The sequence below is a fragment of the Aegilops tauschii genome, chromosome 3 (assembly GCF_002575655.3).
Source record: "Aegilops tauschii subsp. strangulata cultivar AL8/78 chromosome 3, Aet v6.0, whole genome shotgun sequence".
Classification (NCBI taxonomy): domain Eukaryota; kingdom Viridiplantae; phylum Streptophyta; class Magnoliopsida; order Poales; family Poaceae; genus Aegilops; species Aegilops tauschii.
Genome location: NC_053037.3, coordinates 611,717,998 through 611,790,086, shown reverse-complemented (window position 1 = coordinate 611,790,086; position 72,089 = coordinate 611,717,998). Strand labels below are relative to the sequence as shown.

General features: G+C 45.2%; 2 protein-coding genes and 1 long non-coding RNA gene across 4 annotated transcripts; all 3 read right to left on the bottom strand.

The window, feature by feature from the left end:
• Window positions 1-32,239: 32,239 nt before the first annotated feature.
• Window positions 32,240-38,819, bottom strand: LOC109764729 (disease resistance protein RGA5-like). Its single transcript, XM_073495781.1, has 3 exons — window positions 37,978-38,819; window positions 35,118-37,000; window positions 32,240-32,277 (listed from the first exon to the last, which is right to left on the bottom strand). The coding sequence occupies exons 1-3, from the start codon at window positions 38,763-38,765 to the stop codon at window positions 32,240-32,242; spliced, it is 2,709 nt and encodes a 902-aa protein (XP_073351882.1). The 5' UTR covers window positions 38,766-38,819.
• An 18,852-nt stretch (window positions 38,820-57,671) lies between these two features.
• LOC123497468 (uncharacterized) lies at window positions 57,672-61,660 on the bottom strand. Of its 2 annotated transcripts, XR_006671239.2 has the most exons (4): window positions 60,544-61,660; window positions 60,315-60,451; window positions 59,908-60,091; window positions 57,672-59,715 (listed from the first exon to the last, which is right to left on the bottom strand). It is a non-coding gene; the product is annotated as an uncharacterized lncRNA (long non-coding RNA). The 2 variants fall into 2 exon arrangements; XR_012205759.1 differs by having other exon boundaries at window positions 57,672-60,091; window positions 60,544-61,656.
• Window positions 61,661-66,687: 5,027 nt separating this feature from the next.
• Window positions 66,688-69,732, bottom strand: LOC109764730 (disease resistance protein RGA5-like). The gene is made up of 3 exons (XM_073495780.1): window positions 69,361-69,732; window positions 68,786-69,228; window positions 66,688-68,590 (listed from the first exon to the last, which is right to left on the bottom strand). The coding sequence occupies exons 1-3, from the start codon at window positions 69,430-69,432 to the stop codon at window positions 66,688-66,690; spliced, it is 2,418 nt and encodes an 805-aa protein (XP_073351881.1). The 5' UTR covers window positions 69,433-69,732.
• Between the last annotated feature and the right edge of the window lie 2,357 nt (window positions 69,733-72,089).

Genomic DNA, 72,089 nt, shown 5'->3' with positions numbered 1-72,089 from the left:
CGGTGCGGAGTGCTATGTCCGGGTCACTAGCTAGAGTGATGATTCCATTAGGCCCGGGCATTTTGAGCTTCATGTACCCGTAATGGGGTATAGCTTGGAAGATCGTGAATGCCTCCCACCCTAGAATGGCGTGGTACCCGTTACTGAACGGGGCCACTTGGAATGTGATTTCTTCGGACCTATAATTCTCCGGCGTGCCGAATACCACATCTAGTGTGATTTTTCCTGCACATCGTGCCTCCCGACTAGGGATGATCCCTCTGAAGGTCGTGCTGCTTTGCTCAATGCGGCTCCTGTCTATTTCCATTTTTCGAAGAGTCTCCTCATAGATGAGGTTTAATCCACTGCCACCGTCCATGAGCACTTTAGTAAGCCGGAAGCCATCCACAATTGGACTAAGGACCAAGGCTGCTGGTGCTCGAGCTGTTCGTAATTTAGGTTCGTCACTGGCATTGAAGGTTATAGCCGTATTGCTCCATGGATTTATTGCTGCCACGTGGCAGACTTCGGCAAAGCTGCGGAGTGCTCGCTTACGCCTATTATTTGAGGCGAAGGTCTCGAAGACTGTCAATACTGTATTGTTATTGTCCATGGGATGGTGCTCTGCGGTATTGTTGATGAGGAGATCCTCACCGCTCTTGGCCACCTGCCGGAGTATCCAACATGCTCTAAGGCTATGAGTTGGCGTGGTATCCGGTGTACTGTGAATTTTGCATGGCCCGTTGAGCCATCCCTCCAATATAGTTCCACGCCCTGCAGTGGGCTTTTGTTTCTTTGTAATTAGATCGGGTGACTTACGAGAGTACACCCTTTTAGTTCGGACGGGGGGTTTAATGAGAACCGGAGGATCCCAGAATTTTGTTTGGGTTTTCCAGGCGCTTTCCATCGCACAGTACTTCTGTACTATGGCCGCCAAGTCAGCGAAGTGTGCTATGTCACGGTGACTTATGGCGTTGAGGATTCCCTTGTCTGTGCAGTTTTTGCAAAAGAACGAAATTACGTCTTCCCCACGACAGTCCTTGACCTTGTTCATTACAAGGAGGAATCTGGCCCAATAGTGATGTACTGTCTCTTGGGGCTCTTGTCTAATGTGGGAAAGATCACTTATATCTGGGTGGGTGGGTAGATTTAAGTCCGAACCCTGACCCGATCTGAGACCCAGGGGCGGGGGAGTTTCCGATCATAGAAGTTCGGGCTCCGGGATGTTGCCCAATAGGTCTGGCCCGCTGTCTGATTCTAGGTTCAAAGCATAGGCCATGTCCTCCCGTAGACGGGTATCTGGCTCGGAGAGCTCGGGAATCCGGACATAGTTTGTCCTCAAGATAGAGGAAGAATCGCTGCGTTGCTCCTCCACCACCGCTATCTGATGGGTGACCGGCGGAGAGTTAATCTCCCTTTGGTCGGGTTTAAGCACGATCCGATCATAGTCCGTAGCGACTCCCAAGGCGGCGATGCGATCCAAGAGCTCGTTCAAGGAAGAGAGCTCCATTGGATCCATCTGCTCGGCGAATTCCGAGTCGACGCGGAGGCTGTTTTCGATGACCCGAGAAGTCATCATCGGTGCAACGGCCGAGCGGGCGGTCATGACGAAGCCGCCTAGTCGGAGAGTTTGGCCTACAGCCAGGGCTCCCCCAGAGGTGATGTTGTCCTTGACAACAAGACGATCCATCAAGCCTTATGATGACGGCACAGTTGAACTCTCAATGAAAGCACCAATGTCGGTGTCAAAACCGGCAGATCTCGGGTTGGGGGTCCCGAACTGTGCGTCTAAGGCGGATGGTAACAGGAGGCGAGGGACACGATGTTTACCCAGGTTCGGGCCCCCTCGATGGAGGTAATACCCTACTTCCTGCTTGATTGATCTTGATGATATGAGTATTACAAGAGTTGATCTACCACGAGATCGTAGAGGCTAAACCCTAGAAGCTAGCCTATGGTTATGATTGTTGTTGTCCTACGGACTAAACCCTCCGGCTTATATAGACACCGGAGGGGGCTAGGGTTACACAGAGTCGGTTACAAGGGAGGAGATCTACATATCCGAATTGCCAAGCTTGCCTTCCACGCAAAGGAGAGTCCCACCCGAACACGGACGAAGTCTTCAATCTTGTATCTTCATAGTCCAACAGTCTGGCCAAAGTATATAGTCCGGCAGTCCGAGGACCCCCTAATCGAGGACTCCCTCAGTGACGCCTTCTTGAAATTTTTTAGTTCGGCGGTAGCAGCATTTATCTGCGTCCGACATTGTTCCAGCTCTTGGGATAGCAGTGTTGAAAATATGCCCTAGAGGCAATAATAAAATGGTTATTATTGTATTTCCTTGTTCATGATAATTGTCTATTGTTCATGCTATAATTGTATTAACAGGAAACCGTAATACATGTGTGAATACATAGACCACAACATGTCCTAGTAAGCCTCTAGTTGACTAGCTCGTTGATCAATAGATGGTTATGGTTTCCTGACCATGGACATTGGATGTCATTGATAACGGGATCACATCATTAGGAGAATGATGTGATGGACAAGACCCAATCCTAAGCATAGCACAAGATCGTGTAGTTCGTTTGCTAAGAGCTTTTCTAATGTCAAGTACCGTTTGCTTAGACCATGAGATTGTGCAACTCCCGGATACCATAGGAATGCTTTGGGTGTACCAAACGTCACAACGTAACTGGGTGGCTATAAAGGTGCACTACAGGTATCTCCAAAAGTGTCTGTTGGGTTGGCACGAATCGAGACTGGGATTTGTCACTCCGTATGACGGAGAGGTATCTCTGGGCCCACTCGGTAATGCATCATCATAATGAGCTCAGTGTGACTAATGAGTTAGCCATGGGATCATGCGTTACGGAACGAGTAAAGAGACTTGTCGGTAACAAGATTGAACGAGGTATGGGTATACCGACAATCGAATCTAGGGCAAGTAACATACCGATAGACAAAGGGAATTGAATACGGGATTGATTGAATCCCCGACATCGTGGTTCATCCAATGAGATCATCGTGGAACATGTGGGAGCCAATATGGGTATCCAGATCCCGCTATTGGTTATTGGCCGGAGAGGTTTCTCGGTCATGTCTGCATGGTTCCCGAACCCGTAGGGTCTACACACTTAAGGTTCGGTGACGCTAGAGTTGTTATGGGAAATAGTATGTGGTTACCGAAGGTTGTTCGGAGTCCCAGATGAGATCCGGACATTACGAGGAGCTCCGGAATGGTCCGGAGGTGCAGATCGGTATATTGGACGAAGGGTATTGGAGTCCGGAATTGTTCTGGGGGTACCAGGCTATGGCCAGCATGTCCGAAAGGGGTTTCGGAGGCCCCGGCAAGCGTTTGGGGGCCTTATGGGCCAAGGGGAAGGGGCAAACCAGCCCACTATGGGGCTGTGCGCCCCTCCCAACCCCTCTCACGTAACGTGGAGAGGTGGTGGCGCCTTCCCTAGGGCAGCCACCCCTCCCGGCTTGGGGGGCAAGTTTCCCAGGGGTGGGGGCGCCCAAACCCATCTAGGGTTTCCCCTGTGGCCGCCGCCCCTCCCCTAGGGAACCCTAGGGCGCCTCCCCCACCCCCTTCCCCCTATATATAGTGAGGGAGAGAGAGGGCAGCCGTACCCCCTTGCCTGGCGCAGCCCTCTCCTCCTCCAACTCATCCTGCTCCTCCGTAGTGCTTAGCGAAGCTCTGCCGGAGAACCACGAGCTCCATTGCCACCATGTCGTCGTGCTGCTGGAGTTCTCCCTCAACTTCTCCTCTCCCCTTGCTGGATCAAGAAGGAGGAGACGTCCCCGGGCTGTACGTGTGTTGAACGCGGAGGCGCCGTCCGTTCGGCGCTAGATCGGATCTTCCGCGATTTGAATCGCCGCGAGTACGACTCCATCAACCGCGTTCTTGTAACGCTTCCGCTTAGCGATCTTCAAGGGTATGAAGATGCACTCCCTCTCTCTCGTTGCTAGCATCTCCTAGATTGATCTTGGTGACACGTAGGAAAATTTTGAATTATTGCTACGTTCCCCAGCAGTGGCATCATGAGCTAGGTCTATGCGTAGTTTCTATGCACGAGTAGAACACAAGTTGTTGTGGGCGTTGATTTTGTCAATTTACTTGCCATTACTAGTCTTATCTTGATTCGGCGGCATCGTGGGATGAAGCGGCCCGGACCGACCTTACACGTACGCTTACGTGAGACAGGTTCCACCGACTGACATGCACTAGTTGCATAAGGTGGCTAGCGGGTGTCTGTCTCTCCCACTTTAGTCGGATCGGATTCGATGAAAAGGGTCCTTATGAAGGGTAAATAGAAATTGGCATATCATGTTGTGGTTTTGGCGTAGGTAAGAAATGTTCTTGCTAGAAACCTATAGCGGCCACGTAAAACATGCAACAACAATTAGAGGACGTCTAACTTGTTTTTGCAGGGTATGCTATGTGATGTGATATGGCCAAAAGGATGTGATGAATTATATATATGTGATGTCTGAGATTGATCATGTTCTTGTAATAGGAATCACGACTTGTATATCGATGAGTATGACAACCGGAAGGAGCCATAGGAGTTGTCTTAATTTATTGTATGACCTGCGTGTCAATGAAAAACGCCATGTAATTACTTTACTTTATTGCTAACCGTTAGCCATAGTAGTAGAAGTAATAGTTGGCGAGACAACTTAATGAAGACACGATGATGGAGATCATGATGATGGAGATCATGGTGTCATGCCGGTGACGAAGGTGATCATGCCGCGCCTGGAAGATGGAGATCAAAAGGCGCAAGATGATACTGGCCATATCATGTCACTTTATGATTTGCATGTGATGTTAGTCATGTTTACATCTTATTTGCTTAGAACGACGGTAGCATAAATAAGATGATCCCTCGCAATAATTTCAAGAAAGTGTTCCCCCTAACTGTGCACCGTTGCGAAGGTTCATTGTTTCGAAGCACCACGTGATGATCGGGTGTGATAGATTCTAACGTTCGCATACAACGGGTGTAAGCCAGATTTACACATGCGAAACACTTAGGTTGACTTGACGAACCTAGCATGTACAGACATGGCCTCGGAACACGAGAGACCGAAAGGTCGAACATGAGTCGTATAGCAGATACGATCAACATGAAGATGTTCACCGATGATGACTAGTCCGTCTCACGTGATGATCGGACATGGCCTAGTTGACTCGGATAATGTATCACTTAGATGACTAGAGGGATGTCTATCTGAGTGGGAGTTCATTAAATAATTAGATGAACTTAATTATCATGAACATAATCAAAAGGTCTTTGCAAATTATGGCGTAGCTTACGCTTTAGTTCTACTGTTTAAGATATGTTCCTAGAGAAAATTTAGTTGAAAGTTGATAGTAGCAATTATGCGGACTGGGTCCGTAAACTGAGGATTGTCATCATTGCTACACAGAAGGCTTATATCCTTAATGCACCGCTCGGTGTGCTGAACCTCGAGCGTCGTTTGTAGATGTTGCGAACATCTGACATACACGTTTTGATGAGTACGTGATAGTTCAGTGTGTAATGTTAAAACGGTATAGAATTGAGGCACCGAAGACGTTTTGAAACGTCGCAGAACATATGAGATGTTTCAAGGGCTGAAATTGGGATTTCAGGCTTGTGCCCACGTCAAGAGGTGTGAGACCTCCAACAAGTTTCTTAAGCCTACAAACTAAAGGAGAAAAGCTCAATCGTTGAGCGTGTGCTCAGATTGTCTGAGTACTACAATCGCTTGAATCGAGTGGGAGTTATCTTCCAGGTGAGATAGTGATGGTTCTCCAAAGTCACTGCCACCAAGCTACTGGAGCTTCGTGATGAACTATAACATATCAGGGATAGATATGATGATCCTTGAGCTATTCGCGATGTTTGACACCGCGAAAGTAGAAATCAAGTAGGAGCATCAATTATTGATGGTTAGTAAAACCACTAGTTTCAAGAAGGGCAAGGGAAAGAAGGGATACTTCATGAAACGGCAAATCAGTTGCTGCTCTAGTGAAGAAACCCAAGGTTGAACCCAAACCCGAGACTAAGTGCTTCTGAAATGAGGGGAACGGTCACTGAAGAAGAACTAACCTAGATACTTTGTAGATGAGAAGGCTGGCAAGGTCGACAGAAGTATATTGGATATACATTATATTAATGTGTACTTTACTAGTACTCCTAGTAGCACCAGGGTATTAGATACCGGTTCGGTCGCTAAGTGTTGGTAACTCGAAATAAAAGCTACGGAAAGACTAGCTAAATGTCAGATGACGATGTGTGTTGGAAATATTTCCGAGGTTGATGTGACCAAACATCGCATGCTCTCTCTACCATCGGGATTGGTGTTAAACCTAAATAATTGTTATTTGGTGTTTGCGTTGAGCATAGACATGATTGGATTATGTTTATCATAATACGGTTATTCTTTTAAGGAGAATAATGGTTACTCTGTTTATTTGAATAATACCTTCAATGGTCTTGCACCTAAAGTGAATGGTTTATTGAATCTTGATCGTAGTGATACACATGTTCATGCCAAAAGATATAAGATAGTAATGATAGTACCACATACTTGTGGCACTGCCATTTGAGTCATATTGGTATAAAACGCATGAAGAAGCTCCATGTTGATGGATCTTTGGACTCACTCATTTTTGAAAAGATTGAGACATGCGAACCATGTCTATTGGTGTATGCGCATGAAGAAACTCCATACAGATGGATCATTTGGACTCACTTGATTTTGAATCACTTGAGACATGCAAATCATACCACATGGGCAAGATGACTGAAAGGCCTCGTTTTCAGTGAGATGGAACAAGAGAGCAACTTGTTGGAAGTAATACATTTTGATGTGTGCAGTCCAATGAGTGCTGAGGCACGCAGTGGATATCGTTATGTTCTTACATCACAGATGATTTGAGTAGATGCTAAGTATATTTACTTGATGAAACACAAGTCTGAATTATTGAAAGGTTCAAGTAATTTCAGAGTGAAGTTGAAGATCGTCGTGACAAGAGGATAAAATGTCTATGATATGATCATAGAGATGAATATCTGAGTTACGAGTTTGGCACACAATTAAGACATTGTGGAAATTGTTTCACGACTAATACAGCCTGGAACACCATAGTGTGATGGTGTGTCCGAACATCATAACTGCACCCTATTGGATATAGTGCATACCATGATGTCTCTTATCGAATTACCACTATCGTTTATGGGTTAGGCATTAGAGACAACCGCATTCACTTTAAATAGGGCACCACGCAATTCCGTTGAGACGACACCGTATGAACTATGGTTAAGAGAAACCTAAGCTGTCGTTTCTTAAAAGTTTGGGGCTGCGACGCTTATGTGAAAAAGTTTCAGGCTGATAAGATAGAACCCAAAGCGGATAAATGCATCTTCATAGGACACCCAAAAACAGTTGGGTATACCTCCTGTCTCAGATCCGGAAGCAAAAGGGATTGTTTCTCGAATCGGGTCCTTTCTTGAGGAAAAGTTTCTCTCGAAAGAATTGAGTGGGAGGATGGTGGAGACTTGATGAGGTTATTGAACCGTCACTTCAACTAGTGTGCAGCAGGGCACAGGAAGTTGTTCCTGTGGAGCCTACACCAATTGAAGTGGAAGTTGATGATAGTGATCATGAAACTTCAGATCAAGTCACTACCAAACCTCGTAGGTTGACAAGGATGCATACTACATCATATTGGTACGGTAATCATGTCTTGGAAATCATGTTGCTAGACAACAATGAACCTACGAACTATCGAGAAGCGATGGTGGGCCCGGATTCCGACGAATGGCTCGAGGCCATAAAATCCGAGAGGATCCATGTATGAAAACAAAGTATAGACTTTGGAAGAACTACTTGATGGTCGTAAGGCTGTTGGGTGCAGATGGATTTTAAAAGGAAGACGGACAATGATGGTAAGTGTCACCATTAAGAAAGCTCGACTTGTCGTTAAGATGTTTTCCGACAAGTTCAAGGAGTTGACTGCGATGAGACTTTCTCACTCGTAGCGATGCTAAGAGTCTGTTGGAATTATATTAGCAGTTACTACATTATTTATGAAATCTTGCAGATAGGATGTCAAAAACCATTGTTTCCTCGACGATTTTCTTGAGGAAAGGTTGTATGTGATACAACCAGAAGGTTTTGCCAATCCTGAAAGATGCTAACAAGTATGCAAAGCTCCAGCAATCCTTCTAAGGACTGGAGTAAGCATCCCGGAGTTGGAATGTACGCTTTGATGAGATGATCAAAGATTTTGGGTTTTTACAAAGTTTATGAGAAACTTGTATTTCCAAAGAAGTGAGTGGGAGCACTATAGAATTTTTGATGAGTATATGTTGTTAACATATTGTTGATCAGAAATGATGTAGAATTTTTGGAAAGCACACAGGGTTATTTGAAATGTGTTTTTCAATGGAAAACCTGGATTAAGCTACTTGAACATTGAGCATCAAGATCTATAAGGATAGATAAAAAACGCTTAATAGTACTTTCAAATGAATACATACCGTGACAAGATTTTGAAGGAGTTCAAAATAGATCAGCAAAGAAGGAGTTCTTGGCTGTGTTACAAGGTGTGAGTATTGAGTAAGACTCAAGACCTGGCCACGGCAGAAGAGAGAGAGGACGAAGGTCGTCCCCTATGCTTTAGACGTAGGCTCTACAGTATGCTATGCTGTGTACCGCACCTAAAGTGTGCCTTGCCATGAGTTAGTCAAGGGGTACAATAGTGATCCAGGAATGGATCACATGATAGCGGTCGAACTTATCCTTAGTAACTAGTGGACTAAGGAATTTTCTCAATTATGGAGGTGGTAAAAGAGTTCGTCGTAAAGGGTTACGTCGATGCAAACTTTGACACTAATTCGGATGACTCTGAGTAGTAAACCGGATTCGTATAGTAGAGCAGTTATTTGGAATAGCTCCAAGTAGCGCGTGGTAGCTGCATCTACAAGATGACATAGAGATTTGTAAAGCACACACGGATCTGAAAGGTTCAGACCCGTTGACTAATAACCTCTCTCACAAGCGAGATATGAACAAACCCCATGGGTGTTAGATTCATTACAATCACATAGTGATGTGAACTAGATTATTGACTCTAGTGCAAGTGGGAGACTGTTGAAAATATGCCCTAGAGGCAATAATAAAATGGTTATTATTGTATTTCCTTGTTCATGATAATTGTCTATTGTTCATGCTATAATTGTATTAACTGGAAACCGTAATACATGTGTGAATACATAGACCACAACATGTCCCTAGTAAGCCTCTAGTTGACTAGCTCGTTGATCAATAGATGGTTATGGTTTCCTGACCATGGACATTGGATGTCATTGATAACGGGATCACATCATTAGGATAATGATGTGATGGACAAGACCCAATCCTAAGCATAGCACAAGATCGTGTAGTTCGTTTGCTAAGAGCTTTTCTAATGGCAAGTATCGTTTCCTTAGACCATGAGATTGTGCAACTCCCAGATACCGTAGGAATGCTTTGGGTGTACCAAACGTCACAACATAACTGGGTGCCTATAAAGGTGCACTACAGGTATCTCCGAAAGTGTCTGTTGGGTTGGCACGAATCGAGACTGGGATTTGTCACTCCGTATGACGGAGAGGTATCTCTGGGCCCACTCGGTAATGCATCATCATAATGAGCTCAATGTGACTAATGAGTTAGCCACGGGATCATGCGTTACGGAACGAGTAAAGAGACTTGCCGGTAACAAGATTGAATGAGGTATGGGTATACCGACGATCGAATCTCGGGCAAGTAACATACCGATAGACAAAGGGAATTGAATACGGGATTGATTGAATCCCCGACATCGTGGTTCATCCGATGAGATCATCGTGGAACATGTGGGAGCCAATATGGGTACCAGATCCCGCTATTGGTTATTGGCCGGAGAGGTGTCTCGGTCATGTCTGCATGGTTCCCGAACCCGTAGGGTCTACACACTTAAGGTTCGGTGACGCTAGAGTTGTTATGGGAAATAGTATGTGGTTACCGAAGGTTGTTCGGAGTCCCAGATGAGATCCCGGACATGAAGAGGAGCTCCGAAATGGTCCGGAGGTGAAGATCGGTATATTGGACGAAGGGTATTGGAGTCCGGAATTGTTCCGGGGGTACCAGGCTATGGCCAGCATGTCCAAAAGGGGTTTCGGAGGCCCCGGGAAGCGTTTGGGGGCCTTATGGGCCAAGGGGAAGGGGAAAACCAGCCCACTAAGGGGATGTGCGCCCCTCCCAACCCCTCTCATGTAACGTGGAGAGGTGGGGGCGCCTCCCCTAGGGCAGCCACCCCTCCCGGCTTGGGGGGCAAGTTTCCCAGGGGTGGGGGCGCCCAAACCCATCTAGGGTTTTCCCTGTGGCCGCCGCCCCTCCCCTAGGGAACCCTAGGGCGCCTCCTCCACCCCTTCCCCCTATATATAGTGAGGGAGAGAGAGGGCAGCCGTACCCCCTTGCCTGGCGCAGCCCTCTCCTCCTCCAACTCATCCTGCTCCTCCGTAGTGCTTAGCGAAGCTCTGCCGGAGAACCACGAGCTCCATTGCCACCATGCCGTCGTGCTGCTGGAGTTCTCCCTCAACTTCTCCTCTCCCCTTGCTGGATCAAGAAGGAGGAGACGTCCCCGGGCTGTACGTGTGTTGAACGCGGAGGCGCCGTCCGTTCGGTGCTAGATCGGATCTTCCGCGATTTGAATCGCCGCGAGTACGACTCCATCAACCGCGTTCTTGTAACGCTTCTGCTTAGCGATCTTCTAGGGTATGAAGATGCACTCCCTCTCTCTCGTTGCTAGCATCTCCTAGATTGATCTTGGTGACACGTAGGAAAATTTTGAATTATTGCTACGTTCCCCAGCAAGCAGGTTGTTCTTCTCTGTAAGAACCTGGTCATACAACGGTCCTTAAATCAGTTGTACCAACTGCTTTCAGTCCCGGGGGCTACTGGCATAGGCTATCCTTTTTGACAAAGTAACCTTACCTGCACATCTGTTAGATATTGCCTTGTGGCTTTTCTAAGCCCTTCTCGAGCAGCTCGGATGTATGCGTCGCCCGAGCTAAAGGCATTAAATGCCTCGTCTGAGAACGTCGGGTCTCGCAAAACAGCCCTGCAGCGCCGATGATTCATGGCGCTCTCTACTTCCGAGTTGGTAACGGACATATTGTCCGAACCCTCGGCCGAAGGGCAGTTTGGTTTTGTTTCTACATCGGCCACCGTCTCCCCGACCGGATCTAAATCTTGGTGGTTGGGAACGCGGCCGGACGGACCCCCGGACACAGTTCGGCGGACCTTTCTCCTGTAATCGAACAGGCGCATAAGTCACAGTAGGATACGGCCGCGGAAAAAAAATATTTATCCGTACCTCCTAGACGAGGTCCCGGCGGTGCCTTCACCGGCCCTCCTCTTCGAAGGCCTGCCCGACGCAGGAACCGATTTTCTCGGTATCGTCAAACGCCTCCCCTGTAAAACACGCGACAATGCGGTGGGTGAAGCAGAGTAAGAATGCCCTTTCAGAAAAGGTGTTTCTTGATTACTTACCTGTGAAGCAGGAGGAAGACTAGGATAATCGGCAATGATGGCCACTTCCGTGCCATCATAGCTCGTCTGGTAAAACACCCCCTCCGCGAGCACCACAAATATATCCGGATCCTCTTCGAAACCGGCATCAAGCTCCCGGTTGTGGTCCTCCGGCTGTGGGGCGGGACTATGGAATCGCTCGGTGACCTTTCGCCAGTGCTGTCGTAAGCAAACAAACCAGAAATTTATCAAAGGCAATTCGGAGATGGAGGGAGTAAAAACAGAGGGGTCGGACCTTACCCAACTGGGAGGGTTATACATGGAGTACCCGTCTCTGAGCTTGATCCGAAGAAATTCCTTTTCCTCCCCTTTGAACAGTTCGGCTAATATCTTAGCCAAAGCGGCAGGGGTATCCGGACCTTTCCGGCCACAGCGAGAGGCGTCATCCTCCCCATTATAGTCCCACATTGGAAGCCCTCTGTATTGGAGCGGCTGAACCCCTCGCGCTATGGAGATCGCCATCACCTCGATTACTGTGAGCCCGGACTGAGCGAGCTCTTTTATCTTGCTCATTAGCTGACGAACCTCCACGCCATCTCCTTCTTCAAGACTCTGGGGACGCCAACCGTGGCGTTTCTTCAGGGGGACGACCGCAAATTCGGGAAGGCCCTTTCGAACCGGATCGGGAAGCGGAACGTCCTCGATATAGAACCATTCGGAGGGCCAGCCATCGGGTGCCTTTCTTGGTGTGCCAGATGGATATCTGGTATCGGCGACGCGCCATACTTCGGCTCCGCCCACTTCAAAAATAGACCCTTCGTGATTGCGCGGGACGAGGCAGAACAAATTCCTCCACAACTCGAAATGAGCCTCGACGCCCAGGAATAATTCACACAAAGCGACGTAACCCGCAATGTGCAGAATGGAGGCCGGAGTGAAATTGTGCAGTTGAAGGCCGTAGTACTCCAGAAGCCCTCGGAGGAACGGATGGATTGGAAATCCAACGCCTCTTAGCAGGTAGGGGACGAAACACACTCGCTCGCCCCCGGACGGATTGGGGAAGTCCTCTGCCTGAGCCCAATCATTGAAGGACGCTAGCCCCGTACAAACAGGGACAAGCTCTGCAGGGGGAAGGAATCCCTGCGTTTGCAACTTCGTCAACTGGCTATGAGGCACAAAACACCTCTCCCACTCACCTTTCTCTGGGCCGGGACGAGCGGAGGAGCTAGGAATGCTGGCCATGCTGGAATGGTCTCTCCTAAGCAGTCTCTGGAGATTTCTTCTGCGTGGCGCTGGATGGATCTAGATCTAATCCCTTTAAATAGGCGCCCTTCCTTACGTAAAGGGGGTGTTATTCGCAAAAATTCCCTGACTTTCCACATTCGCTTGACACGTGGAGGAGGAAGATTATTTAAAACGCGCGGAAGCCGAGGAGGCGACATTGGATCAATGGCCGAATGCATCGCTTCGAGATCATCGAAGGAGGAACTCGCCTTGCAATGCCGACGACCATGAGCGTGCCGAGCACCTCGCTATTGAAGACTGGTTCAGGGGCTACTGAGGGAGTCCTGGACTAAGGGGTCCTCGGGCGTCCGACCTGTTATCCATGGGCCGGACTGATGGGCTGTGAAGATACGAAGGCCGAAGACAATACCCGTGTCCGGATTGGACTCTACTTGGCGTGGAAGGCAAGCAAGGCGACCAATTATGAAGATTTCCTCCTATGTAACCGACTCCATGTAACCCTAGATCTCTCCGGTGTCTATATAAATCGGAGAGCATAGTCCGGATAGGACAGATTCATTACCATATACTCATAGGCTAGACTTCTAGGGTTTAGCCATTACGATCTCATGGTATATCAACTCTTGTAGCACTCATATTCATCAAGATCAATCAAGCAGGAAGTAGGGTATTACCTCCATAGAGAGGGCCCGAACCTGGGTAAACATTGTGTCCCCCGTCTCCTGTTACCATCGATCCTAGACGCACAGTTCGGGACCCCCTACCCAAGATCCGCCGGTTTTGACACCGACACCAAGTACCCATCACAAACTCTTATCCCTCGCATTACATTATTTGCCATTTGCCTCTCGTTTTCCTCTCCCCCACTTCACCCTTGCCGTTTTATTCGCCCTCTCTTTCCGTTCGCCTCTTTTTCGCTTGCTTCTTGTTTGCTCGTGTGTTGGATTGCTTGCATGTCACGATGGCTCAAGATAATACTAAATTGTGTGACTTTGCCAATACCAACAACAATGATTTTCTTAGCACTCTGATTGCTCCTCGTAACGATGCTGAATCTTGTGAAATTAATGCTGCTTTGCTGAATCTTGTCATGAAAGATCAATTCGCCGGCCTTCCTAGTGAAGATGCCGCTACCCATCTAAACAGCTTTGTTGATTTGTGTGGTATGCAAAAGAAGAAAGATGTGGACAATGATATTGTCAAATTGAAGCTATTTCCTTTTTCGCTTAGAGATCGCGCTAAAACTTGGTTTTCGTCTTTGCCTAAAAATAGTATTGATTCTTGAAATAAGTGCAAAGATGCTTTTATCTCTAAGTATTTTCCCCCCGCTAAGATCATCTCTCTTAGAAACGATATTATAAATTTTAAGCAACTTGATCATGAACATGTTGCACAAGCTTGGGAGAGAATGAAATTAATGATACGTAATTGCCCTACACATGGTTTGAACTTATGGATGATTGTACAAAAAATTTATGCCGGATTGAATTTTGCTTCTAGAAATATTTTAGATTCGGCTACAGGAGGCACTTTTATGGAAATCACTTTAGGAGAAGCTACTAAACTCCTAGATAATATTATGGTTAATTATTCTCAATGGCACACTGAAAGATCTACTAGTAAAAAGGTGCATGCAATTGAAGAAATTAATGTTTTGAGTGGAAAGATGGATGGACTTCTGAAATTATTTGCTAATAAGAGTGTTTCTTCTGATCCCAATGATATGCCTTTGTCTACTTTGATTGAGAATAATAATGAATCTATGGATGTGAATTTTGTTGGTACGAATAATTTTGGTAACAACGCTTATAGAGGAAACTTTAATCCTAGGCCGTATCCTAGTAATTCCTCTAATAATTATGGTAATTCCTACAACAACTCTTATGGAAATTTTAATAAGATGCCCTCTCATTTCGAGACTAGTGTTAAAGAATTTATGATTTCTCAAAAGAATTTCAATGCTTTGCTTGAAGAAAAATTACTTAAGATTGATGAGTTGGCTAGGAACGTGGATAGAATTTCTCTTGATGTTGATTCTTTGAAACTTAGATCTATTCCACCTAAGCATGATATCAATGAGTCTCTCAAGGCTATGAGAATTTCCATTAATGAGTGCAAAGAAAGAACCGCTAGGATGCGTGCTAAAAAAGATTGCTTTGTGAAAGCGTGTTCTTCTAGTTTTCATGATAATAAGGATGCAGAACTAAAAGTGATTGATGTGTCTCCTATTAAATTTTTGTTTTGCAATATGAATCTTCATAATGATGGGACTGGAGATGAGTCAACTTTAGTTAAAAGGCGTCCCAATGATTCGGAGTTTTTAGATCATGATGCAAAAATTGGTAAAAGTGGGATTGAAGAGGTCAAAACCTTACATAGCAATAAACCCACTATTTTGGATTTCAAAGAATTTAATTGTGATAATTGTTCTTTAACAGATTGTATTTCCTTGTTGCAATCCATGCTAAATTCTCACATGCTTATAGTCAAAATAAGGCTTTTACCAAACATATCATTGATGCTTTAATGCAATCTTATGAAGAAAAACTTGAATTGGAAGTTTCTATCCCTAGAAAACTTTATGATGAGTGGGAACCTACCATTAAAATTAAAATTAAAGATCATGAATGCTATGCTTTGTGTGATTTGGGCGCTAGTGTTTCCACGATTCCAAAAACTTTGTGTGATATGTTAGGTTTCTGTGAATTTGATGATTGTTCTTTAAACTTGCACCTTGCGGATTCCACCATTTAGAAACCTATGGGAAGAATTAATGATGTTCTTATTGTTGCAAATAGGAATTATGTGCCCGTAGATTTTATTGTCCTTGATATAGATTGCAATCATTCATGTCCTATTATTCTTGGTAGACCTTTCCTTAGAACGATCGGTGCAATTATTGATATGAAAGAAGGGAATATTAGATTCCAATTTCCGTTAAGGAAAGGCATGGAAAACTTTCCTAGAAAGAAAATTAAATTACCTTATGAATCTATTATGTGAGCTACTTATGGATTGCATGCCAAAGATGACAATACCTAGATCTATCCTTGCCTTTATGCCTAGCTAGGGGCGTTAAACGATAGCCCTTGTTGGGAGGCAACCCAATTTTATTTTTTGTTTCTTGCTTTTTGGTTCAGTTTAGTAATAAATCTTTGATCTAGCCTCTGGTTAGATGTTTTTTTATGTTTTAATTAGTGTTTGTGCCAAGTAGAACCTTTGGGAAGACTTGGGTGAAGTCTTTTTGATCTTGCTGTAAAAAACAGAAACTTCAGCACTCACAAGATTAGCTACAACGTTTTACTGGAGAGTGCTATTTAGTTGATTCTTTTTGCAGATGATTAATAGATAAATTACTCACGTCCATCAATTTATTTTAGAATATTTGCAGTTCCAGAAGTATGCGTTTGATACAGATTACTACAGACTGTTCTGTTTTTGACAGATTCTGTTTTTCGTGTGTTGTTTGCTTATTTTGATGAATCTATGGCTAGTATCGGAGGTTATGAACCATAGAGAAGTTGGAATATAGTAGGTTTAACACAAATATAAATAAATAATGAGTTCATTACAGTACCTTGAAGTGGTGTTTTGTTTTGTTTCACTAACGGAGCTCACGAGATTTTCTGTTAAGTTTTGTGTTGTGAAGTTTTCAAGTTTTGGGTAAAGATTTGATGGATTATAGAACAAGGAGTGGCAAGAGCCTAAGATTGGGAATGCCAAAGGCACCCCAAGGTAAAATCCAACGACAACCAAAAAGCCTAAGCTTGGGGATGCCTCGGAAGGCATCCCCTCTTTTGTCTTCGTCCATCAGTAACTTTACTTGGAGCTATATTTTTATTCACCACATGATATGTGTTTTCCTTGGAGCGTCTTGTATGATTTGAGTCTTTGCTTTTTAGTTCACCAAAATCATCCTTTCTGTACACGCCTTCTTGGGAGAGACACACATGAATCGGAATTTATTAGAATACTCTATGTGCTTCACTTATATCTTTTGAGCTAAACAATTTTGCTCTAGCACTTCACTTATATCTTTTAGAGCACGGTGGTGGTTTTATTTTATAGAAATTATTGATCTCTCATGCTTCACTTATATTATGTTGAGAGTCCTTTAGAACAGCATGGTAATTTGCTTTGGCTATAAAATTAGTCCTAATTTGATAGGCATCCAAGATGGATATAATAAAAACTTTCATATAAGTGCATTGAATACTAAGAGAAGTTTGATACTTGATGATTGTTTTGAGATATGGAGATAGTGATATTAAAGTTGTGCTAGTTGAGTAGTTGTGAATTTGAGAAATACTTGTGTTGAAGGTTGCAAGTCCCGTAGCATGCACGTATGGTAAACGTTGTGTAACAAATTTGAAACATGAGGTGTTCTTTGATTCTCATCCTTATGAGTGGCGGTCGGGGACGAGCGATGGTCTTTTCCTACCAATCTATCCCCCTAGGAGCATGCGCGTAGTGCTTGCTTTTTGATGACTTGTAGATTTTTGCAATAAGTATGTGAGTTCTTTATGACTAATGTTGAGTCCATGGATTATACGCACTCTCAACCTTCCATCATTGCTAGCCTCTTCGGTACCGTGCATTGCCCTTTCTCACCTTGAGAGTTGGTGCACACTTCGCCGGTGCATCCAAACCCCGTGATACGATACGCTCTATCACACATAAACCTCCTTATATCTTCCTCAAAACAGCCACCATACCTAACTATTATGGCATTTCCATAGCCATTCCGAGATATATTGCCATGCAACTTTCCACCGTTCCGTTTATTATGACACGCTTCATCATTGTCATATTGCCTTGCATGATCATGTAGTTGACATCGTATTTGTGGCAAAGCCACCATGCATATTATTTTATACATGTCACTCTTGATTCATTGCCCATCCCGGTACACCGCCGGAGGCATTCATATAGAGTCATATTTTGTTCTAGTATCGAGTTGTAATCAGCGAGTTGTAAATAAATAGAAGTGAGATGATCATCACTAATAGAGCATTGTCCCAAATAAAAAAAGAGAAAGGCCCAAAAAAAGAGAAGGCCCAAAAAAAGAGAAAAAAAGAAAAAAAAAAGAGAAATAAAAAGGGACAATGCTACTATCCTTTTTCCACACTTGTGCTTCAAAGTAGCACCATGATCTTTATGATAGAGAGTCTCTTGTTTTGTCACTTTCATATACTAGTGGGAATTTTTCATTATAGAACTTGGCTTGTATATTCCAACAATGGGCTTCCTCAAATGCCCTAGTTCTTCGTGAGCAAGCAAGTTGGATGCACACCCACTTAGTTTCTTTTGCTGAGCTTTCATACATTTATAGCTCTAGTGCATCCGTTGCATGGCAATCCCTACTCCTTGCATTGACATCAACTGATGGGCATCTCCCTAGCCCATTGATTAGCCGCGTCAATGTGAGACTTTCTCCTTTTTTGTCTTCTCCACACAACCCCCATCATCATATTCTATTCCACCCATAGTGCTATATCCATGGCTCACACTCATGTATAGCGTGAAAGTTGAAAAAAGTTTGAGATTACTAAAGTATGAAACAATTGCTTGGCTTGTCATCGGGGTTGTGCAAGATGAGAGCATCTTGTGTGATGAAAATGAAGCATGGCCAAACTATATGATTTTGTAGGGATGAGCTTTCTTTGGCTATGTTATTTTGAGAAGACATAATTTCTTGGTTAGTATGCTTGAAGTATTATTATTTTTATGTCAATATTAAACTTTTGTCTTGAATCTTTCAGATCTGAACATTCATGCCACAATAAATAAAATTACATTGAAGAATATGCTAGGTAGCATTCCACATCAAAATTTCTGTTTTTATCATTTACCTACTCGAGGACGAGCAGGAATTAAGCTTGGGGATGCTTGATACGTCTCCAACGTATCAATAATTTTTTATTGTTCCATGCTATTATATTATCCGTTTTGGATGTTTAATGGGCTTTACTATACACTTTTATATTATTTTTGGGACTAACCTATTAACCCAAGGCCCAGTGCAAATTGCTGTTTTTGCCTATTTCAGTGTTCCGCAGAAAAGGAATATCAAACGAAGTCCAAACGGAATGAAACCTTCAGGATCGTGATTTTTGGAACAAACGTGATCCAGAGGACTTGGAGTGGACGTCAAGAAATCAACGAGGAGGCCACGAGGCAGGGAGGCGCGCCTGCCCCCCTGGGCGCGCCCCCACCCTCGTGGGCCCCTCGCAGCTCCACCGACCTACTTCTTCCTCCTATATATACCCATGTACCCTGAAACCAACCAGGAGCACCACGAAACCCTATTTCCACCGCCGCAACCTTCTGTACCCGTGAGATCCCATCTTGGGGCCTTTTCCGGCGCTCCGCCGGAGGGAGAATCGATCACGGAGGGCTTCTACATCAAGACCATAGAATCTCCGATGATGTGTGAGTAGTTTACCACAGACCTTCGGGACCATAGTTATTAGCTAGATGGCTTCTTCTCTCTCTTTGCATCTCAATACAAAGTTCTCCTCGATCTTCTGGGAGATCTATTCGATGTAACTCTTTTTGCGGTGTGTTTGTTGAGATCCGATGAATTGTGGGTTTATGATTAAGATTATCTATGAACAATATTTGAATCTTCTCTGAATTCTTTTATGTATGATTGGTTATCCTTGCAAGTCTCTTCGAATTATCAGTTTGGTTTGGCCTACCAGATTGATCTTTCTTGCAATAGGATAAGTGCTTAGCTTTGGGTTCAATCTTGCGTTGCTCGATCCTAGTGACAGTAGGGGAAACGACACGTATTGTATTGTTGCCATCGAGGATAAAAAGATGGGGTTTATATCATATTGCTTGAGTTTATCCCTCTACATCATGTCATCTTGCCTAATGCGTTACTCTGTTCTTATGAACTTAATACTCTAGATGCATGCTGGATAACGGTCGATGTGTGGAGTAATAGTAGTAGATGTAGGCAGGAGTCGGTCTACTTGTCATGGACGTGATGCCTATATACATGATCATGCCTAGATATTCTCATAATTATGCACTTTTCTATCAATTGCTCGACAGTAGTTTGTTCACCCACCGTAATACTTATGCTATCTTGAGAGAAGCCACTAGTGAAACCTATGGCCCCCGGGTCTATTTTCCATCATATAAGTTTCCAATATATTTTTACTTTGCAATCTTTACTTTCAATCTTTATAATAAAAATACCAAAAATATTATCTTACCATCTCTATCAGATCCCACTTTTGCAAGTGGACGTGAAGGGATTGACAACCCTTTTATCGCGTTGGTTGCAAGGTTTTTATTTGTTTGTGTAGGTACGAGGGACTTGCGTGTGGCCTCCTACTGGATTGATACCTTGGTTCTCAAAAACTGAGGGAAATACTTTCGCTACTTTGCTGCATCACCCTTTCCTCTTGAAGGGAAAACCAACAAATGTCAAGAGGTAGCAGCGAACGATTCATATAGCCTTTAGAGCATCTCCAACAGCCGCGCTATATAAGCGCCGCGCTGAAAAATTAGTGCTTTTTACGCGCGCGCTACCGCTCCGGGCGCTCCAGCGGAGGCGCAAAAACCGCACGCATGGCATATCTAGTTCAGCGTGCCGGACGAAACGCCATCGCATGCCGCTTATTTGGTGCGCCCGCTCCCACGCGCTGGACTCTCGAGCGCTCGCTCGCAACTCCACCTACCCCATCCAGCCGCTAGCGCCGCTGCCGCCTGCGCCACCCCATTTCTTCCGGCGACCGTTCCGGCGCTTCCCCGGCCTGTCCCCGTGCCGCCGCGGCTTCCCCCGACTCCCTCTAGTAACCGCCGCCCGTCACGCGCGGCAGTCCTCCGACGAACAGCGCCCGACCGCCCACTGCCGCTCGGCGCCCGCAAGGTGTTCGACAAAACGCCCGCAAGGTTTGTATTGCTTCAACTTCACATTTTTTACACGAATTTGGTGCATGTTGTTTGTAGTTTGTATAGCCTAGTTTAAATTGAACATTGTAGATGAGTTCATCGTAGGATTCTTTCGAAGAAGAATTTGATATGGAAGAGGAGGAGGATCTTGCAATGATCCTAGCTATGCACATCAATAAAAAACCGACGCACGGTGGTTCGGTTATGGGTGGGCAGGAAATTTGGAGGGATAGGATCGATGCCACAACATATTGATCAGGCATTATTTTGCGGAGAATCCCACACACCCCGAGTCGTACTTTCGTCGCCGGTTTAGGATGAGCACCGAGTTGTTCAGACGCATTGCAGAGAAACTAGCGAGCCATGACTGGTTTTTTCAGCAAAGGAGGAATGCCACCGGAGAGCTCGGGCATAGCACCTTTCGGAAGGTGATAGCCGCTTTGCGTATGTTGGCATACGGTATCCCCGCTAATCTAGTTGATGATCACTTGGCCATGGGTGAGAGCCAAGCCATCATGTGTGTCAAGCGCTTCGCAGTCAGAATTGTGCAAGTGTTTGGCCAGGAGTATTTGAGATCTCCGAATACTGAAGACACCGCAAGGCTATTGGAGATGAACAAAGCTCGCGGCTTCCCAGGTATGCTTGGCTCAATAGATTGCATGCATTGGAGTTGGAATAATTGTCCTAAGGCATGGCATGGACAATTCCACGGCCAAAAAAAGGGTTCCACTATAATCCTTGAAGCGGTGGCCAATCAAAAGACTTGGATTTGGCATGCTTTTTTTGGAATGCCTGGATCTTTGAATGACATCAACGTTGTCAACCGGTCACCACTGATGAATAACATTGCAAATGATGAACTGCCACCGGTGCAGTTTGTAGCAAATGACCGTACATACAACTATGGCTACTATCCAAAGTGGCAAACATTTGTGAAGCCGTTGAAAAAACCGGAAGGTAAGAAAAAACTTGATTTCCACAATGCTCAGGCGGCGGCTAGAAAAGATGTGGAGAGAGCTTTTGGGATTTTGCAAGCCCAATTTGCTATTGTGAGAGGACCGGCTAGATTTTGGGATCAAAAGATTCTTTGGTACATCATGCACGCTTGTGTGATCATGCACAACATGATCATCGAGAATGAGCGTGGCCAAGATATAGACTACTCTCACTATGAGCTCTTGGGACATCCCGTGCGAGTGCGGTGGAGGGCTGAAAGGGTGGCCTGTTTTGTTGCCTCCTATCATGCCATTCGACGTCCCGCAGCGCATGATGATCTTCAGAAGAATCTCATTAAGGAGTGGTGTGGTTGGAATGGCCGACAAAGAGCATCATGATTTGTGTGTTTGATGTTGTATTGTTAAACTATTTGTTGCATTGAAAGATAAACTATTTGTTTGAGTTGTAATAACGAAATTGAACTATTGATTGTTGATTTATTTTGTTTGTGTTTGATCTTTTTGCTTGTGTTTGGAGCGCATATGTTGTTTGTGCGAGAGCGCGCGCTGCATTTTACCGCGTCTGCTGGAGCCAGCGCTGCCCACCGCGCCAAACCAGGCGATCGGCACGCTGCAAACTGGTTTTTAGCGCGCCGCGCGTTGGGTGGCTGTTGGAGATGCTCTTAACATTATTCCTCCAGTCAGCATTGAATCATTATTTGGGACGTGGTTAGCTAGAGTGGAAAACATACTACTACGTCTCGTATTCAGATTGGAATATGTGCGCTTATTTGGACTATATGGAACTACAGGAACGATATGATTTTTAACAGACAACATATTTTAATCTTCTTGCAATTCATTTTCAGAGCTACGCCATGGATCCGTATGTGGTCCTTACTCACTCCTACGGACTCCAGGAAGCCTTTGGTTACTGGATGCACCCAGTGAGAGATGGTAGCATGGGTTATATTCAATCGGTTTGGATGACGGTCTCATAACAGGATAGGAGTCCATGGACCATGTCCTTTTATGCATACCAGTTGTGATATTGAAGTTTTTATGGGTTCTTTGCCCCGCTTGCGAGCTGTAATGATTCTATGAATTTGTGCTACTTCGAGACTTTTAATAATATGGCTACATGCATCGCTTAGATGCAGAGGCTGGGGCAAGCCCTCCTTTTCCAAAAAAAAAAAACTGAACATGTTTTGTTCAAGTCGCCGCATCTCCTGTTGTACGAGACACACAAACATTTTATCACTGGTCATTTTGCTGCTCAAGAATTGGATGGCACATACGTCAGCCAGCGGCATATGCATGGAGCCCGGCATCTTCATGGAATCGATTCCGGCAGCGCATCCACTCACTGCATCTTACAATCCGCTACGCCACTGCCTATCAATTATTCGGGTTTGTTGCGTCTGTATACATAGCATATTCAGAAACTTTCCCATGCATGCATGCTCTGATGCTCAGATGATCTGCGCCCTGTACAACATCCATGTCCAAAGGAAAGGAGCCTGTTGAAATGATTTATCCGAGCCCCTGTACACGACATATTCAGAAACTTCCCCATTCTCTGCTACTGCTCCATGTACACTGACAATATATAGAGTGGCATCAATGTCCAAAGGAAAAGAACCTGTAGATACAACATCCAGCGATCCAACACAAACTCGCATAGAAATCAATGTGGCGAAATACAACATCTCGATTGTCCCTTCGAGAAATGCAAACAGTACTACAAGGAATGAATATCTAGTATATAATTAAGACAAGAGACAAATAAGCCATCACATTGGTCCACATATGTTAAAAATATATTATCCATTGATTTAGATTATAGCGGGTGAGATTAAAACATCTAAAAGCGTTACGGAGAACAATATTAGGTGCCATTTTTTGCACATGACACGTTGAGGTACTGTACAACCCAAATCCTTCCGTGAAAAAGGACGAAGCACACAACAAAGGAAAAAAAAACAATCTGAAAATATCAGAATCCGTTAGGTAAAAGAAAAAACAGAATCCTTGCAAAAGGAATAAATGATCCGATGATGGGATCATATCGAATCGGCCCTATTTTCAAGTCTGAACTCTCCCGAAAAAACAGTTCTTTCCGCTATCTCATCTTCACGCCGCCGCCACATCTGACTCCGGGTGTCCATGCTATCCTCGAGATTGAATCACTCATAGCTTACAGCACTAGGGGATCCAACTTCTCAGTGGAGATTGACTATGGCTTAAACGAGGCATATTCTTTCTCAGGTGATCAATCAAATCACATCAAGGTCGCGCAGGTTGGCGATGTCTTGGATCTCCAGGCTCACGGTGGAGTCTCCTGTCCATCGATTGACTAGATCGATCTAAAGAAGTACGCTATCACATCCAGGTTATCAGTTCATCAACAATAATTTAGTCTACAATCTCAATCAACTGATTTTATGTCTACTGTTTGAAAGAGATAAGATGATTTCGTGGAAATTTCCCCCATATCTGTCAGCATCCTCGCACCAGCCAGGTTCTTAAGCATAACGCAAGGAGGAGTCCAGCGGCCATGGGGGGCTAAACAGAATCAAGAATCCCGTACATACATCTCACGTACTCAGGTGCTCATCTCTCTCCTCACTTAGCACACAGATTTTTTGCACGAGCATTACCGTACCAGTATCAAGAGGGTGGTTATATTCATGTTTTTCTATTCTAATATACTCGGATGAAAACATCAATGGTGATTCCAGGGTTCCTTTCAAGCGAAGTACTAAGCATAAAGCCAAGGAGTCTACCGGCGATACGTGCCCGGACAGAAGGAAGGATTCCGTGCATATCTTCTGCATACTCAGGTGCTCATCTCTCTCATCAGTCATCACCCAGCGTCCCAGCCCACAGATTATTTGCATGTGCATCTCCGTACGAGTAACAAATCCATCAACTTCTATAACTTGGGTGGGATCAAGAGAGAAAGTGCCTATATTTATATTTGTATCATCTAATATACTTAGATCAGCACATCAGTGGTGATTCCAGGGCTCCGTTCGACCAAGCCACAACACCTCGACTCGGTTTGTTCAAATCAATCAAAGGTAATTAAGATACAAACGTGCTTTATGTGTTTATGTTTTTAGATCTGAGAAAATCTTAATTTCTGTTCAAATTTAATGTGCACATCATCCATAAACTAATATGTGGTTCGAGTCTTTGGGGGTATCACAAAGGGGCAGAGGCCAGAGCCCATGCGTGTTTGCTCAGTTCGTGTGGAGCTGCTTTAGAGAGGCGGTTGGTGGGGATTGGTGCCACTCCAACTTCCCCGACCTCTTCGCCGAACTACAGGCCTCCCCGCTGTCCTCTCGCCACATTAGGTGGCTTGAGATTGGGGTCCTCGCGTGGATGCTCTGGACGATTCGCAATAAGCTTGTGATCCAGCGCTCCCCTCTTCGACGATCTACTGACACCCTCTTCAAACTGTCTGGTTACTTGCAGCTCTGGCGGCCGCTTAGCCGCCCTCGGGACCGGGACGCCATCTCTGCCTTCATCGCCGACCTCCGCTCGATGGCCGTCCGCCTGTCGCCGCCACCACCGCCGCCTCCACCAGAGCCTGATTAGTCGTCTGTTGCTCTCCGGCCTTGGCCCCGGCTGAGCCTTGTCTCTTATTTCGTGTGTGTTTTGGGCTTGTTGAGCTGTGCCCTCAGCAGTACCTCTGGATTTATTGTTGTGAGACTTGAATGTGTGTGTTCTGAACTAGTCCTTGTATGTGCTCTTGGCGGTTTGCTTTATTTGTAAAGCGGGGCGAAAGCCTTTTTCGGTAAACTAATATGTACTTTTTAAGATGAGCACGAGAACAATGGGACATCCAGGAAGAGGCAACCATGCAATTGCGTCCATCCACATAAACAAAATTAGCTGCACCGCTATATATATAGCAGAGTCCCTAATAAGGTTGTGATAAACGCCAAGTGTTCGGATCAAAGTGAAGCTGAAGCGAAGACGAATAGCTGATACTCCCTCTGTAAACTAATATAAGGGTGTTTAGATCACTACTTTAGTATTCTAAACACTCTTATATTAATTTATGGAGGAAGTACAAAATAGTCCGGCTACCCAGCCTGAGTACACTCCAGTTTAGAGATGGATATCTCAGAGACCAATCAATGTTAATGACATCAAGAAATTATCGAGCTCCCGCATCATTTATATGCTTTAATGGATAAATTATTTTCATTACTGACTTGGCAATCCCAGCATTGTGGTTAATTATTTCTAACTTCAATTCATTTTACTAGAGCATTAATATTTCATTTTCACGTTCATTTTAACACGAAAATCTAGATACATGATACAATCTGTTTTCAGCAAGTGAAAAATAACACAATATAATTAACTTCATTTTAAATACAACTTTACCGAATACATATCAGTTTTAGTATGAAACTCGAAATAAAAGTTAAAGATGATTTCTATACGTCATACAATGTCTACAAATAGCCGCGCCTTAGTGAAGAATATGTATATGAAAATCTTCAGTCTAAATTATACAAGAATTTAACCTAAATCTTACAAGTAGAATGAAAATAAAATGACATGAATAATATAATTATTCTGCTATGAGATATCATAAAATATATTGTGAAAGATAACTATGCCAGTGTAGAATGAGAGTATAAGCTTGCATGGATTAGTTAGATGTATTAACATGGATAGGTTCTACAGTATACAAAAAAAAATCGAGATCATTTCCTAGAAAATGATGGATGTATGCTTCAATGATGCTCATGGCATTTGAAAAGGAGAATTAAATGTTATAACTGAAAGAATCTAAAAGTAAGCATTTCTCATACCAGGTCCAAAGTATGCATGCCATTGCATCAATAGGTGGATTGATCAAATGTGCTAGGTGGGGGAGGAACGTATCAAAAAATGGACCATCACCAAGAAATGTAAATGTCTACACCAGGATTGAGTGGAAGGGAATATTGCAGAAATTTTTCAAATGAATATACAAGGCCGTTTTTTGGTTTAAAGAAATCTAGAGATATTAATGAATTATAAAACATATTCAGCTATATTTGTGTCGATGGTCGAGGATTGTCGAGGATTTCAGCCCAACCTAAGTAAGCATGTCAAATTCCTCATTGCTAATTTCATTCACATAGATGAGGAATAAAGGAAAGATAGGATCTGAGCGTCCAATATAGATTGTTTTAACATAAATGTTGTGAATCATACAAGTCAATGAAAAAAACCATACACATGTTCATAAAGAACAATCCACAATCTTTGATGATTGTGAGTGAGAAATATTGTCTTCACTTTTTATGTAACAGAAACTAACAATTGCATTGGATTAGATCGACATATTAATGACATAGGCAAACACAGTAAGATGAGTTGGTGTGGAAGCATATGAAGACGGACATTTTCAGTAAAACACTAGGCAACTTGGTTTAGCCACGAGTTAACATAATTATACATAATCAATCCATGCTAATCAAGTTCTCAGAAAATGATTGATTGGAAGATAAAAAATGATGGATGGAGACAAATTGAATATAAAAACAGGGAGATCACTACATATAAATCAAGGGTTTGCATGTCAGGCTACGTACACCAATTCAGCTGGTCATTTCTTGATGATGTTCCCTATTTTACATTGAAAAGTAGCATGCAACTAAGAATATTTCAGTAGGAAAAAATTATGGGTACAATTTGGGAACGAGGAATTTCCATATTTGTTAACATGAAATTTTTATGGAATGCAACATTCCTAGGTAAACGACTTTAGTAAGTGTCACCACGTTTGCCCTAAATGTAAATTTTGCTACATTTTGCGGACAATCAAAACCTTCCAGACTAAGGAATTATAAACACATGAGTTATATCTAGCCGCGCAAATGCGCGGGTCACCCTGCTAGTTCTAGCTGAATACAAATAAGGAGCAGTCAGTTTGATGCAAGAAGCAAACCTACACATACAACAACAATAACAAGTAACAGGTGCCCACCCTGGAGCCTTATTACAATACAGGAGACACCCAAGCAAAGCGTAAGTGATCATGCATCATCTTAGTAACAGTTGGACGAGATAACTAGCAGCACAAAGCAATGTGATAGCTTGATATGTTGGACGGGAAGGAAATGTAGCACTAATTTCTGAATATGTTGGAGTTACAATTCAGCATAAATGTTGAGACACCTCAATGTTCCTTGGCGGGTAAAGCCTCATCTTGCTCCATAGAAAAGAATCGACTTCCCTCAAAATCAGTGTGTATGAGAATGGCTGAACTACCTAGGACCATTCACTCAATGTGGTATGAGAACCTTTATTTTCCAATTGTTTCTTCGGATTGATATCAACGCGTACTCTTTTTCAGAAATAGTATGCTTGAGGTAGTTTATTCAAGAGAGCTCTCACTCCTCGTCCTAGATTTACTATGGCAACCTGTCTATCATATAGCTATTAATCTATCTCATCAGAAATCACTGGTAGAAAAAAGGCCTTTAGTCCCGGTTCGCAAAGGCCTTTAGTTCCGGCTGTGCAACCGGGACTAAATATGCGCGACTAAAGACCCCCCCTTAGTCGCGCCTCTTACGAACCGCGACTAAAGGCTTTAGTCCCGGTTCTTGTGGCTGACCGGGACTAAAGGCCTCCTCCGCAGGTTTAAACCTGGTTTTTTTGCGAATTTTTTTTTATTTTTTTTATTTTCAAATTTCTGAATTATTTTAACCTCTAATCTCTAATCACCACCCCTCATCACTGCCACCCCTCATCACTGCTCAATTTATCCTCTAATCTCTAATCACCCCTCATCATTCCAAATCATCTAACTTCCCGGACGGTCACCCATCCTCTCACTACTCCAGCCTGAGCACGCTTAACTTTCGGGTTCTATTCTCCCTCGTTTCCAAGTCTGCACTTGTTGTTTTCCTGACAATAGTAGGATGTCAATTCTATTAACCCTCAGGAATTTAGCTTGAGCATGAAGTGACACATTTCACTGTTTGAGTTTGAAACTATTGTTTTAAAAAACAATAATTATTTAGTAACACTAATATTCCTGGAATAATTAGTTTGACCATTGTTTGACCACAGTTTGACCACAGTTTGACCAGATTTGACCAAAATTTAAAAAAAATGAAATAATTATTTAGTAACACTAATATTCTAGAATAATTATTTTGACCATTGTTTGACCACAGTTTGACCACAATTTGAATTTTTTTTGAATTTTTTTGCCTCTCCAGATCTTAAAAGCCCCGTATCTTTTTTTCTGTTAGGTTTTTGAGGATTCCAAAAATGTTTAACGGGGTTCCCCCAGTTAAATTCGGATGTAACTTTTCGAGTAGATGATTTTTCATATAAAAAACTTTTTCATCCGAGTTCGTATGCAAAAGTTATGCCCATTTTAAGAAATTCCAGAGAGATTTTGCAAATAAAGTCAAAATTCATATTTGTTAATTTTCCCAACAACTAGACCACATATCACATGGAAAAGTTTTTTTGACATTTCTAAAACTGAAAAGGCGATCCACGGGGGGGGGGGGGGGGGGTAGAGTTTGAAAATGAGGCCTCCTTTAGTCCCGGTTGGTCTGGCCAACCGCGACTAAAGGTTCGGGCCATTAGTCGCAGTTGGCCAGACCAACCGGGACTAAAGGTCTAACCTTTAGTCCCGGTTGGCCTGGCCAACCGCGACTAAAGGCCTTCGGGCCAGCCTGAGGACCTTTAGTCCCGGTTGGCCAGGCCAACCGGGACTAAAGCCCCTCCCGTCCTCCAGCGCGCGCTGGGCCCAGATAGTTGGTCGCGGGCCTCCTCCCGAACCGCGACTAAAGACCCCTTTAGTCGTGGTTCGATTATTTTGGGGACTAATGGGGGCGTATGGAAGCCTCTTTTTCTACTAGTGAATGTGCCTTGAGGACGATCTATTTTAATCATTTGTATGAAGACCGTGTTCCTACAAACAACAATATCAAGAGGTTCACAGTGAGACATTGACACATTGCACCGATGTATCTCCGGCTGCATTTGATGAGATTTTCAATGACATGCTTCGTTTTTGTAGAGAATTGACATGATGATATAGGTAAATTTTTCTGCCTCGCATAGGTCTCAGTTGCTACTTGATTATTTTTTATCATACTATATTACATGATAACCTTTTCTGGTATACATGTGAAGAATTATAAGGACACTGATCAGCATAGATGGGAAATTAAATGCCACAGCTCACATCCTATAGTTGTTTCTGTAGTATCTGGTTGGGCAACTCCGTGCTATCTGTGCTCAATTTTCATTCACTAAAAATGATAATTAGATTATTCTTATTTTATACTTTATTATCCATGTATAAACAAAAGAACTGTTTGAGGTCTCACTGTTAATATTGAGATATGGCAGGTGCTCTCCCTGCGCTCTTTGCTCCTTGGTATGAAATTAAAGATCAACAACAGTTCATGTTCTATGCAAGTTCTGCTAGACGTCCAGAGGCTATTCCCTAAATGTAGTTTCGTATGCATTTTTATGAGCTTTTCTGAATTTTTGGCATAAAGTGCACTGATTGATGTTCGCTTCTCCAACAACAAACTATTAATGATTAAGGTTGACATCTTATATTTCTTGGCGGAAGATAAGGACACATCCAGTGTATAGAAGCTCCCACACAAGGTGGGGTCCAGAGAGGGATTATAGGAACCTAGTCTTACTCCTACGAAGTGCAATGTAGAGAGGCTGGTTCGAACCTAGAATCTCTTGGCTTAAGTGGGGAGGACTTGACCACTGCGCTAGGCATGCCCTCACATTTTCTTTGTGGAAGTTGTTACACATTAAAGAACTGCCAAGGTATGAATGGTATGAACATTTGTCATTAGTTAAGTTTAATACGAATAACCACATTTTGCAATATATCGGCAGGCCAACACATTACCAATGCATTTATCAACCACATTACACTATTTTTTAAAATATTTTGACATCATTTGATCAGAGGTTCAAGTAAACATATATTTATATATTTGCTTCAGTGATTTCACCAATTACTCACTCTATAAATCATCCTCCTAAGCAATGCTACAAATTCTCGCGGCAATGCGTGGGGTATCATCTAGTTATATTGAATATCCCATGGTAAATTATAAATTAGAGGATGATAATTTTATAAAGTATAAAATGACATTTTTCTAATTAGAGCATGGAAATTGTAATTTTATGTTTATTTGATTGTTCTGTGCCAGAAAATATTTGATGTTCTAATGGCAATAGTTTGGGGAAAAAAAACAGCTACTTGGGCCTAGCCCATTTTTTCATGCGTGCTGTATCGAACGCTGAAGAAAATGAGCCACCGTTAGACTAACATGAATTTCCTCAAAGAAAAAAGTTAGACTAACATGAATATTTCAGGGTGACGAACATATTTTTCCAAATTTTTTTGAGCGAAACTTTTTTTTCAAATAATGCAGCAGGTTGTTCATCAGGCTCTAAATGAATAAAAAAAGTTTAGGTTATGTAAATGAATAAATGTAAAAGGCCATAAAAACGTTTGCGCTATCGGTATGGTTAACAGAAAGTGATGGTGCCGTCAGTGGCGAACAGGCATGCCACGTGGCTTCTCTTTGCCGTGTGGTGCTCTCGGCATCTGCGCTGTTTGCTGTGCGTTATTTGTTCACCGTGAGTCCGTATCGGCAACGTCAGCTAGTGGTCGTGAAGCCATTTGTTGCCGAGTGTGGCTCTCAGCAACGAGATGAAAAAATTCCATTAGTGTCAGCGTTGTTCTCCTTTATGAAGGTGATGTCTTGTCTGCTCACGACATCCTCGGCGGTCGTTTTGGAGATGTTGCTCATCATGGTTTGTTTTGGTCCGAGCCGCTTCCCGACAAGTTGTGCTATGGTGTTTCTCTACTTGGGTCAAGCATCCCTTGTCTATTTGCTCTTGGCATCACGCCTTCTGCGTTCGTGTCATGCCTCACTCTATACTTCTTCTATCAATGGAATTATATGCAAGCTTTGTGTATTCGCACTCGTGAAAAGGGTAACGCCAAAACATGGTTGTATCGAACACCGAAGAAAATGAGCCACCGTAAGACTAACATGAATATTTGAGGGTGACTAACATTTGTTTTTTCAAATAATGCAGCAGGTTGTTCATCAGGCTCTAAATGAATAAAAAAAATCGAGCCTATCTAAATGAATAAATGGAAAGGCCATAAACACGAACATTTAGGAGGCCCAATCCTCAGCAAGCCCATCGAAGAAGCCACATAAGAGATGCCCATTCAGTCAGTAGATCTTGCTAAAAAAAATATTCAGTCAGTAGATCCCCACTCTTCTTCTTCAAAAGAAAAGAAAAAACTAGTAGATCCCCACATTCCCCACATCCCTGAACTAGGATGGAGTAGCAGTTTTGTCATTGTCGAGGCGGCACAAGGAATGCTTGGAATGCTCAGTAAAATCCAAGACAGGGACAGCGAAGATGACACATATTTGCTGAAGTATTCTTCTCTGAGGAATAACCAATGGCACTTGGAGAAGTTCATCCCGCTGCCGGTAAAGGCTACTCTGGTTGGTGTAGGCGGGGGATACCTGCTCATGGTAGCGTTGCACACCACATCTTCACATGAGAAGCTGAAGTTTGAATTACTTTCCGTGGACGTCAAGACATTGCAGATCGAGTTGTTCGCGGAGCTTAGTGAAGCCACCTTACCTGATCGGCTATATGTTGGCTTTCCACCATCATTGTGTGTGCCAACTATATGAAGTGGTGAGCATGTCGCTTCTTACTTTTATTTAACTTGATCTCGCTGTTGTGTTATTCAAAAAAGTAAAATAAACATGATTCACGTATTTATTTGATGATAATTTGCTTTTCCATTCTGCTTATTTCTTGCAAGCGTTGCTCTTTGCAGGTTAAATATTGTTGGTGGGTATCTAGGTTATTATCTAATGCCTAATTTATTGTGCAGTTGGAAACTCATTAAACTAAGGAAAACTACTAATATTGGTTTATCATCTTGTGAAGCCTCTTGTTGCAATATTATAGTAATCCAGAGCTGCCCTTGGCCTTAAAATTTGAACTATATATGAATAATTGTTCAGATCATTAGATTATTTCCAGTTTCTTTATTTTTATATATAACCTGTCTATGAGTAGAAATCATCAAATTACAACAGCTCAGAACAGCACTTTCGAAAGAAATGAGTTAGTTCTGGCAGTTTATTTTTATGTGATTACAATCCACTACTGCTTACTCCAGAAATCAGTAGTATAAAACACAAATAGTTCGTCTAGTAGCTCCACATATGAATATGGATTGCCACAAGTCAATTTAGTGGAACTGTTTATTTTGGGTTGTTTGTTGATTGCCTGTTGTTGAACTGCTAAACAACTGCTAAACAGGAAGGAGGTCACTTTATGCTTTTGTTTCCCTGGTCCTAGTGTATTTAATCAGGTTCCTTATGGTGCTGTATCATATTCTTTCTTCATCTACGCCCCTTTTAGCCACATTATTGTCTCCTCTGCATCTGCTTTATCAAGCCACCCAGCTCTTGCGTCTGCTATGAGCCCATGGCCTTGTTTCCTTCTTGAATAAATCGGTCAGTGTAGTGCATTCTTACCATATGAACCCTATGGTTGCTTACATATGTGCATAGAGAAATTTCAGTTTGTGGCCAGCTGCCATGTGCTCAGCAGGATGCATGGTTGTAGAGTACAGATTTTGAACTCTTACTCTCTGATTAGCATGTTCATTCTTTTCATGTAATTTACTGTTAGTGGCCAATGTGATAGTCACCTCCTTGCAAATACCCAGTGTCAACTTGATGCATCGCATGCAGCAATTAATATATTTGATGCTTGTTGTGCCTACTTGGTTGGCTTGTATATATTTATATTCCTTTGGTGCCCTGTTCATATGGAAAGCTCATGCTGTTTCGTCTATCAACAGATGCTGATGCCATGTGGTCTAGGAAGAAGAGTTGGTTCCTCTGAGCGTGTTGTGGTCTAGGAAGAGAAGGTGATGTGTGTGGATCCGATGTATATTCGAAAGTGATGCATGGGTTGGATGTATATATTCGCTTGTTCAATGCCGATGCCCGTGTCAGAAGCTATGATGTGTGTGCGTGCGTTACACATACGTTATTTCCCCCCGGATACAGCATTTGAAGCGTATTCCAATCTCTGAACTTTTAGGTGCTGACTGTTCCTAAACCACCGAACCTCTGAACATTTTCTGTTACTGCAATGTTTTAATGTCTAAATAAAAGAGTTGGTATGTGCTGCTTAGGGTCTAAGCTTGCTTGATCTCGTGAACTGCAAAGACAAGGAGGTCTAGCAAGAAGAAACAATGTATTGTACGAATCGTTCACTAGCGGATATCTCCTGAGCTCATGTCCAAATATTTTTGCAACTCCTTGTCCCACTTAACAGGGTGCTTATTTTGGCCCGGATTCCGCAAGGAAAAAAAAAACATGTAGTGATTATTAGAATTGTCACGACATCAATGATAGCACCTAGGCTTGGCTTACTTGTACGATGGGTGACTACGTACTGAGCTTGGCTTTATCTCAGAAAAGAAAACGTACTGGGCCTGGCCTGCCTATCAGGAGGAAGTCACAGCAACTATGGATTTCAGTAACATATTCAATGGAAGAGTTCAGTGGTGTGAGCATTTTGCTGCTCATACGGACTTGGCTTGTTCATCAATTGGATTCCCGGCAGGCATCCACTCACTGCATCATACAATCTACACATTACACAACATATTCAGAAACGTTCCCACGCATGCTCAGATGCTCTGCTCCCTGTCCACAGGAAAGGAGCCTGTTGAAAATGATTTGTCCGAGCCCCTGTACACAACATATTCAGAAACTTTGCCATGCTCTGCTGCTGCTCCTTTGTACACTGACAATATATAGAGTGGCATCCATGTCCAAAGGAAAAGAACCTATTGATACAACAACCAGCGATCCAACACAAGCTCGCATAGGAATCAATGTAGCGAAATACAACATCTCGGTTGTCCCTTCGAGAAATACAAGGAATGAATATTCAGCTGAATACAACTAAGAAACATTCAGTTTGTTGCAAGAAACAAACCTACACATAAAAGAATAACAAGTGCATATAATCCCTGGCTGGCTAGTCAACGGAGCAGCAAGTAACAGGTGCCAACTCCTGCCCACTATCAAGCCTTATTACAATACAGGAGAAACCCCGGCAAAGCGTACGTGATCATGCGTCATCTTAGAAGTTGGAAATAAAGGAGAAGCAAACAGTTGAACGAGATAACTAGCAGCACAAACCAAAGTGATGGTTTGATATTCCAGAGGGAAAGGAAATGCAGTAATCCATCTCCGTCCGCTACAATTCAGCTTAAACAATGCAGTAATCCATCTTCGTGTACTATTTGTCCCTGTGGACCTCCGTATGTGTGTGCGTGTGTGTGTGTTGGACCTTGTTGGATGCTTGTTGTGCGGTTGGCTTTATAATATAAAGCGGGGCGAAAGCCTTTTTCGGTAATGTGAGCATGGCTAGGATGCATGTTGATAGCGCTCCTAATGGCTGACTCCGCACTTCTCTTTTCATATTCAGTACCACTAACGATCATTACATAGATTCTTTCAAGTGCTAACAAGTGCTCGATACCTGTAGGTGCGGCATTCTCGTCCTGGTTCCACCCTCTGGCGTTCAAGTCTAGATGGAGCCTCTGGAGTTTAGGCATTGCCCCAGCTTGGAAGGCCAGGTGTCGCATGTTTTCCCACGTGACATCAAACCGCTTTAGGACCGGGAATGCTGCCCCATCGATGGCAATTGTTTCTTCCAGTGCTCTATCAAACTTTAATTGCAGGTAGATGAGGGCTGGTAACTCCGCAAGAATACCAACACCATCCTTGTTCAGCTTCTCGACAGTGAGATCCAAGTTCTGGAGGTTACGGAGTTCCCCAATCCAGTTAGGGGCACGGCCGGACCTTTTCCTCATGAGCAGTGTCACAAGGTTGGGGGGAGGAGGCGACAAGGTTAGTGCCTCAGGTATCAAAGATGAAAATATCTTCAGCCACTCAAGGTTACAAAGTTTTGCCAAAGAAGAGTTTAGAACATCCATGTCCACATCTTCAGAAAAAACGGTTGTGAGAACTAGAGAACTCAGATTGGTGAGCTCTCCTAGACCCTTGATACTGTCGAGTGAGGTGTGCAGTGTGTCAAACGGATACAGATGTTGTAGGGATTTCACTTTACCAATGCCCTCAGGCAGCCTTTTAACGCCTGGAACACACAGATCCAACAAGTGCGGCAGGAGAAAAATATCCATTGGGATACAGGACCCATCTATATGGAATGTTTCCAGCATCTGTAACCCTCTAATTTGGGTTGGTAGCTGGCAGTTCCAACAGCCACGAATCTGTATATGTCGCAGCTGATATAACTTACACAGTCCTATCAGGTTGATTTTCTGGTTGTCATCAGCAGAACTGAAACGGAAGTCAGCAATAAAAACTCGAAGATACTTAAAATATGACAATGACGGTATATTCATGGAGCCTCTCCACATTGCAAATGACCGCACTTGTGACATACTAACGTCCCCTGGCAATGTTGCACCAGCCAAGTTGAAGAGCATCCGACGGGGCTTTTGAAGCTGTCCTGTAATGGCCTCTGGGTTGTCTACTGGAGTGATAAAATTCTCTTCAGCAGACTTGTACAAAATAAGATCCAACAACATATCATGTACTTTGCAAGATCTCACTGACCCACCCACGTCAATCCATAAAGGCTGAATAAGGCTCCTGTTGACAAGCTCATTGAAATAACTTATCGCAGTCTGTTCTGGGCTTTGTCCGCATGCTGTACTAACAAAACCTTCGGATATCCAGAGACCTACCAAATCATCCCTATATATTGTATAGTCCTCCGGAAACATACCAAGATACAAGAAGCATGTCTTGAGGTGGTGAGGAAGATTTTTGTAACTAAGGTTCAGGATATGTCTCATTGCTTCCAAGGTGAGATTTGTGCCCGACACTGACCCCAAAGAATTTTGTACATGTTTCCACCTCTCCTTTTGCTGAGAACTTTCACTTGCTAATAGGCTGGATATGCTAATGATTGCAAGTGGCAAACCAGCACATTTCTTGAGAATCTCAACTGAAACATCTCTGAGTTGACCTGGACAAGCTTCTTCAGAGAAAAATATCCTATTAAAAAACAATTTCCTTGAGTCTTCTTCACTAAGAGGTTTCATTTCTAGAATGCGCTCGTGATGACCGAAACAACATGCCTCAGCCACATTCTTGATTCTTGTAGTTACTATTAATCTACTACCAAGATTATTTACTGGGAAAGCACATTTAATAATACTCCATGCTGATACATCCCATAAATAATCGATGATAACCAAGTATCTGCAAGAAAATCAGTATGGAAGTAAGTAAAATAACAAAACTATCAAATATTGAAAAGTTCCATGCTAGTATTTACTTCTTTTTTTCATTTTCATGTTTATTAGGATCATCCGATGACCTTCTTATCTATGTTTTGAGCAATTTTAACATGCTCCCTCTTACCCCCTGTTTTTCACATGGGAGGTAAGAAGGTAAGAGTTAATCAAACCCACTACTTAATGCAATCAATGGTTCAGATCTATTTTATACTCTTACCTCTCATGTGAAATGGGGAGGTAAGAGGGAGCATGTTAAAAAACCTCCTATGTTTTAAGTCATAAATCATATCCTTTTTCAAATATTCATGAGACCCATGATTTGCAACTGATGAGCTTTTAAATCTGCTCTGTAATGAACTACCATAATCATTAATTTAGTAGACTTCCTATATAATAGAGAAAATAATGATAGGTAATAGTGTGAAATTATATTTCAAGAAAAAGAATAGCAGACTATGTAATAATTTTATGTTGTTAGTTATCTAAAGATAAAAATTCATTGACAAAGTGGAGGATATAGTGTGCATCTTAGCAGAAAAAAAGTAATCTTATAAGTGATTACTAATAAATCTGTGATCTACTATATATTACTTGGAGAGCTTCCTTGGACGCTAGATATAGTGATTTACTCTTAAAGGTTTAACTCATGAAAATAATCTCTTCCATTTAGACAAGGCTGATGCTTTGTAACCGGCTTAATGTAGTAAGTACGTGGTGATTGGGATGTTTCCAGTGACGAGCTTGTGAATCCGGACTCCAAGGACATGAAATGATACGAACATTAATTCCACTTTCTATAAAAGAGAAAAGTAATTATAAATAAAGCCCGTAATGTATGCTAATATTCATTAAATGAAAACCTTGTGTGTCTTGAAGAAATTTTAAGTACTAAGGGCACATGGGGACAACAACCATATACAAACTAAGAATAAGTACCGCCTCTTGGTTTTTAGATTATCTCTGAGTTGATCAAGAAGAACATTTAACTCGCAATCATGAATAGATTGTCCACACCCGAGTTGGGCTAATAAACTATGCAGAAGTTTCAAAATATTTGGCTTTTGAGACACTGGCACAAATGCACCACAATTGAACTCCCCCTTCAGCTTATGGTACACCTCATTGGCGAGTGTTGTTTTGCCTAAACCTCCAAAGCCAACAATTGATACAACCTTCAACTCATTCTCCTCATCTTTTAGCCAACTGACAAGCTCATTGGTTGGGCCATCCATACCAACAAGTTTAGCTGCATCCTCATAGAGTGCGACAACCCGTTGGTCAACAGCCACATTGCGCGATGTGGGGACACCGACCTTATACCTCTCACTACGTGCACTTGTTTCACGTACGAGTTTCCTGATGTCCTCAATCTGACCAGCAATCTTATGGCGGACCCTTGAAGTTCTAAGGCGTTGAATGGTGTCATGGACAAACCTAGATTTTTTGCTTTTCTCCCCAATTTTGCAGATGAAGTCATCAATAATATCCTCGATGTCATATGACATCTCCCTGACTGCATCCCTCCACCTCGCGGTCTGTTTATCCATCTCATCAACATCTGCAAGGCTCTCTAGAGCATCCTTCATGCTGTTCAGCTCGTCGCTGATGTACTTAACCTCCTTCCTCAAGTTCTTTAGCTTGGCGAACTCCTCCCCCATCAGGGTGGCCAGCTTACCCAGGAGAGAGTTCATCACCCCAGTAGAAGCGCTCACCATTATTCCAGCCATCTCTGGCCAGACAAGTACCTATCTTGGCTCTCTAGCTATATGTGCTTGTGATGAACCTGAAACATTTAACGAAAAGTTGTGACGACACCCGGGTGCCCCGACACCCGGTTATCCCGGTCGTCCACAGAGTTCAAAGATTCGTGCTAGAGACTTTTGAGGTGCAGACGCGGTTCACACTATCAGGGTGATTAGCAGGCTTTATTTGGGAGACAGACAGCGATGGGAGACAGCGACAGGAGGAGAGAGGCATGGCAGGAATAGGCCTGGAATCCACGGGGGGTGTTCATTGAAAGTGACAGCACACAGGCGAGGCTGCATGCGCACAGTTTGAGTTAGCACACTACCGGAATCGCACCCTATGCCGACGGCCAGGGCCGTCGGCATAGCCATGACTAGCCGTTGGGTCAGGCCTATGCCGACGGCCCCCGTCGGCATAGGGCCGTCGGCAACATATCCGTCGGCGTAGCCAGGATGACCGTCGGCATAGAAAAGCCGTCGGCATAGACCCTATGCCGACGGTGGCCGTACATCTATGCCGACGGCCTTGGCCGTCGGCAACGTCATCGCCTAACGGCGGCCGCCGTCAAGTGCTGCCCAATGGCTTCTCGCCACGTGGCGAGACGCCGTTCAGCATGGGCGTGTCTATGCCGACGGCCCAGCCTTCGGCTTAGTTTGAAATTATCCCGACGGCGAGGCCGTCGGCATAGACACGCCACGTGTCAGATACTGGGCGCTCCTGGGGCAGGTCTATGCCGACGGCCAGGCCGTCGGCATAGACGTGCCACGTGTCGGCCACTGGGAGCTCACGCCAGGCCTATGCCGATGGCTTAGCCGTCGGCATAGTTTCCACGTGTCGTCCACTGGGAGCTCACGCCAGGATGCCGACGGCCAGGCCGTCGGCATAGTTTCCACGTGTCGTCCACTGGGAGCTCACGTCAGGCCTATGCCGACGGCCAGGCCGTCGGCATAGATTCTGTCCAGTTTTTTTTTCTTTTTTCTGTTTCTTTTCAGCTCAATTCATTTGAATATATAACAAATAGCATATAGAACAAAGAGCATATACACAGCATCACACAACAAATTGGCATCGCTAAGAAGCATCGCAAAGCATCACACATATAAGTCCACAAAGCATATAAGAATCTCACAAACAACAATAAGATAAGTATCATCACAAGCATACAAGTATCATAGCATCGAGAACAAGCAAGTATCATAGCATCGAGAAAGGCTTAAGCGCCAGGACGTCGAGCACCACGGAGGTCGTCACCGCCAAGACCGTCGAAGCCCGGGTCGTCACTGCTAGCGGCAGCGCTACCGCCAAGACCGCCTCCGCCTCCGTCTCCGTGGATCGGAGTGGTCGGGCTCCGTGTCTCGGGAGTGTTGCGAAGACCACCGCCAACGTTAGATGCACCTGTTCCCTGGATGTTGAAAAGATATATTAACGGGATATAAGATTGTGTTGAAAGGCATGACATGCTTTGGGTGAACTGATTGGGGATGAACTAACCGGCGAGGGGCCAGCGTTCTGTGCCACAAACTCCTCAAAGGTCAGCAGCACTGGTTGTGCTGGAGGACCCTCTGCTGATGGCCATTGAGGACACCTGTCGGCCGCCATTTCCTGAAAAGCGTGCTGCATCTCGCGATCCCTCTGCTGATGGTATGCATGAAGGCGGTCGTGCCACGCCATGGTCTCCTGGCGTGTGTACTCCATGTAGGCCTACAGTATGACATGACGAGACTCATAAAACTACTAAATGCGGAAAATAAAGGGAACAATGAAGATAAAAGGGAAAATACTTACAGTTTGCTGCTCCTGAAAGAGGGACAGTGATGGTGCACTGCTCATGCGCGTGCTCGTGCGCTGGCTCAGGGTCGGGTCGATCCGACGGAGCTGTGTGTAGGAGATAGACGGAGTGATCACAGCATCGAGAACCGCCTCCCGACCGTGCTCCTTCAGCCCCATGCCCACCACCACCCTTTCGTCCAGATCCGCCGCAATGGGGTCAGGTGTGTCAGGATGTAACGCCAGATACCCTTCGGAGTAGGCCTTCTTCCTCCCCGCGGTCTTCTTGCCGTAGTACTTGGGCTCACCAGGCTTGGGGTCCTTCCGCGTATGGGCGATCTCCCACGCCTGCATGTGTGAGAGAGGCCGCTTCAGTTTCTCCTCCTGCACCACCAAACAGAGGTTAGTCATACATAAGAAAGTGATGGTAAATAGAAGAAGAAGAATGTTTAATGGGGTTAGCTAGTCATACATTAACTGCCTTGTGGAGATAGTGGTTTCGGTTTCCCTGAGCATGTACTCCCTCCTTCCCTCGGTTAGCCTTGTTTTTGACTCTCATAGCCGCCCAGGCTCCAGCCTCATCACACCAAAGATCCACCAATGCCGCCCAGGACTCGTCTTTTCCATAACACCAATTTGGACACACCTACATAATAAAAGCATAATGGCATGTCAACACGAAACGGTGAAATGTACCACAAGGTAATGAAAGCATAATGAAAGCATAATGAAAAATCTTTTATACTTACCGCCAAGAACTCGTCCCTCTCCAAGGTAATGCCCATCCTCCGCGCTTCTTCCTTGGTCATCTTCACACCAAGATAGTCGTGGTAGTATGTCGAGATGGCCACATAGCGCACCTCGTACTGCATCTGGCGGGCCTTCTTCTTGCATTGGCGTAGCACGACCTGGTCCGCTCTGCCCCTGTGCTCCGGGAGAACTCGATAGAATTTCTACAATCATGCACGAAACAAGAATGGAAGAAGCCATGAGTTAAATCATTCATGAAACTAGAATGGACTTGTGCTTCTGAAGAGAACTCACCCAGAAAGTGGTGATCACGGCCTTGGCATGGGTCCCATGCTCCGCGTGGAGGGCCGCTTCCCAGTGCTCCCAGCTCGTGGCCAAGACCCGATGGTCCGGGTGCCTGACTGGATCTGGACAGTACAACCCCGGCCAGTGTAACTTCAGCAGGACGGTGATGAGGCCGTTGGGAATACGGACCCCTTTAGAATATATCCAGTTGCTGCAAAAGAATGAACTATTAGCATGTGACAAGCAAAATAAATAACAACCGGAATGAGCATGTGACAAGCAAAATAATGAAATTATTATAAAGTGGCACTTGCTCTTTCCCCGTGGGCTCAATGAGCCACTTCTGCTCCTCAGTAGTAGGAACCTGCTTTGGTAGCTTTGCGTTACCACGCAGCCACCCCTTGTTGTCAACCCCCTCCCCACCAGCACCATCATCCCCGCCACCACCCTCCTCCTCGCCTGCCTTCCCCTCCCCAACCTCCTCCTCATCCTCCTCCTCGTCCTCCTCCTCCTCCACCTCCTCCTCGGCCCCATCCCGAACCTCCTCCTCCTCGCCTGCCTCGTCCTCCTCACCAGAGGAGGGTACCTCACTAGAGGATGGCCTCGAAGACAACACCCCTAAGTCGGTGAGGGTGCGCTCTTTCTGGCCGCGACCCCTTGTAGTGGCTCTCCCCCACCTCGCCCTCTAGGGGCTCTCCCCCCGCCCCCTCCTCCTCTAGGGGCACCTCTCCCTCGACCTCCCTGTGAGGAGTCATCGTCAAGTAGCCGGGGGGGAGGATTACGTGCTCGACCACTCCGACTAGGCAGGCCAATGACCTTGCGTAGGAAACCCACGCCATCGGCCTTCCCCTTGCCCATGTTCCACGAACCTGCATTGAAAAGAGAATAAGCAATTAGTAAATTAATGAAATGAAGGAAAAGGCATGAAAATAAACACATTAATAAAAAGGCATAAAAGGCATATTCCTAAACTATAGAAAAAAAGACTTGACACGTACATCTGCTAGAAACCATATGAATCATCACTGTTGTAACCTCTTTCTCGGTCCGTCTCATCATCACTATCGGGAGACGCCTAGGTTACGCCAGTTGACTTGAGAATGAAATCTACTCACATGAAAAAGGAGGTGATGGATTTGTAGCTCACCCTCCGCTGTAGAGGAAGTAGTCGAACAGCAGAGGGATGCTCAGGGACCAACGCGTCGGACAACGGCCACTCCGGTGAAATGTGACACCACAAAGCCTGCAAATTCCACCGAAAAAACAACTTAGATCATCACATCTCAGTCAAGTGTCAAACTTTTGTCTTCTATTCTTTTAACAAGATCATCATGACTATCATTTTTTTAGCAAGATCATCACATCTTAGTAAGTTTCAAAATTTTGTCTTCAATTATTTTATCAAGATCATTATGAGTATAAAAAATAGCAACAACATCATCTGCTCCTCATTGATTCATCTCATCGAACCAATTTTTTTTGCAACATATGCAACATATAGCATCTCATCTAACCAAATTTTGTTACTACCTATCTCACTATCTATCTAACTATCTAACTATCTACCTATCTAACGATGTATACAACTATCTATCTAACTATGTATCTAACTATCTAAATATCTATCTAAATACCTATCTAACTAGCTACAAAATTACTAAAAAACACTAAAAAATACACAAAATTTCACCTTCGAGAGGGCCGGCCGGAGTTGGGGCGGGGAGGCGCGGAGTCGGGGCGGGGAGGCCGGCGGGAGGTCTGGGCGGGGCGGCCGGCGTGGGGTCGCGGCGGGGAGGCCAGAGGGGGGTCGGGGCGGGGCGGCCGAAGGGGGGTCGGGGCGCGGCGGCGCGGGGTCGGGGCAGGGAGGCCAGAGGGGGGTCGGGGCGGGGCGGCCGAAGGGGGGTCGGGGCGCGGCGGCGCGGGGTCGGGGCAGGGAGGCCAGAGGGGGGCAGGGCGGGGCGGCCGGCGCGGGGCCGGCGTGGGGCGTCGCGGAGTCGGGGCGGGGCGGGGTGGCTCGGGGTCGGGGCTGGGAGGCGCGGGCGGCGGCGGGCTCGAGGTGGGGCGGCGCGGGTCGGAGCGGGGAGGCGCGGGCGGCGGCGTGCTCGGGGCGGCGCGGGCGGTGGCGTGCTCAGGGCGGGCGGCGGAGGAGGTGGGCGGCGGCGGTTGGGGTCGGGGTCGGGTGCGGTGAGAGGGAGAGAAATGAGTGGAGGAGGAGGGTGGCCGCGCGAGGGGATAAGGTTGGCCCTATGCCGACGGCATGGCCGTCGGCATAGGCTCGGCCCACATGTCAGTAGCCCAGGGGGAGTGGATAACGTGGACAAAGTGGCTCTATGCCGACGGCCAGGCCGTCGGCATAGATAGGAGGCCTATGCCGACGGCATAGCCGTCGACATAGATTGCAACTACTTTTTTTTGAAAAAATAGTCCCACCTCGCCGAGGGAAAAGCAATTTGACCTGTTTAAATAGTTCACTAATCCATACGTTATAAGCTCCGGTATTCATTAGACTTATATGAAGAAAATGGACAGTTGCTGTGAACTTTTCAGTGCTCGGGCACCGGGCGTGCCCGGGCAGCCGGCCCGGTGCCCGAGCACTAAAAGGTTCACAGCAATTGTACATTTTCAATGATGAATACCGGAGTTTTTAATCAATTCAATTATTACATTTTTAGATTCTTAGTTTACCGTCTGTATGGGACCCGGTACCCGGCACCTGGAGGGGGGAAACGGGCGCGTCGGGTCTACACGGAGGGGATCTTGCTGTGGGTCTGGCCCGGATGTTGCTCTAAAGCGTTCCTATGGGCTGACCTACCACAACCGGGTGGATAGGTCCACTACTCAAAGCCCGTCCGTGCAAAGTCAAAGGGCTAGATCCCGTGGTCAAACGTTACAGGGTTAGGCGGGACGGGGGCCCTGGGGGGTAGCAATGCCACCCGAGCGTCGCACCGGGCCCTCATACATGCGGGGTGGTGTGGTGGCATGTCCCAAGAGGCGGCACGCGTCTCCGGGGTGTGCCCCCCTCACGTACGGCGCCGCCGCCGGCACCTGGAGGGGGGAAACGGGCGCGTCGGATCTACACGGAGGGGATCTTGCCGTGGGTCTGGCCCGGATGTTGCTCCAAAGTGTTCCTATGGGCTGACCTAACACAACCGGGTGGATAGGTCCACTGCTCAAAGCCCGTCCGTGCAAAGTCAAAGGGCTAGATCCCGTGGTCAAACGCTACAGGGTTAGGCGGGACGGGGGCCCTGGGGGTAGCAATGCCACCCGAGCGTCGCACCGGGCCCTCATACATGCGGGGTGGTGTGGTGGCATGTCCCAAGAGGCGGCACGCGTCTCCGGGGTGTGCCCCCCCTCACGGACGGCGCCGCCGCCGGCACCTGGAGGGGGGAAACGGGCGCGTCGGGTCTACACAGAGGGGATCTTGCCGTGGGTCTGGCCCGGATGTTGCTCCAAAGTGTTCCTATGGGCTGACCTAACACAACCGGATGGATAGGTCCACTGCTCAAAGCCCGTCCGTGCAAAGTCAAAGGGCTAGATCCCGTGGTCAAACGCTACAGGGTTAGGCGGGACAAGGGCCCTGGGGGGTAGCAATGCCACCCGAGCGTCGCACCGGGCCCTCATACATGCGGGGTGGTGTGGTGGCATGTCCCAAGAGGCGGCACGCGTCTCCGGGGTGTGCCCCCCCTCACGGACGGCGCCGCCGCCGGCACCTGGAGGGGGGAAACGGGCGCGTCGGGTCTACACGGAGGGGATCTTGCCGTGGGTCTGGCCCGGATGTTGCTCCAAAGTGTTCCTATGGGCTGACCTAACACAACCGGATGGATAGGTCCACTGCTCAAAGCCCGTCCGTGCAAAGTCAAAGGGCTAGATCCCGTGGTCAAACGCTACAGGGTTAGGCGGGACGGGGGCCGTGGGGGGTAGCAATGCAACCCGAGCGTCGCACCGGGCCCTCATACATGCGGGGTGGTGTGGTGGCATGTCCCAAGAGGCGGCACGCGTCTCCGGGGTGTGCCCCCATTCAAGTGACGGCGGCACTGCCTTGCGTGCAGGGGGCACACCGCGGAGCCCCAAGACGGGCGTCTACGCATGCCTGAACACTTTCACATATGCATCGGGACCCGTGCGATGTTTCGGTGACATAGCTACACCCCGAATCCCCCCACCAACTAGAATTCCCTCCGTGTCGACCGTTTCCCCCCTCCGTGACACGGCGATAGCGACGTTCGTAACGGGGGGCAATCGATATACAATCAGGGTATATTTTTTTAGATAAGGCATAATTATCTTATGCAAAAACAAAAACTAAAATAAAGTAAAAATGAGAAAATAAAGTAAAAATAAAAAAATAGTATGCCAACGGCGAGGCCGTCGGCATACCTGTGCACACACGGAGGTGCAGTCCCACGGATCGATGACGTGGCATGGCGCACGGATCGATTACGTGGCAGAGGGGCCTATGCCGACGGCTATACCGTAGGCATATATTTGCCATAGGTAGTATAAAGCGAAATTTAAAATAAAACTAAAAAAAGTATGCGTCGGCATATCTGTGCACACACGGAGGTGCAGTCCCACGGATCGATGACGTGGCATAGCACACGGATCGATGATGTGGCAGAGGGGTATGGGCCAGGTCTATGCCGACGGCATGGCCGTCGGCATAGGGCTGGCACGGGTATGCCGACGGCCGCCGTTACCACCCGTCGGCGTAAGCTCAACGTCGTCAAACGGTCAGCGCTGACGGCAAGGGCTATGCCGACGGCCGCTCCTATGCCGACGGGCCCCGTAGGCGTACCTCGAGCGGTCCCGACGGCCTCGTATATGCCGATGGCCCCGTCGGCATATATGTAATTATGGCGACGGCTTTTCTATGCCTACGACCTGCCCTTGGCCGTCGGCATAGCGGCATTTATGCCGACGGGTGCCGTCGGCATAGATTTGGCCGTCGGCAAACGAAGTTTTTCTGGTAGTGGCAGGCTAGCTGAATAGTAACTAGACGTGACAATACAACTTTAGCAACGTTGAGAACTATTGGGTACATGCAGACTCTCCATGCACCTGTCACTTTCGGGGAGGAGAGAGAGGGGCTTTGAACGGGGAGAAATATGATACTGTGAGAGAGAAGAGAGAGAGAAAAAATAATTGTTTTGTATAGTAGTGTGAGAGGTGGCCCTGCAAAGTAAATAGCCTTTTTTTACTTGGCTCCTCTTTCTTGAGACACACACGCTAGCAGTCTAGCCAGTCGTTGTTTCTTCCTTATGACACTTCTCCTTTCCCACTGTTCTACGGATCCAAGACATTGTTTTTTTTTGAAACGCGGTCCCTTACGGCCCGATTCATTAAAAAAGGCCGAAGAGAATTGCCCGGTTAATTAATGAAAAACCGAGCGAAAACCGTCAATGAAGCCCTAATCACGCTTCTCCCGAAGAAGCTGGACGCCTCCTCTCTCTCGGACTACCGCCCCATCAGCCTGATCCATCTGATCGCGAAGCTCATCGCCAAAGTCGTCTCGCTTCGTCTTGCTCCGCGTTTGGGCCAGCTCGTCTCCTCCAACCAAAGTGCGTTCATCGCAGGCCGGTGCGTGCACGACAATTTCATGCTGGTCGAGCAGACCGCCCGCCAGCTTCATAACCTCCGTGTGCCTCGTGTCCTCCTCAAGCTCGACATCGCATGCGCGTTCGACACGGTATCTTGGGCTTTCCTCCTCGACGTGCTCCGCCACCTGGGCTTCGGATGGCGGTGGATCGAGTGGATTGCCATCTTGCTCTCCACGTCCAGCACGCGCATCCTCATCAACGGATCCCCCGGGCCTCCCATCGCCCACGCCTGCGGGCTGCGGCAAGGCGATCCCGTGTCCCCGATGTTGTTTACCATCGCCATCGATGCTCTCAACTCGCTCCTCCTCCATGCCCACCGCAGCGGCCTCCTTCAGCGGCTTATCACTCGGCATGCCTCTTCGAGCATTTCTCTCTATGCCGACGACGTGATCATCTTCTGCCATCCCTCAACCTGTGATCTCCGGGTGATTCGGGAGCTGCTTCGTGTCTTTGGCGAGGCTTCCGGGCTCTGCACGAACTTTGCGAAGTGTTTGGCAACACCGATCCACTGCGACGACCCCACGCGTGCTTCCATCGCATGCGAGCTGGCATGCAATGTCCTGGACTTCCCTATTACCTACCTGGGTATTCCTCTCTTGCTCCGGCAGCCATCCACCTCATCGCTACGGCCGATTGTCGAGAAGCTGGCCAAGAAGCTTTCCTCCTGGCGTGCGATGCTGCTGTCCCGCGGCGAGCGTCTAGCCCTTGTCCGCCACGTGCTATGCGCGATCCCCTCCCACATCATGGTCGTCATCGCTCTCTGCCCGACGATTCTCAAGCAAGTGCACCGGACCATCCGTGAATTTCTTTGGCATGGCAACAAGGAGACCCGCGCTGGTCACGGGCTAGTCAACTGGCAGCGCGTCTGCCGGCCCCTCCACCTTGGCGGGCTCGGCATCCCGGACCTCCATCGACAGGGGATCTCGCTCCGTGTGCGCTGGATGTGGCTGCGGCGCACCGACCCGGCCAGGCCGTGGGCACACCTGCACCTTCCCTCCGACGCTGACTCCTCCTCCATCTTCCGCGCATCCACTTCTTGGGTTCTCGGAGATGGCAGGTCTTGCTGTTTCTGGACGGATGCTTGGATTGATGGCATGGCCATTGCGGACATCGCCCCTACTCTCCTCCCCTTGGTCCCCCGTCGACGATGCAAGCGCTCGGTGGCGGAGGGGCTCCAGGACCGATGCTGGATCGCGGACCTGTGTGGCGCTCTCATGCCCATCGCTATGGTGGAGTACGTCCAGCTCTGGACTAGACTCCGTCACCTTGACCTCTCCGCCTCCCCAGACTGTCTCGTCTGGCGCTGGACTGCGGATGGGAAGTACTCCGCCAGATCATGCTATAGAGCCCTCTTCGCTGGGTTCACGTCCGCTCCATTTTGGCGTCTCACCTGGAAGTGCTGGGCCCTCCTGCGCGTCAAGATGTTCACCTGGCTGGCCGACCTTGATCGCTGCTGGACTGCCGCTAGACTGGCTTGCCACGGTCTCCCCCACAACAACAGATGTGCTCTCTGCGACCAGGACGACGAGACCATGCAAAATATTATCATCGCTTGCCCCTTCTCCAGACAGGTGTGGCATGATGTCCTGTCTTGGGTGCGCGCCACCGTCCCCCCTCCGACTGGTTCCGAGGAGTTCCTCCCATGGTGCTCCTCGATGATCATGAGCTCCCCCACAGGGCACCGCAAGGGGCTTGCCACCCTCGCAACCCTGACGGCTTGGTCCATCTGGAAGCAACAAAACCGCTGCGTCTTCGACGGCGAGTCCCCCTCCACCTCCCGGCTCCTTGAGCTTATCCAGAGCGACGCACACTCTTGGGCTAGGGCTGGAGCTCACGGTCTGAATGCGCTTCTAGCATAGGTCCTTAGACATATATGCGGGCTGAGCAACCCGTCATCACTGCTCCCTGCTCCTTGTCTTGCCTGCGTGCTGGACACCGAGCACCTCACCCCCCCCCCCTCTCTCATGTTCTCTCTTTCTACCTATCAATGAAAAGATACGCTCTCAAGCGTATTCGCGGAAAAAAAGAAAAAAAAACATTAACTACGAACCGGGTTTTGATGATAGAGATATGTCGGCTGATACATACAAATACGTACCCAAATACTTGTGCACTGACCGGCAAGTGCAAATACGTACCCAAATGTATGCATCGCTGATACATACAAATATGTGCCCATGCATATACCTATGCATCGGTTGGTTAGTGTAAATATATATACAAATATCTGAACCGAATCGATACATATATATAAAAATTTGAATGTTTAAACCGACCGATGCATACAAATACGTACTTCAATACCCGTGCATCAATCTCCAAGTGCAAATACATACCCTGAATACCCGAACCGATACATACAAATGCATACCCATATATCTGGCCGACAAGTGCAAATACGTAGCCAAATGTCCATCGTATATGTTTTTATCTTTTTAAGAATTTTATAAAATAGTTATAAATAAGTAAAAAAATGTTTTTGTGAATAATCCATATCTAACATTAATTGGAAAAATTGTTCATTTTTAATGGACAAAAAATTAAACAAAGAAACTACTCTTGCACCATCCGGCAAGTGCAAATACATGTACCCAAATATGAAATATCCCATTCAGTCATACATGTAGCTGGTACATTGAGTGGACGACCGTATACTTGTACCTGGTACATTTAGTCATACATGTACCTGATACATTCAGACATACTTGTATTTGGTACATTAAATTAACAACCATATAATTATACCTGGTACATTTAGACATATTTGTATCTTATACATTCAGGCATACCTTCCGGCGCATCTGTGTGCAAAGCGTGCTTGTACACTGAATGTGACCGACAGCTGGCTTGATGAAACTCCAAGCTTCTTGGTGTCCAGCCTCTTGGCTGATTGTGCCAAGAATGCGTTTATACAATAAAGCTCTCTGATTTTCCCCACGAAAAAAAACATTCATGCATAGTTGTACATGGTACATTCTGGCGACGACGAGGAAGAAGGGAGGGGTAGGAGGGAACTGGCGGCAGGGGAGGAAGCTTCCTCCCAGTCGGCCAGGGGCGACGAGTGATGGGAAAGGAGAAGTTTCCACTTCAAAAATTAATCACAACTAACACCAAACAAAACTATATATTTTTTATTCATTTCAATTGCAAAGGTTCTACTTTAGAACAATCGACAACTATGTTTTAGAACAATCAATAAGCTTTTCATGAGACAACACGAAAATCAGGTAGAACTAAACTAATAAGTACGAAAAAACATCAACGCAACTATATTTTACAATAACCAACAATCATCACATAAGGCCCATGCTTAAAAGCGCACCCCGGACCCGGCACGTCCATTCATACAAACTTTATCTACATCTGTTTTCTCGCTTGTCGGTGCCGCCGTTCTAGCACCCCGACCGCATACATTTCAATCACTATTTCAACTAACCCAACGATATTCATACAAGCATGCATGGCGGATTTGATATAAACCGGAAGAAATTCATTACATTTTGGACATTTTTTTAACTAAAAATGATACCAGACTAAGGTAAACTAGTCTACGGCCGTTGTCAGCAGATATCCATTGCCACGACATGGATATCCTTGACTAGTCTACGGCCGGCCTCGGCGGATCTCCATTGTCTTCCCCATGTGCGGCAGTCCACTCACTGGACAGTCGTGAGCCCCGAAGGTATATGTACCAGCGCAAAGGGTGGCTCGCTTCCCCATGTTCATCAGCAACCCTCATCGGAGTGGCACCGTCAGCTGATGCTTCAGCTGGAGGGGAAGGATGCCCTAAACTTCCGTGAACACGAACCAGGGTTGCTTTTTAGGGCGGGGGACGACGGATGGCCTGTGGCCGGGCAAGACACTGGTTGTGTATGTCGGTGTCGCCTCGGTGGTGGCCTTCATGGGACCCAAGTGACGGTGGCCTTCCATGTTCTACTTCTCCACAATGATGGTCGGGTGCGGACTTGTTGCCGACACCTCATCAATCTTCGCGTAGCTGGCTTCTTTCTTCGCCGGCAGGGTGCGGTTACGGGGACGGGAGGCGTGGTACGATACGCCGACTTGGAGCTTTAGCCTCTATGAGTTGGCTTGTGCCCCCGCGTGTCGTCCTTGAGCAACTCGCCATTCCTCGGTGAGATGGCTTGGAGCAGCGAGTTGCTGAACCACACGCCGACTTGGAGCTTTAGCCTCTATGAGTTGGCTTGCAACGGCCTGGGTTGTCTGGCTCGTATTCGGCGGGCTCGACGGGCCACCGAGCTGGCTTTTATGTCAGAGAAATACTCTTCCTGCCCGACGGATGCCATGGAGATTGTGGAGTGCAAGGTGGAGATGAGAGAGGAGTGTGGTGCGATTTTTTCTGGTGTTTGGCCTCGTTTAAATAGCGGGCGGATGCGAGGATCCAACCGACGCTGTGTTTAATGACAGGTGGCTCACGAACGGACGTGTGTTCGGAGTACGTTTATGGGCACACGCTCGGGTTTAGTGGAGGAGGCGGGCAGTCTGTAGCCGTTTCAATGCGACGAGGAGGTGTGTTCAACCGGGTGTGCAGCAGCGGCGCTCTCGGTCGCATGTCGCTTCAATGCCGGTGCAGTGAGAGGTCGCGTCCGCTTTGGGCCAGCGTCAATGCGGAGCGGGCGTTCTACAGCGGCATGAATGCGGGCAGCAAACGCCGGATGGGAACGCACACGGGCGAGGTGGGAGGGTTTTTGGTGGGCCAAGGCAGTCAGGAGCAATGTGGCAGCGACCCGGACGCCCGCAAAGCCCCCTAGTTTGTCTCCGGTTTGCGGAAAAAAGTATGTCCGGACCACTCGGTGGACCGATACAGAGCCGTATTGGATGGCCGACAATAAAGGAAACAAATGCAGATAAAGTTGGATTAACAGACGTGCGGGGTCCGCGGTCGGGCCGGGGGTTGGTGTGCGCTTCTAAGCACAAACCTTAAAGCACGGGGGGGAGCGAAATGGGGTGACAGAGTCCTACACGGCTATCATACACATGATGAATAAAAGCTCTGATGACTACAATGACAACAAGCATCAATCTCATGGCACCATTTTAAGTTGGATGCTCGTCCCAATCTCAAGGAAGGAGATAAGATTGTGTTCGCGATATATGGGCATGCACAATGGGAGTTGTCCGTATTCGATATGGACGGATGCGAGAAGCTCGTGAATTTTGTTGGGGAAATGTCCGAAGGTGGTACCACGGCTGTATGAATCGCACGATGCTCACAGGAAAAAAAATTGTCCTCCACTTTTTGTTGATCATGTCAGTGCTATTATTATGTTGGGTGTTGTATGGTGGGGTCGCCTGAATATACCAGGTACAAGTATACGGTTGTCCACTTAATCTACTAGGTACAAGTATGCCTGAATGTACCGGTACAAGTATATGGTTGTCCACTTAATGTACCGGGTACAAGTATGCCTGAATGTACCAGGTACAAGTATATAGTTGTCTTAATCTACCGAGTACAAGAGTATCTATGTGGAGGCCGAATGTACTAAGTCCAATTACTGTGCACTGATTATACTAGGTACATGTATGTTTGTGATGGGTTAATGTACCAGGTACAAATTATAAGTAACAACCAATGTTACTGCCCAACATAGTGCATCTCATCAGAGTAGTCCACCTCGCCGGAAGAGTCGTCGGACAACTTGCTTGTATATTTACTCCATTGTTTAAGAGAGGAAGGGAAAACAAAATTTAGCACGAGCAATCCAACTTAAACTTCCCATACATGGTGACTATCGTATGGGCGAATGTTACCTTTGCGGTCGAGGGAGGAGTGGTCTGGACTGGCGGAGGAGGAGAAGCGTCATGGATCCTGTGTCTATTAGTGTAGGTGACAGAGTCACAGAGTTCAATTAAGGGCAGGGGGCCGGGGTGCTGGAACGGCGGCACTGGCAAGAGAGAAAACATATGTACATAAAGTTGTACTAATGGACATACGGGGTCCGGGTGCACTTTTAAGCACGCGGGCCGGAGGAGAAGCGGCAGGGGATGCCGGAGTCCTACGTGGCTATCGTACGCATGATGAATAACAGTTCTGACGACTGCGATGATACTCTATATACCGCTCCAAGAGCATCAATCTCATGACACCATTAAAAGTTGGATGCTCGTCCCGATCTCAAGGAAGGAGATAAGCTTGTGTTCGCGACATATGGGCAAGCACAATGGGAGTTGTCCGTGTTTGACACAGACGGATGCGAGAAGCTCGTGAATGTTGCCGGTGAAGTGTCCGAAGAAGGTACCACGGCCGTATGAGTTGCACGATGCTCACGGAAGAAAAAAACTATTCTCCATATTTTTTGTTGATCGTGTTAGTACTATTATTAATTTAGGTGTTGTATGGCAGGTTCCAAATGTACCAGGTACAAGTATGCATAAATGTACCAGATACAAGTATGCGTGAATGTACCAGGTACAACTATATGATTGTCCTCTTAATGTACTAGGTACAAATATGCCTGAATGTACCAAGTATAAGTATACGGTTGTCCACTTAATCTATCGGATACAAGAGTATCCTTGTGGTGGCCGAATGTACCAAGTCCAATTATTGTTCGAGGATTTTACCAAGTACATGTATGTTTGTGATGGGTTAATGTACCAGGTACAAGTTATGAGTAACAACTAATATTACTGCCCAACATAGTGCATCTCATCTTAGTAGTCCTCCTTGCCGGAAGAGTCGTCGGACGACTCAACATGGTGCTTGTATATTTACTCCATATTCGAATCCATTGTTTAAAACAGAAAAGGAAAAGAAAATTTAGCACGAGCAATCCAACTAACACATCCCGGGCATGGTGACTACTATATGGGCGAATGGTACCTTTGTAGTTGACAGAGAAGCGTCGTGGATCCCGGGTGTATCAGTCCAGGTGATGGAGTCACGGAGTTCAAGTAAGGGCGGGGCGGCCGGGGTGCTGGAACGCCGGCACCGGCAAGAGAGAAAACATATGCAGATAAAAGTTCTATTAATGGACGTGCGGGGTCCAGGGGTGCGCTTTTAAGCACCGTCCTTAAGCACGGGGCCGGAGGAGATGCGGTCGTGGGTGCCGGAGTCCTATGCGGCCATCGTACGCATGATGAATAACAGTTCTAACAACTACAATGATACTCACTATACCGCTGCAAGAGCATCAATCTCATGGCACCATTAAAAGTTGGGTGCTCGTCTCAATCTCAAGGAAGGAGACAAGCTTGTGTTCGTGACATATGGGCGATCACAATGGGAGTTGTCTGTCTTCGACACCGACGGATATGAGAAGCCCGTAAATGTTATTGGCAAAGTGTCCCAAGGAGGTAGCACGGCCGTATGAGTTGCACGATGCTCGCAGAAAAAAATTGTTCTTCATTTTTTTATTAATCATGTCAGTACTATTATTATTTTAAGTGTTTTATGGTTGGTTCTGAATATACCTGATACAAATATGTCTGAATGTATTAGGTATAAGTATATGGTTGTTCACTTAATGTTTCAGGTACAAGCTTGGTATATGGTTTTTCACTTAATGTTTCAGGTACAAGCTTGAACACAGATGGGCATAAATGGTGCGGGGAAAGTATCAGGTGCTACTGGCCATTAGGTGCTACCGTGATACGGGCTCCTGGGCCGTTGGATCTCAGATCCGATGGTTCCTGGAAGCTCTTAAACATTTTACAAAAACATCCTCCTAGAGTCTAAAAATTACGCGCAGATACAATAGCTTCTTAGATACCGTCGGATCTAAGATTCAACGGCTCTCAAATGCCCGTATCATGGTAGCACCTAAGAGCCGGTAGCACCTGATATTTCCCAAATGGTGCGTCCTAGTTTTGTATGGGCACACGCTGCAGTCATGCCAATACCGCCAACAAAGCTGGCGGTTGCATTTTAGGGGCCGGTTGCAAGTGCTACTAGTATGTAATGCAACATATGTTTAAGTTGGGTACAGATCTATAGGAGCCTGCTCAGCTGCTCCTGAGCTAGAAGTAGCTCCAGCGATCGTACGAGTACTTCTATGTATAATATTTTTTAATTCACTTGTGGCTTAGGGTAGACATATACGATTAGGCCTGGCATGCTTGCCAGGCCCTGCGCTGAATGCTTGCACAGTGATTAGAGGTACATCACGTGAATCTACCTGGTCAGCTAATGCTACTACTAGCTTGTACAAGGAAAATGCGAGGAGTACAGTAACATTTTTTGTGTGAGGAGCTCTGTATCAATTTCGTAGTGGATAAGGCGTTCGGGCTGGATGTTAAACAATGCATACCCAGTATATGTCAGGAATACGAATCTTTCTTTGCATAAAGGAAGTAGGACCCTGCATGGTATGCATGACGGCACAAGAGAAGTGCTGGTAGACGGTGACAAAAATTAGAGTTCCAAATCAAAATCATGGATCACACTTCGATAGGCAAGACACGTATAGACTAGGCATGGACCGTGCAACGTAATATATATCAGCGGCATCTATTGGTTGAACGATGCTGCTCCTTCCTTTATAATTAGACCATGACCGATGCCCAAAAATTCTGAATAAAAGAAGGCGAGTACTAGGCGCCGGCGCGCCGGCCCAATAGTTCGACCGGTCGCACGATAGCCCTCAGATTCAAGCGTCGTGAACCGGCTGATCTTATCCCCTTTCTCCTCTGATGCACACCGGATCCCCCTGCAAGCGCTACAGCCGGAGCACCGCCCCCGAGCTAGTCGGATCCCTCGCGTGGCTATAGCAGAGAGCGCCGCCGCCCCAGCTTGGCGGGTCCCCGGCGTGTCGCTGCCCCTCCCAACCATCTCCCTCGTTCGCAGCTCCGTCATGGTCGGATCCCCGCCAAGCTTGGCCATGGCTGGATCCTCCGTCGACAACGGTTGAAGCTCCCCGCCCCGGGGTTGCAGCATCTGGTGCGCCGTCCCTCTCCATCCTCGCCGTCGAGCTCGTGCAGCACCTCTACCGTCTTCTTCCCTGGGTAACCCAATTCTACATGTCGCCATTGTAGCAAAACAGCTCGGCGTTTGTAGCTTATCAAAATCCCCGATGTAGCAAAAAACCGAGCGCCACCACGTCACCCAGTACCACTCCCTTGGATGTAGCAAAAAAAATCGCAGGTTCCAGCTTCTATCGATGCTGATTCCAGCAATTCTGCTTGCCGGTTGAAACCTGTTGTGCCGCCCCTTCCAGCAAAAATGGCGGCGACAGCGCAGCCGCTCTCCACCATCGCGACAAATGCCATGGCTGGTTCCAGCAAAATGTTGGATCCAACAAAAAACAGACTGGGTGGTAGCAAAATTCTAAGACGGTGGCTGCAAAAACAAAGGAAGGTGGTAGCAAAAAAAATAGAATTGATTTCAGCACAAAATCTTTCAGCAACGAAACAAAGACGGGTGGTAGCAGAAAATCAAAATCGACAGTAGTAGCAAAAATCAAGACGGTGGCAGCAAAAAATGAAGCTAGTTCCAGCAAAAAGCACCCCTGATTCCAACAAACCAAAAAGAAGTCACTGATTCCAGCAAACCAAAAACTCAGTTGTAGCAAAAATTGCCGCCGATTGCAACCCCCGCCAAGGCTGGTTCCAGCAACTCCGGTGTGGTGCGCGCCTTGCAGCAGCGGCTCCGCCGCCCATCCCCTTGGTACAGCTGCAGCAGCTCCGGCGTGGTACGTGACTGGAAGCTTGCAGCAGCTAGCGGCCGTGGTGCTGATACAGGTCGCCGGCAGCGGCGCGTGGTCATGAGACTTGTGGTCTCTGCCTCTCTGGTGTGTTGGAGGAAGGGGAGAAATGGAGATAGGATGCATCGGTGTGCTTGTGAGAGAAAACGAGAGGACAAGAGAACCACAATGAACAGATGAGGCAGCACGCGTCAGGTGGGGTCGAAGGGCGGGTGTCCCAGGATCGTAGCGCGTGCATGCGACCGGCCGACACTCGACCGGTCGACCGGTAGGGAACGTTTCCCATAAAAGAACGCGAGCACAGAAAAGATGAAAATAACTAGCCGTACACGCAAACTGCACAGTGCCTTGGGTGGTCCCACCACCCACGGGCATGTCGGCATGTGTGAGGAAAGTTGATCGGTGTAACGCGGGCTGTACCGGGAACATAGGGCTCCAAGGGTTGTACCATCGTTGCTCCGTTGATGACATTATGTACATAGAACATCAACCTTGGCGTATGTACCTGGAACAGGACTCGCGTTGAAGCAAAGCAGGACAAACTCTTGTTCCTTAAACAGGTACGTATCCCAAACAAGATTGTTTGATAAGTGTACATAACTTTTTTTTAACCAAATAAGTGTACATAACTTCATTTCGGTTTGCGAGTCAACACTGTTCTGAAATGGAAAAAGGGATGCTAGCTCCCACATTATGTGCGTGGAAAATATAGTGCATTTTAATTAAAAAATATGGTTCTGGTCTAGCTGTTCCTGGTACAGCACATTCATTCATTCATTCATTCACGCGCATATAGCAACCATCAATAAATAGACGCATCGAGCCATTAGCGATCATGGAATGATTGGGCGAAAACAATTACACTGGTTATGCTGACTGTTCACATAGCGTACTAGTGAAGTATAACGTATCTTTAAGATCAGCAAAATATATTAGGTCTCTACAAAATATAGATGTACGTGAAGATAGGGTGCATTGTACATTCATCATACATAATCCTATTTGTTCTTTACTGTGCGCCACAAGACAAACCTGGGGAGCCTTCCTGATCAAATTCAACGTGTACTGACAGGTTCAGATCAACAGACTTCATATCTTCTAAAAGTTGACAGTCTTATCCATGTCATCTGTTATTGCATCTTGAGCAATCCTTCTGCAAAGATACCTTAAGTTCTGCTTATGGGACGGTGCACCCGTCTGATCTTCATGTGTTGCATTGATAATATTGTATACCTTGCTGAGGCTGACGTTATTCTCGCTGAGATTCTTGATGAAATTCATACGAACCGGATTGACCTCACTATGTGAATTCCAATGCCTCGTCTCTTGACGACTTTGCAGACAGAGGGTGACTGTGCTTGTTACTGAATATGCTAACATACCAACCATGATCCTTTGCGCGGAGGAGCCGTATCCTCGCCTTGCACTCTGTTTTGTATGATCTTTTTTTCTTTCTATTTGTCTAGTTTACCATGCACACCACAAGCACAGAGACAATGACAAAGCACAGTATAGTAAATGCCAAGCGATTTACAAGGACGAAAGAATCCAATTTTCCAAACGCTTTTAAGATGGTCCCTCTTTCCTCCTATGATGTAAGAGGAGTATCTGATATCAACCGTTTGTTGGTCAAGGGAAATTCTAGACATGTAAAATTTCTCAACCGTGGCAAGTTACTTGCTAAAAGGAAATCTTTTGAATGGATCAATCATTCTTTCGCCCATATCGGATTGATCACATAATGCAGACTTGTTTTTCGAAGAAGAAAATATATTCTCTCATAGAGACCTCTTATTTCTTGAAAGCTATAGTTAATTGTCATTCTCCAAGAACCATGGTATATAGAAAATTATTTTCACACTTTTCATTATCATATATTATCTTCCATAGAGACCTCTTATTTCTTGAAAGGTATAGTTAATTGTTATTCTCCAAAAACCATCGTATACAGAAAATTATTTTCACACTTCACATTATCATATACTATTATCTTCCATAGAGACCTTTTATGTCTTGAAAGGTATAGTTTTTTTTAAGTCCAAAAAAAGACCTATAGCTTTCAAGAATGACAATTGTCATTATCCAAGAACCATCTATACAGAAAATTATTTTCACACTACATAATCATATATTATTTGTATCAGCTCAAGAAACGTTCATCGCAAAAGGTTGAGAAATCCAGTAAAAGATCATCACAAATATGCTATCTGGTTTACATGTGTGTATGTATTTTACGAACCTTTTGGCGCTTAATCAAAATGGGCAAGAAAAAAAAAGCTCAATCCATGAGGATGTAACAGAGCTAAAAGTGCAAGATAAATAGATTGTAATTAGTATAATGATATTTCTTTCCTTTCGTTGTCTCACTTTAAGATGTAATCATTTAGTTCCTTATTTATGTAAAGTGCAAAGTCTATATTGACCTTGTAAAGGAATTAATAGATTCTTACCTCCCAAGAGGTAAGACACATTCAACCCATTGGATTGGGTAAAATTGATGGCTCATATAACTTGGACCATCTTAAATTTTCTCATCACAAAATGGGGCAACAAGATGTATGTAGTTCTACTGAAACTTCAAGCATGACGCTATGTAACTGACCTGCTGGCACTAGCAAACAATTTCGTGTATCAGCTGGTAACGCCGCCCATCTCCCCGTCTGGATTTTTCATGACGAATTCCGAAGCCATTCTCCCAAGCGAATAGGTTTTACTGTTTGTACGCTTCTTGGCATGAATCAAACGACATGCCTTCTACAGGACTAAAAGTGTTAGGTGCATGCTTGCCTTTAGAGTTTAGGAGACATCTTTCAATCCAGCTCAGTTTGCTTGAGGTTGCTCTAGCCGCAAGTCCATTATGAATCCGGTTCCTGGACCAAGAAAACTGCAGTGAGTTTGTGTCTAAATATTCTTCCAAAATCGTTGACGCTAGTGGGGAAATAATCGCGTTTATAATATGTAGTGTCTACGCAGCGACAACTTGAATCACATTCAGTATCGTGAGCTGTTTTTTCAGAAACATGAAACAAGATTTATCTGAAGAACGAGTTACAGATGCTCACCTGCAGTGTTCACATCTCCACGGCCTGGGACGCCATTCGGGGAGAGACCGAACACGCCACCATATCTACCACAGGAGCAAATGTGTCAGGTGCATTTTTGCCTTCAGAGTTCAGCAGACATGATTGAATAGAGCTCATCTTGCTTGGCATTGCCCTCTCCTTAAGCCCATCCCAGGATCGGTTCCTTATAAAATAAACAAAATTAACTAAAATGCTCATCAGAGCAGTGCGGTACAACACAGGGAAAAAATAACGCAAGCACACACAATGCAACTACAGCGGCACTATGCCACTATGCACATTACGAGGCACCTAATTTATCAAGACCGAAACAAGGAATCAACATAGATAAAAAATAAATAAAAAGTAAACCAGGAATCAACCGAAGACAGCTCCCAGCTGCATACCTGCGTTTCCAACTTTCCAACCTCCGGATGACTGCCATGGAGAAGGATTCGTCTCGCCATGTCCGGACTTGGGTACATCGGCTGCTTGCGCGTCGCCCCAAATCGGATCGGATGTGCTACCATCCACAACTTCGGATCTGAAAGATAAAGGGGGAAGTTTTGGTACAATATACATCAGATGAGAACAGAGAAATCATCAAGAGATTGAATGGAGTACGCCGTCACTAACCTGGAGATTGGCTCCAAATCCAGATCGGCGGGCGGCGGCGATTGATGCCAGCATGTCGATACCACAAGAAGACTCTGGATTTGCTATGCCTTCCGTCTGCGAGTCATGAAGGTGGAGTAGCTTGACGAATCCTGTTATCATCTCATCCCCACCAGGATCGACCAACTCCATTAGAATCTAAGCTGGGTACGTGGACGGAGAGTTTGTTGGCGAAGTGGAAGAGGGTGGGGAATAGAGATGTGGACGATGGGAGCTCCAAGGAGACACGTCTGTTCAGCTATTTGAATCGTGGGCACGTTTAACCCTTTTGCTTACAGCAGGCAGACATGTCATCTCGACGTCTCGGTCGCTAGGTGGAATCAACCTATGGGACACGGTGCCAGTCTAGGCCCAGATTCCTTTGAAATGTGTCCAGCGCCCTGCGCTTAGCCACCGAAACGCCTGCTAAACGAAAGCTCGCTACAGTACGTGTTACAGATCCCCAGACGCTGAGTTATGGACGAACGGTGCTGATAATGGGGTGCCTGGACACCCGGGTACTGAAAGTCCATTCTCTGTGCTTGTGATGAACCTGAACATTTAAATAGCCTGCTGAATGAAGGGAACTTTTTTAATAGAAAAAGGGCCAAGAAACAGACGGGAGCAGAAACTTCAACAATCATCCTATAACAAGGAGTTTCCATTTCCAACGATTTCAGGCATTGATGGAAAGAACGAGCCTGTATTAGTACTATTTTTGTTAGTTAACTTGCATGAACTACCCGGATCCACCTGGCCGGGGATTTACCCTCCTTCCAGTAGGAAAAAAAATCAAGATCCACCACCAGATCCAAAGCTGGTGAAATTATAGTACGACTTAACTAAGAGTCAGAATAAAAACATGAACATCTGAAGACGAGCAAATTATAAAACTGTAAATCGATGCTGGAGTGGAGATAGGGAGATAGACCTGAGCAGGTAGCTGAAGCACTGAAGCAATAGCAGGTTTCCAGTGGGGAGATAGAAAAACAGAAGCCTGTCGTCTCCGGCGCAGGTGGAACAGCAGGGGGTGAGAATGAGATGGTGGAGAAGCAGTGGCAGAGGTTGAGAAGGTGGAGGAGACGCTAGTTGAGAAGGGGCGAGGAAAACGAACGGGAAGAAGGAAGAGAGATATGAGGGGTCAATCAGTAGGGTATCAGGTTCCCCATCTTGCTGCATTTAGCTCCTCCCATTCTCTCATACTCCCTCCGTTTCCTTTTACTCTGCATATAAGATTTGGTCAAAGTCAAATTTTATAAAGTTTGACCAACTTTGTTGGAAAAAATATCAACATCTATAATACTAAAGCTATATGGTATGAAAATTAATTTCATCATACATCTAACAATATTGATTTCATATTGTGAATCTTGGTATTTTTTTCTATAAACTTAGTCAAAACTAGCAGGGGGGCCCGCGCATTTGCACGGCTAGACTTCAATGTTTTTTAATATTTTTTGGTGGTTTTTCATTGCCTATCTTCTTTCCACTACATAAGTTTTTTATATTAAGAAATGTAGCTTAGATGTGTTTGGATAAATTATTAAACATTGCAATGTATATTTCTGTAAAATTTATATATTTGATGGTAAATATTTGATTTTATACTTTTTTTTACTAAATTTTCATATATCCCATATCCATTATCAGTCTACTTCCTAATTTAAAATAATGTAAACAGTGAATGGTGGGAAAGTTTCTAAGGCTCGCCGAAGCTTGTCACTTATGTTGGTGTTTATTTATTTTTCATGTAATTGTATTTTTTAAGCAAAGTACAATGATTTATTACATATTTGACATGCATTGGTTTTTTCAATAAAACATTCTCTATCATTCAGTCCTAAAAATTATATTTGGTATTCTTCTCTCCAACAGCATTTCCCCACTTGGTCAAATATTATTGAATTTGTTTTTGTTGTCGCATTGTAGCATTGACATGACATGCGCCTCCAGTATACATATAAGACTTGGGAATTCTGCGTTTAATTGCATTGTTTTTTAAAATACACCCATTCTCGACAAAGATCGACATCCTGCAATTGGAAACCATGTATCCATACTAATATTAATATTTGTCTCTTTTACTACTCTTTGTCGGTCACTGTTTTCCCATAGCCAAATATTAACTTATCTACCATCCCACCATTTATATATCATTTGAATACATAAAAAGAATGTAGTTGGAGAACTCCCGTGGGACTCTTTTTGGTATATGTATTTTTTATATTAAAGTCACTGGCGTGTAGCAGCAAATCATTAATGGCACCAAGGTTAGTATCGTACATGTCAAAACCATTTAATCAATAATAAAATGCCTAATCTTCATGTCCTCTTACACCTAATTAATTAGAGATATCTAGTAGTATATGTTCTCTTCCTCCTAAGTAATAAACTTCATGTCCTCTTCCGCAATCTGCATGGCCATTATCCTTCTTGGAATTGCATTTCCAGATTTTTTTTGCGTGGTATTTCCAGATATCATATTATCATGTACGTCCATGTTCGATCCTTTTTTCCAGATGTGGGCACTGTCCTCTTACTCTAAATGTTTATGCTGTTTGGCTATCTAAAACCAAGTAACTATTGGTGTATGTTCATTTAAAATGGTATTAAACTTTTTCTTACCGAATCTTGTTCGTAGGTACTTTTTTGTGTTCTTGCTGTTCTACACCAACTTATATTCTACTACAACTGAAATCAGATTTTACTTTATTTTAACTTTAATTCTATATTCAACTGCACGGGTTAAATTTTATATTTAAGCCCTACAGCTAAATTTTGTATAAAAGAATATACATTGAAGACTTTGTTTATTATTTATGGTTTTGCTATTTTTTTGGCAAAAGTATCCTCCTTTATTCATCTTTGAGAAACATATATAAAGTAGTACTGTATTATTTATCCACCTAATTAATAAGAGATATCTAGTAGTATAAACTGTGGTGACATGTCTGTACCTGAGTTGGATATACAAACATATGGGGCAGACATCGCTCGTGCATGTACATAGCCTTGTTCAATGAAAAAAGGTGCATATGCTTATACGTAGTATGTATTTTCCTTGTAGGTCGTTTTTTTTTTTTTGCTTGTAGGATGGTTACGTGGGCATGTTTCTCTCTTCCAAAAACCTTCTTCTAAGTTTCCTTCTCAGCTAACGTGTTCTGTGTGCATTTGTTCAGCATCAACCTCTAGTCTACACTTGTTACATTGGATTTGTACTTGCTTCCAAACAATTCATATGATGTACGCTTGCTGGCCGCTGGCTAGAATCCGTATGATGTACGCTTGCTGGCCGCTGGCTAGAATCCATATGATGTACGCTTGCTGGCCGCAGGCATCCATATGATGTACGCTTGCTGGCCGCAGGCTATTAGTTCGGTCAATGAATCTTAGCCATTTAATTGTCATAACTTAAAAGCAGTAAATCTCAGCCGTTACTTTTCTATCGTTTTAAGTATATAATAGAAGATAGATAGATAGATTGACAAAGTTTGGCTTTGACCAAATTTTATATGCAGACTAAAAAAACGGAGGGAGTATTTCCGAGTCAGCTTGTGTTTGCTAATTTATTCATTAAGGCCCGGGAATTTTTTGTTGTTTGTGCAAATGATGCCTTAGTGTTATAAAAAACAGGGGTGACAGAATACTATGTACAAAGCAAAGCATATCATTCCATGTCCACTTGTGCAAAAGCGAAGCTTCTCAATCATTCCACGTCCACTTGTGGAAAACACGGCGAAAGAAAAATGGTACCACTAACCAAAGGTAGTCCCGACTTTTGAAGGAAAGATCGCAGAACAATGCTAGTCATTTTCTTGCTAATTTACCACGCTTAGAGGAACACACTGCCGAAAGCTGCTTAGGCTCCGGTCCAGATTCTTCTGTGTTGGCACACTTTGTCTGCCTAATATTTTTTATATTTGTTGGAAACAAGAGTTTTGGCAATGCTTCACGATGTATTGATCGGTGTATAGCGCACGTATATATGGAGTATAAGGTGGGCCACAACCTCAACTATACAAAGACTAGGAGGTGGGCCGGCCTATACAATATACATGCACAAACCATATATTCAACAATATTCTTGTAACACTTGATAATAGGTCAGCTATTGTATAAAAACATAGGATCGGGCTAGGCATAAGCTCATCTGTGCGCAAGCTCAAAGGCCACATGTGCTAGTTGTTTTTGTTGTTGTTGTTCTGGGCTTCTGGCTGGATAACGAAACCTGGCACTCCATGGATTTGTTACTTGCTACTGAAAATGCACGAGTCAGTTTAAAAGTTGAATGCTTCACTTGCTAACCTTCGTGTGCCGGTCTCGAGCAATCGGCACACAGAACTACTGGGCTCTGCGTAGGCTCCTCGTCAGCTCACATATCCTGGCATGTGGGAAGCAAAGGATGGCCCTCTTGCTGCACCTTGATTTTGAACGTTCAACTGTTATGTCCTTACTTCGAAGTCCATAGTGCTTTCAGTTAAGTTCAGTGAAGTGTGCTCTGTTACTCGGTCTGAAAGAACAAGTAATGCTTTGTCTCGTCTGACCTTTGAAGATGTGAAGCCGAGGACGAGGCGCTTGGACGCTAGCTTGGTGCATCCCTGATTTCAGGCTCAACCTCTCTTCTTTCCTGTTCACAGTGCGTTCTAATGTTTAATTGTTAGTTATGCAGAGGATAAATATGGTGTCATCTACTTTGCCTCGTCTGGTCAGCATGATGAAAAGAACGATATCTCTTGGCAGCAGCGGAGGAGAGGATCTTCTTGTCAAAATGGAACGAGCCCACCACAAGAATGGAGAAATTAGCGTACTGAAGATCTTGCCAGTTGCTTCGTGTGACGATGCGTCGTGTGCACAAATGCTGGCGAGTTCACTTCTGGTGTTTGCTTTTAGGCTATAATTGTATTGATGGTGCTAACATATCTGAATCTACTTTAATTTTGTTGTGTCGGTAGGTTGTACCGTAGCAGTTTACAGTCTTGCCTCGATCAGGTGCTTTCCACAGGTTGTGAGCCTGAACTTAACAAATGTGCAGCTGAAGTAAGTCATTGAATCGGCAATCCGACCACCGTCAAAAAAATTGGCAATCCGACCTGTGGTCAGGATGGGCCTGCTGTGGGTCGTCCATCGGCCTGAAGCTTGGAGACATGCTCATCTTTGGCGAAACATAAATAAATCTAAAGGGGAAGGTATGTAGTGGGTAAAGATCCACCTTGCACCAATAATGGAGATTCGTACAGACATTTCTGGTATAAATCTGTGAATCCTTTTCTCTAAAGTATAAGCACAATACATTCTGACATGTATCAAAAAAGCTAATCACCACATGTCTGCTTTTGTCATAGAAAGGTGAGAGAGTGCGGAGAGAGAGTAAGTTCCATGTATAGCTCTAGGTTCTCTCTCCCCATCTAAAATTCTTACATTTTATAATTATTGTGATAGTTTAGAATTACTAGTCCGGTTTTGAAGATTTTATATATCTGAATTCCTAGCGATAACACCTTTAAAACAAGACCATTCTTGCTTACATTTTGAACATACAGTGATATCCATGTCCACAGGAAAGTAACCTATAGAATATAGATAGAACATACAGTGATATCCAACACAAACTCGCATAGGAATCAATTAATGTAGAGAAATACAACATCTCAATTGTCCCTTCCAGAAATGCAAACAGTGCTACAAGTACAAGGAATAAATATTCAGTTGAATACAAATAAGAAAACAACACTCAGTTTGATGTACGTATTTAAGAGGCCCACGATACACACACAACAATGACAAGAACATAGAATCCCCGGCTCATGACGCATGGAGCGACTAAAAAGTGCCAACTGCTGCCCACCATCAAGCCTTATTACAGTACAGGAGAAACCCAAACAAAGCGTTCGTGATCACGGACCATCGTGCAGACGAAGGAGAAACAGTTGGACGAGATAACTAGGAGATAGCAGAAAGCAAAGTGATAGCTCGATAATCCGGACAGGAAGGAAATTCAGCAATCCATCACCATCCTATAATACGGAATCATGTAAAGTGATAGAGGTGAGAATTGAGATGGAGGTGGAAATTCAGACATACCAGCTGCTGGTTTTGGCTGAAACCAATGATTATCATACGTCTCAGTCACCATATATTGATTGTAATGTGAGCATGGTTGGGATGCATGCTGATAGTGCTCCTAATGGCTGACTCTGCGCTTCTCTGTTCAGATTCAGTATCACTCCCGATCCCCACAGAGATTCTTTTAAGTGCTAACAAGTGCTCGATGCCTGTAGGTGCAGCATTCTTTTCCTGCTTCCATCCCTTGGCGTTCAACGGCAGAGAGAGGGTCTCGAGTTTAGGCATTGCCCCACCTTGGAAGGTCAGGTGTGGCATGTTCTTGCAGCTGATATGAAACAGCTTTAGGATTGCGAATGTCGTACCATCAATGGCAATTGTTTCTTCCAGCGCTCTATCAAACGTTAATTTCAGGTTCACGAGGGCTGGTAACTCCGCAAGAATACGAACACCATCCTTTTCCAGCTTCTCGACAGTGAGATACAAGGTCTGGAGGTTATGGAGTTCCCCAATCCAGTTTGGGACGTGGGACCTTTTAATCATGTAGAGTTTCACAAGGTTGGGGGGAGGAGGCGACAAGGTTAGAGCCTCAGGTATCCAAGAATCAGGTGAAATTATTTCTAGGGACTCGAGGTTAGAAAGTTTTGCCAAAGAAGAGTTTAGAACATCCATGTCCACGTCTTCAGAAAAAACAGTTCTGAGAACTAGAGTACTCAGATTGGAGAGCTCTCCTAGGCCCTTGATACTGTCGAGTGAGGTGTGCAGTGTGTCAAAATGATTCAGAAGTTGTAGGGATGCCATTTTACCAATGCCCTCAGGCAGCCTTTTAACGGATGGAATAATCAGATCCAACAAGCACGGCAGGTGAAAAATATCCGTTGGGATACAGGACCCATCTATATCAAATGTTTCCAACATCTGTAACCCCATAATTTTGGTTGGTAGCTGGCACTTCCAGCAACCACGAATCCATATATGTCGCAGCTGATATAACTTACAGAGTCCTGTCAGGTCGATTTTCTGGCTGCCATCAGCAGAACAAGAACTGAAATCAGCAACAAAAACTCGAAGATACTTGAACTCTGCCAGAGATGGTATGTGCACGGAGCCTCTCCAATTTGCAAACGATCGCACTTGTGGCACACTAACATCCCCTGGCAATGTTGCACTAACCAAGTTGAAGAGCACCCGACGGGGCTTTTGAAGCGGTCCTATAATGGCCTCCGGGTTGTCTACTACAGTGATAAAATTCTCTTGTGCAGACTTGTACAAGATAAGATCCAACAACATATCATGTACTTTGCAAGTTCTCACTGACCCATTCGTGTCGATATCTATAGGTTGAATAAGGCTCCTGTTGACAAGCTCATTGAAATAACTTGTCGCAGTCTGTTCTGGCCTTTGACCACGTGCTTTGCTAACGAAACCTTCAGACACCCATAGTCTGACCAACTGGTGCCTATATATTTCAGAGTCCTCTGGAAACATACCAAGATACAAGAAGCATGTCTTGAGGTGGTGAGGAAGATTCTTGTAGCTAAGGTTCAAGATCTGTCTCATTGCTTCCAAGGTGAGGTTTGTGCCTGACACTGATCCCAAAGAATTCAGTACATTTTCCCACCTCTCCTTCTGGTCTGCACTTTCACTTGCTAATAGGCTTGATATGCTAATGATTGCAAGTGGCAAACCACCACATTTCTTGAGAATCTCAACTAAAACATCTTTGAGTTGACCTAGACAAGCTTCTCCAGAGCAAAATATCCTATCAAAAAACAATTTCCTTGAGTCTTCTTCACTAAGAGGTTTCATTTCAAGAATGTGCTCATGGTGACCGAAACAACATGCCTCAGCCACAGTCTTGATTCTTGTAGTTATTATTAATCTAGTACCAAGATTATTTTCTGGGAAAGCACATCTAATAATATTCCATGCTGATACATCCCATAGATCATCGATGATAACCAAGTAACTGCAAGAAAATCAGTGCAGTAAATTAACAAAAAAATATAAAATATTTCAAAAGTTTCAAGGTAGAAAAAATATATTTTTATCAATTAAATATTAATTCTCGTATAGAAGAAAATAATATTAAATACTTTAAGGAATTCTTAGTTTCAGAGGCATATGTGAACAACAACAACATACACAAAGTAAGAATAAGTACCTCTTGTTTTTTAGATTTTCTCTGAGTTGGTCGAGAAGAACATTTAGCTCACAATCATGAAAAGGTTGTCCACACCCAAGTTGGGTTAATAAACTATGCAGAAGTTTCGAAATATTTGGCTTTTGAGACACTGGCACAAATGCACCACACTGAAATCCCCCCTTCAGCTGATGGTATACCTCATTTGCGAGTGTTGTTTTTCCCAAACCTCCAAAACCAACAATCGATACAACCTTCAGCTTCTTCTCATTGTCTTTCAGCCAACCGACAAGCTCATTGGTTGGGCCCTCCATACCAACAAGTTTAGCTGCATTTGCATAGAGTGCGACAACCCGTTGGTCAACAGCCACATTGTGTGATGTGGGGACATCAACCTTATACCTCTCACGACGTGCACTTGTTTCATGCACGAGTTTCTTGATGTCCTCAATCTGGCCGGCAATCTGATGACGAGCCCTTGAAGTTCTGAGGCGTTGAATGGTGTCGTGGACAAACCCAGATTTTTTGCTTTTCTCCCCAATTTTGCACATGAAGTCATCAATAATATCTTCGATGTCGTAAGACATCTCCCTGACCGCATCCCTCCACCTTGAAGTCTGTATATCGAGCTCATCCACATCTGCAAGGCGCTCTAGAGCATCCTTCATGCTGCTCAGCTCATCACTGATGTGCTTCACCTCCTTTCTCAGGTTTTTTAGCTTGGAGAACTACTCCCCCACCAGGGTGGCCAACTTACCCAGGAGAGAGTTCATCACCCCCATAGAAGCACTCACAATTATTCCAGCCCTCTCTAGTTATGCTTACCTTACCTCGGTAGATGGCTAGACAAGGATCTATCTTGGCTCCCTAGTTATGCTTGTTCTGCACCTGAAACATGTAAATAACCTGTTGAACGAATGAAATTTCTGTAGCAAAAATGCCAGGAAACAAATGGGGCCAGAGACTTCAACAACCCATACCGTAACAGCAGGTTTTTATCTGGGAACTAACACATCCATTCCATAACAGCAGATTTTTATTTCCAATGATTGTCATTTTTCAGAGTAAAAGCATAATAATGCTGTAAGAATGGGCACCTGAGCTGGATTTTTTTTTTGATAATAGAAGGGCTCTCCCCTTCCGATTTTCATTAAGAAAACCAAAGATTGGGCACCTGAACTGGATGAGCGATTAACTTGAAAGGGCGAGCTTTGAGTGACTGAAACAGCTTCCATTGCGGCCATTATTACTCCAGAAGTAGAAGCATGCCGCACGCAGCCATGGCGCCGTGGGTGCTCCTCTTGGAGGCCTGCTTTTGATCCACCGGAAATGACCGACAGTTTGAAAATCCAGAGTTAATTAACTGCAGTTTACCCTCTTTTCGACAGAAAAGATGAAATCCAGATCCACTCCAAGATCCAAAGCCAGTAAACTCCAGATCGGCCCCAAGATCCAAAGCCAGTCAAATTATACTACCAACTTATATAACTAATCAGTCAGAATAAAATATAAATATCGAGGAAATTATAAAACTAGAAAACGGCTGGACTGGAGACAGGGAGACAAACCTGAGACTGCAGGTAGGTGAAGCAATGGAGCAGCAGCAGGCTTTCAACGGAGAGTTGGAAGAACAGCAGCCGATGACTTGAGATGATGGAGAAGAAGCAGCAGCAGCAGGGGCGTGGATGGATGGATGGATGGATGGAGCGGAGCCGCTGGTTGACAAGGGGCGAGAACGACCGACGCGGAGAAGGAAGAAGAGTTGCGAGGCGGACTCAATCAGCAGGGATCAAGTCAAGGTCTCTGCCTTGCTGCTGCATTTTCCCTCTTCTGTTTAGGTCTTCCCACTATCTCATATTTCCGAGCAAAGCCTGTCTACTCTTCAACCCAAGAATCATGTTGAGATTCTACACTCCTACCCATCCTGCCATCCATCTAATGTGAGCAGAGGAGCACCAACAGATGTTGTCCCAAGCGTCAAGCTTGCCCAATCTGCTTGGTCTCGTCTGACCTTTGAAGATGTGAAGCCAAGGACGACGCACTTGGCGCATCTCTGAGTTCAGGCGCTCATGCTCTATCTTCTTACCTGTTCACAGTGCATTTGTAAACTAATCAGAGGATCCCCAGATGAAGAGACTAGTATCTTCCAAGTCTGATCAGGAAGATGGGTGGAGAACGATCTCTTGTTGTCAGAAATTCAGAATCGAACATGGGCCCCGTCAACACGACTGAGATGACTAAAATCTGGAAGGAACATGAATTCAAAGGTCTTGATTATGTGAACAAACTGAAGATTTTTTTCTTCAAAGTTCATAGTTCATATGTGCTGTACGTCTGAATTTTCTTGTGGCCAAAAAACTCTCGGGACAAAGTGATGTCTTTGCACTTCAGGTAACTAGATGTTGATGTTGCGGTGGGAATTTGTCGTGAATTTTCAGAGCAACATCCACATATCTGACATATCAAATAAGATAACAATTTGAATAAATAATATGATAGATTTCATATATAAATAATGATTCAAAGATGTTACTACACTGTAGAACCTGAATGAAACGGCAGCTTTTAGTTCTTGTGGGGTATATGACTTCAGCATGTTAGTGTTGTATGTATAGCATTCAGATTGCATGAGAGACGTATATTATTGTGTAGCAGAAACCTATATATGGGCAGGGGCAGAATCAACGCTTCAAGAAGGGGGCTGCGGGGAGATCCCGGTACTGAGAAGGGAGGCGACATTGAGGGCTACGGAAATGTCCTTGCCAACACCCACGGCACCAGCAGGCGATAAATATCAAATATCAAGGTCTTTGACGATGGTAGATCACAACAACGAGCTCAGTTGTTGTACACAGATTTCTTCAGGAATGTTGATGAATATTCGAAATATCACCAAGAGGAGGTCGTCACTGTTTTGAACCGAGTGAGCTGCAAGGTACAAAAAATTCTAATAAGAACTCTGGTGTACATTTGCATGGTTCATATGATTATATCTGATTCTATGCAAAAATCTCAAGGATCTTTGCTTTGGATAAAACTTTTGTTTACATGATATCGGCAGTATTAATAATTGTTGAAGATCAGTGGCAAGCCAAAATACGTTTAAAACTGAACCAAGCAAACAAAAAATTGACACAAAAAGATAACGGAGGAGTTGCTCTGTAGTGAGTCCTTCAATAAATTATTCAAAGTGCAAATCATGTCATCTAGTACAACACAAACACATCAAGGAGATAAATGCCACAACCGCGTATAACAGTTGAATGTATCCCATACAACTGTCTCCCATTTGCTGCATCCAAACTCCATATGTGCGACAGTCTCC

Coding starts and splice junctions, on each gene's coding strand:
- LOC109764729 (XM_073495781.1), bottom strand. CDS start 38,765: ATGGCTGGAATAATGGTGAGCGCTTCTACTGGGGTGATGAACTCTCTC. Junction 37,001..37,977: donor GATAATCTAAAAACCAAGAG/GCGGTACTTATT, acceptor ATTTTCTTGCAG/ATACTTGGTTATCATCGATT. Junction 32,278..35,117: donor TCCTAGCCATGCTCACATTA/CCGAAAAAGGCT, acceptor AGCTCCGCGAAC/AACTCGATCTGCAATGTCTT.
- LOC109764730 (XM_073495780.1), bottom strand. CDS start 69,432: ATGAAGGATGCTCTAGAGCGCCTTGCAGATGTGGATGAGCTCGATATA. Junction 69,229..69,360: donor CTTCAAGGTGGAGGGATGCG/GTCAGGGAGATG, acceptor GCTCGTCATCAG/ATTGCCGGCCAGATTGAGGA. Junction 68,591..68,785: donor GAAAATCTAAAAAACAAGAG/GTACTTATTCTT, acceptor ATTTTCTTGCAG/TTACTTGGTTATCATCGATG.